At 45.0% G+C, this 64,038-nt stretch overlaps 1 protein-coding gene and 1 long non-coding RNA gene across 2 annotated transcripts; one reads left to right on the top strand and one right to left on the bottom strand.

The window, feature by feature from the left end:
• Nucleotides 1-4,109: 4,109 nt before the first annotated feature.
• Nucleotides 4,110-41,901, bottom strand: LOC140198183 (uncharacterized). The gene is made up of 3 exons (XR_011886126.1): nucleotides 41,561-41,901; nucleotides 41,162-41,418; nucleotides 4,110-4,781 (listed from the first exon to the last, which is right to left on the bottom strand). It is a non-coding gene; the product is annotated as an uncharacterized lncRNA (long non-coding RNA).
• LOC140198181 (uncharacterized) lies at nucleotides 41,293-44,559 on the top strand. The gene is made up of 2 exons (XM_072259185.1): nucleotides 41,293-42,350; nucleotides 43,976-44,559. The coding sequence occupies exons 1-2, from the start codon at nucleotides 41,712-41,714 to the stop codon at nucleotides 44,276-44,278; spliced, it is 942 nt and encodes a 313-aa protein (XP_072115286.1). The 5' UTR covers nucleotides 41,293-41,711; the 3' UTR covers nucleotides 44,279-44,559.
• Nucleotides 44,560-64,038: the final 19,479 nt, after the last annotated feature.

Here is a 64,038-nt window from a genome sequence, read left to right as displayed (position 1 = left end):
AAGAGTAGGCTGAGAGATGGCAGATGGAGTTTAATGCTGATAAACTCCATGCTGATAAACTCTAATGCTGATGTGAGGTGCTGCATTTTGTTAGGACCAATCAAAATAGGACATACATGGTAAATGGTGGGGCGTTGAGGTATGCGGTAGAACAAAGGGATCTAGGAATAATATAGTTCCCTGAAGGTGGCATCTCATGTGGATAGGGTGGTGAAGAAAGCTTTTGGTATGCTGGCCTTTATAAATCAGAGCATTTAGTATAGGAGTTGGGATGTAATGCTGAAATTGTACAAGGCATTGGTGAGGCCAAATCTGGAGTATTGTGTATAGTTCTGGTCACTGAATCAGAGGAAAGATGTCAGCAAAATAGAGAGAGTACAGAGAAGATTTACTAGAATGCTACCTGGGTTTTATCACCTAAGTTACAGAGAAAGGTTGAACAAGTTGGGTCTTTATTCTTTGGATCGTAGAAGGTTGAGGGTGGAATTGATAGAGGTATTTAAAATTATGAGGGGGATATATAGAGTTGACGTGGATAAGCTTTTTCCATTGAGAGTAGGGGAGATTCAAACAAGAGGACATGAGTTGAGAGTTAAAAGGCAAAAGTTTAGGGGTAACATGAGGGGGAACTTCTTTACTCAAAGAGTGGTAGCTGTGTGGAACGAGCTTCCAGCAGAAGAGATTGACGCAGGTTCGATGTTATCATTTAAAGAAAAATTGGATAGCTATATGGACAGGAAAGGAATGGAGGGTTATGGGCTGAGTGCAGGTCAGTGGAACTAGGTGAGAGTAAATGTTCGGCATTGACTAGAAGGGCCGAGATGGCCTGTTTCCGTGCTGTAATTGTTATATGGTTATATGGTAATAAGTCAAGGACTGCATGAAAGCCAAGGAAAGGGCTTATAATATAGCAAAGGCGAGTGAGAAGTTGGATGATTGAGAGAAAGGATGAAATATTAAGGAAGGCTAACTAATAATATAAAAGATGAAACAGTGGGTGAGGGATTGGAACAGGGGGCAGGGATTCAAGTTTCTGGATCATTGGGACCTCTTTTGGCACAGGTATGACCTCTACAAAAAGGACAGGTTGCACTTGAATCCTAGGGGGACCAATATAATGGCAGGGTGATTTGCGAAGGCTACTGAGGTGACTTTAAACTAGAATGGTTGGAGGGTGGGAATCAAATTGAAGAGACTAGGAGAGAGGAGGTTAGTTCACAAATAGAGAAAGCTAGTAGGCAGTGTGTGAGGGAAGATAGGCGGGGGACAGAGAACGGGAGCACTCACACTTAATATGTAGGGGAGAAAGAAGAAAAAGATAACAAATTTGTTTGCACCATCAAGAGAGTAAGAGGTGGAGAGTTTCTTAAATGCATCTATTTTAATGCTAGGAGCATTGTAAGAAAGGTGGATGAGCTTAGAGCATGGATTGATACCTCCCCCTCTCTCTCTCCTACCTCTCTCTCCCCCCTCTCCCCTTCTCTCCCCCCTCTCTCCCCTCTCCTTCCCTCTCTCCAACCCCTAACTCTCTCCAAACCCCCTCTCTCCCTCCTCTCTCTTACCCCTCCTCTCTCCCTCCTGTCTCCCCTCTCTCCCCTTCTCTCTCTCCAACCCTCACTCTCTCCACCCCCCTCTCCCTCCTCTCTCTGTCTCCCCTCACTTCCCACCCTTCTTCCCCTTCTCTCCTCCTCTCTCCCCTCCTCTCTCCCTCTCTTTCCATCCTTCTCTCCTCTCTCTTCCACCCCTCTCTCCCTCTCTCTTCCCCTCTCTCTCCATCTCTCCCCCTCTCCCCTCCTCTCTCCCTCCTCTCCCCTTCTCTCTCCCCTTCTCTCTCCCCTTCTCTCTCCCTTTCTCCCCTCTCTCCCTCTCTACCCCTCTCCCCTCCTCTCTCCCCTCTCCCCTCCTCTCTCCCTTCTCCCCTCCTCTCTCCCTTTCTCTCCCCCTCTCCCCTCTCCCCCCTCTCTCCCCCTCTCTTCCCCCTCTCTCCCTCTCCCCTTCTCTCTCCCCTTCTCTCTCCCCTTTCTCCCCTCTCTCCCCTCTCTACCCCTCTCCCCTCCTCTCTCCCCTCTCCCTCCTCTCTCCCTTCTCCCCTCCTCTCTCCCTTTCTCTCTCTCTCTCCCCCTCTCTCCCCCTCTCTCCCCCTCTCTCCCCCTCCTCTCCCCCTCTCTCCCCCTCTCTTCCCCCCCTCTCTCCCTCTCCCCTTCTCTCTCCCTCTTTCTCCTCCTCTCCCCCTCCCTCCCCCCTCCCCCTCTCTCCCCCTCTCTACCCCTCTCCCCTTCTCTCTCTCCAACCCAACACTCTCTCCAACCACCCTCTCTCCCACCTTCTCTCACCCCTCCTCTACCCCTCCTGTCTCTCCTCTCTTTCCACCCCTCTCTCCCCCTCTCTCTCCCTCTCCTTCCACCCCTCTCTCCCCCTCTCCTCTTCTCTTTCCACCCCTCTCTCCCCCTCTTTCCACCCCTCTCTCCCCCTCTCTTTCCACCCCTCTCTTCCCCTCTCTTCCCCTCTCTTCCCCTCTCTTCCCCTCTCTTCCCCTCTCTTTCCTCTCTCCCCTCCTCTCTCCCTTCTCCCCTCCTCTCTCCCTTTCTCTCCCCCTCTCCCCCTCCCTCCCCCTCTCTCCCCTCTCTTCCCCTCTCTCCCCTCTCCCCCTTCTCTCTCCCCCCTCCTCCTCTCTCCCCTTCTCTCTTCCCTCTTTCTCCTCCTCTCCCCCCTCCCTCCCCCCTCCCCCCTCTCTCCCCCTCTCTACCCCTCTCCCCTTCTCTCTCTCCAACCCAACACTCTCTCCAACCACCCTCTCTCCCACCTCTCTCTCACCCCTCCTCTACCCCTCCTGTCTCTCCTCTCTTTCCACCCCTTTCTCCCCCTCTCTCTCCTCTCCTTCCACCCCTCTCTCCCCCTCTCCTCTTCTCTATCCACCCCTCTCTCCCCCTCTTTCCACCCCTCTCTTCCCTCTCTTTCCACCCCTCTCTCCCCCTCTCTTCCCCTCTCTCTTCCCCTCTCTTCCCCTCTTTCCCTCTCTCCACCTCTCTCCCCCTCTCTTTCCACCCCCTCTCCCCCTCTCGCCCCCTCTCGCCCCCTCTCACCCCCTCTCCCCTCCTCTCTCCCCCTCTCTCCCCTCCTGTCTCCCTCCCCCTCCTCTCTCTACCCCATACATCTCTCCGCCTACTGTTCCTCTCTCCCTGTCCCTCTTCTCTCTCTTTTCTCTCTCCTTTTCTCTATCTCTCCTCTGTCTCTCCTGTCTCTCTTTCCTCCTCCTCTCTCCTCAATCTCTTCTCGTCTCCTCCTCTCTCTGCTCCCTCACTTTCTTCCTCTCTCTCCTTTTCCTCTGTCCTTCCCTCTCCCTCTCCTCTCTCTTCTCTCCGTCTCCTCTCCTCTCTCTCCTTTCCCTTTTTTCTCTTTCTCATCCTCTCTCTCTTTTCTCCTATTCTATCTTTTCTCTCTCCCTTCTTTCCTTCTCTATCTCATTCTCTCTCCTTCTCTCATTCTTTTCTCTCTCTCTTTCTCTCTTTCTCTCTGCTCACTCTCACTCCCCCTCTCTCTCCTTCTCCTCTCTCCTTCCCCTCTCTTTCTTCTATCCCTCTCTCTTCTCTCTCTCCTTTCTCTTTTTTCTCTCCTCTTCCCTCTTTCTCTCTCCTCCTCTTTCTGTCTTTCTCTCCTTCCTCTCTCTCCTTCTCTCTCTTTTCCCTCTCACTCCACCTCTCTCTCCTTCCCCTCTCTCTTTTCTATCTCTCTCTTCTCTCTCCCCTTTCTCTTGTTCTCTCTTTTCTTTCTCCTCTCTCTAGTTCTTTTCTCTCTCTCATTCTCGCTGTAGTTCTTATCTGTATCTCCTGTCTCTATTTCTTTCTTTCTCTTCCTCCTCTCCCCCTCCCCTCTCCCCTCCCCAACCCTCTCTCTCTCTCTCTCTCCCTCCTCTTCCTCCTCCCTCCCTCTCTCTTTCTCTCACACACACACAGATACATAGGGTTTACAGGAATTGTTTTGCTTAGCCTCAAGACCGTTATCTGTTAAAAAAGCAGAATATAAAGCTCATTCCTAAAGCTAGTGAGAAAAGATTGCAGGAGATTATAGAATCCTGACCAAATAAAGTACATTTGGTTATCATTGCATGCATCAGTTGTTTTGTTAAATTTTGATAAATATATATGGCCTTATATCACGAATGTATACATTCTGAAGCTAACTACACAATCCCCTGCAATCTGCTGCAAGTAGCTGTGTTGTTTGATTACGGCTGTGATCAATACTATTCCGCCGTACGGTGCAACTGTTGTCCTGTTCATAGACTACCGACGACAGAGATCCATCTGAGAGTTAATTGTATTTTTTAATGTTCAAAGTAAATTTATTATCAAAGTACATGTACAATATTTCACCATATACAAGTTTGAAAGTCAATTTCTTGCTGGTACTCACAGTAGTTTAAAGAAATACAATGGAATCAATGAAAATCTACACACCGTCAGATAAAGAACTAATGTGCAAAAGAAGCCAAATGCATAACTATCATAATAAATAATTAAGCAGGTTGATAAATATGTAATCGTAAACATACAAAAAAAAATCAACGTAGACTCACACACACTCATCATCAGCTTCCAATCGTGGGGTAGAGGGTATAAGTTATTAAATCAATTGAGTGGACAGTAGGCTGAGTTGGGAGGTGTTGCACATGGTCTGACCACGGCGGAGGCTCATCGATTGTCTCCTCACGGGAAGAGCGGCTCAGGTTGGAACATAAAGGTGAGATGCATTTCACGTATCTGTTGAACCATAAATCAGCTCTGTGTTGAAGGGAAAGGGACAGAGAGAGATATGCATCAGTATTATCATTTTGAATCATATAAAGGAAATCAGTGGAGACATAATATATGTATTAATGATTATGAGGCATAGATAATGTAGGCTTAGTAGGTGAGACAGAGAAATTTTACAGGGTATCTGTTAGATTTGTAGCAAAGGAGATGGAAGAAGAACGTAAAACACCATGTTGTGCCTAAAAAGTAAATCAAAAACACCCAAAAACGAATCCCTCCTACCTACACAATGTCCATATCCCTCACATTCCTCACATTCATTGCCTCTCTAAGCTTCTCCTAAAAGCCTCTGAAGTATTTGCTTCAACCACCAGACCAGGCAGCACATTACAGACACCCACCACCTCTGTGCAAAAAATTACCCCTCACATCCCCTTTGAACCTACCCCTCTCACATTCAATGCATGACCTCTAGTATTAGAGCTTTCTACCTTGGGAAACAAATACTCTCTGTCCAATCTATCTAAGCCTCTCATAATATAAGACCATAATATATAGGAGCAGAATTAGACCATTTGTTCATTTGAGTCTGCTCTGCTATTTCATTATGGTTGATCCAATTTTCCTCTCAGCCCCAATCTCCTGCCTTCTCCCCACATCCCTTCATGCCCTGATCAATCAAACCATTTTCCGAACTCCCCTCAGCCTCTGCTGCCCTAGAGAAAACAACCCAGGTTTGTTTAGCCTTTCATGGTAGCTCATGCCTTCTAAACTAGGCAGAATCCCACTAAACCCCTTCTGCACCCTCACCAAAGCCTCTACACCTTTCCTATAGTGAGACAACCAGAACTGTTTGCAATAGTCCACATGTAGCCTGGATAAGGTTTTATAAATTTGCAACATAACCTCTTGACTTCTTAACACAATGCCTCGACTAATAAAAACAAGCATTCCATAAGCCTTCCTAACCACCCTGTGGACCTGTGTAGCTATTTTCAAGGAGCTATGAACTTGGATCCCAAGATCTCTCTGCTCAGCAACACATTTAAGGATTTTGCCTTAATAGTCTCCTGTCTATTGAAGGGATTGAAGGCAGATAAATCCCCAGGGCCAGATGGTCTGCATCCTAGAGTGCTTAAGGAAGTAGCCCAAGAAATAGTGGATGCATTAGTGATAATTTTTCAAAACTCGTTAGATTCTGGACTAGTTCCTGAGGATTGGAGGGTGGCTAATGTAACCCCACTTTTTAAAAAAGGAGGGAGAGAGAAACCGGGGAATTATAGACCGGTTAGCCTAATGTCGGTGGTGGGGAAACTGCTGGAGTCAGTTCTCAAAGATGTGATAACAGCACATTTGGAAAGCGGTGAAATCATCGGACAAAGTCAGCATGGATTTGTGAAAGGAAAATCATGTATGACGAATCTCATAGAATTTTTTGAGGATGTAACTAGTAGAGTGGATAGGGGAGAACCAGTGGATGTGGTATATTTGGATTTTCAAAAGGCTTTTGACAAGGTCCCACACAGGAGATTAGAGTGCAAACTTAAAACACACGGTATTGGGGGTAAGGTATTGATGTGGATGGAGAATTGGTTAGCAGACAGGAAGCAAAGAGTGGGAATAAACGAGACCTTTTCAGAATGGCAGGCGGTGACTAGTGGGGTACCGCAAGGCTCAGTGCTGGGACCCCAGTTTTTACAATATATATTAATGACTTGGATGAGGGAATTAAATGCAGCATCTCCAAGTTTGCGGATGACTCGAAGCTGAGTGGCAGTGTTAGCTGTGAGGAGGATGCTTAGGGGATGCAGGGTGACTTGGATAGGTTGGGTGAGTGGGCAAACTCATGGCAGATGCAATTTAATGTGGATAAATGTGAAGTTATCCACTTTGGTGGCAAAAATAGGAAAACAGATTATTATCTGAATGGTGGCCGATTAGGAAAAGGGGAGGTGCAACGAGACCTGGGTGTCATTATACACCAGTCATTGAAAGTGGGCATGCAGGTACAGCAGGCGGTGAAAAAGGCGAATGGTATGCTGGCATTTATAGCGAGAGGATTCGGGTACAGGAGCAGGGAGGTACTACTGCAGTTGTACAAGGCCTTGGTGAGGCCACACCTGGAGTATTGTGTGCAGTTTTGGTCCCCTAATCTGAGGAAAGACATCCTTGCCATAGAGGGAGTACAAAGAAGGTTCACCAGATTGATTCCTGGGATGGCAGGACTTTCATATGAAGAAAGACTGGATGAACTGGGCTTGTACTCGTTGGAATTTAGAAGATTGAGGGGGGATCTGATTGAAACGTATAAAATCCTAAAGGGATTGGACAGGCTAGATGCAGGAAGATTGTTCCTGATGTTGGGGAAGTCCAGAACAAGGGGTTACAGTTTGAGGATAAAGGGGAAGCCTTTTAGGACCGAGATTAGGAAAAACTTCTTCACACAGAGAGTGGTGAATCTGTGGAATTCTCTGCCACAGGAAACAGTTGAGGCCAGTTCATTGGCTATATTTAAGAGAGAGTTAGATATGGCCCTTGTGGCTACGGGGATCAGGGGGTATGGAGGGAAGGCTGGGGCGGGGTTCTGAGTTGGATGATCAGCCATGATCATAATAAATGGTGGTGCAGGCTCGAAGGGCTGAATGGCCTACTCCTGCACCTATTTTCTATGTTTCTATGTCTCCTTAAATTTGCTCTACCAAGGTGCAGAACTTCACATTTATCTAGGTTAAACTACATCTGCCATATCTCTGTGGAGGTTCCAGCACAGATTCCTGTGCAACACCACTAATTACAGCCCTCCAGCTTGAATAAGTCCCTTCAAACACTACACTGTCTTCTGTGCACAAGACAGTTCTGAATCCAAACAGCCAATTCACTGCAGACCCCATGCATCACAATGTTCTGGATTAGCCTCACATGAGGGACTTTGTCAAACACCTTACTGAATTCATGTAACAACATCTACTACCCTACCTTCATTAATGCCTCTTGTCGCCTTGTCAAAAAAATTCAATCAAGATGATAAGACATGATGGATCCCTAATTAGGCCATGGGAATACTTCTGATGGGGTGGGACCGATTTAATGAATCAGTCTCACTACGGGAAAGATGTGAATACTATAGAAAGCGTGCAGAGGAGATCTACAAGGATGTTGCCTGGATTGGAGAGCATGCATTATGAGAATAAGTTGAGTAAACTGGGCCTTTTCTTCTTGGAGCGACGGAGGATGAGAGGTGATCTGATGGAGGTGTATACAACGATGAGAGGCATTGATAGTGTGGACAGCCAGAGGCATTTTCCCAGGGCTTAAATGGACAACATGAGGGAGCATAGTTTTAAGGTGCTTGGAAGTAGGTACAGAGGGGATGTCAGGCTAAGTTCACACAGTCTGGTGGGTGCTTGGAATGCACTGCCAGTGATGGCAGTGGAGGCAGATACAATAGGGTCTTTTAAGAATCTTTAAAGCTTAGAAAACTAGAGGGCTATGTGGTTGGTTAATTCTAGGCAGTTTCTAAAGTAGGTTACATGGTCTGCACAACATTGTGAGCCAAAGGGCCTGGAATGTGCTGTAGATTTCTATGTTCTATATAGATTTCTATGAATCAATTAGAAGCCCATTATTCATCCAAATCTCTCTTCATACGTCAAATCAATCACCGAGGGAGGAGAACTACAACTCATCACCACACTCACTCTCCAGAAAGCACATTCCTTCTTTTTAAGGCAAGAAAACTTTAAGTCCATATTCTATATTTATGATTGCAATTGGACTTGTTACCCACTTCAGGCCTATCACATAAAAGAGCAACACACAAAATGCTGGAGGAACTCAGTAGGCCAGGCAGTATCAATGGAAAAGAGTAGCCGACGTTTCGGGCTGAGGCCCTTCAGCAGGACCTTTCACCAGCCCCGATGAAGGGTCTGGTGTGAAACGTCGACTGTACTCTTTTCCATAGATGCTGCCTGGCCTATTGAGTTTCTCCAGTATTTTGAGTGTGTTACTTAGATTTCCAGAATCTGCAGATTTTCCCTTATTTGTTGATAATAAAGACCAACATACTGTTTACACGAGAGATTCAGCAGTTACTGGAAATCTTGAGCAACACACACAAAATACGAGGGGAACTCAGTGAGTGGGGGATCACCTGTGGGGGAGTAAACAGTCGAAAGTTCGGTGCAAGACTCTTCTCTTTTTTCATTTGGTGCACCGGCATATTGATGTTGAATGCAAACACACCGAGGTATCTTTCAACATGAACATGACCATATCTCCAATTTTATAAAGATAATGTGTGGTGTTTTCATTAAAAGTCGATTACATAATTGTTCCCAATTTATTGGTAATTTTTCTTATGTTCTTGATCGTTCACTCAATGTGTCCGATTCAAACCTCTTCACCCCCTTTTTCATATTCGCAATCTCGCTTAGTTTTGCAGCAGAGAATTCTGTGCTTTCTTGTAAGCACAATGCTACTAATTGCCATTATATTTTGCTAGTTGCAGTGCACCTTAGTTTAAAGAAACTCTTTTCTTTTGAATACTGGACTATTCTATTCTGAGATTAAGCAGCCAGTACCCAAACAAATTGGTTCCTGTCTGAACACTGATTGAATTGAATTGAATTAAATTGACTTTATTTCTTACATCCTTCACATACATGAAGAGTAAAAATCTATGCTACATCTCCATCTAGATGTGCAATGTTTAATCAGAGTAATTTATAATAATTTATAATAAATTGAACAGACAATGTAATATAGGGTACACTCAAATCAGCGCGAGTTCATCAGTCTGATGGCCTGGTGGAAGAAGTTGTCCCGGAGCTTGTTGGCCCTGGCTTTTATGCTGCGGCACCGTTTTCCGGATAGTAGCAGCTGGAATAGATTCTGACTGGGATGACTTGGGTCCCTAACGATCCTACAGGACCTTTTTACACACCTGCTTTTGTAAATGTCCTGAATCCTGGGAAGTTGTCAACTGTAGATGCTCTGGGCTGTCCACACCACTCTTGGCAGAATCCTGCGATTAAGGGAGGTACATTTCCCATACCAGGCAGTGATGCAGCCAGTCAGGATGCTCTCAATTGTTCCCCTGTAGAAAACTCTAAGGATTTGAGAGTCTTTTTTACCACCCAGCTGAGGTCCTCAATGATGTGGATGCCGAGGAATGTAAAAGCTGTTTACTGTCTCAATCCTAGTAGCCCATCTCCATTCCTCCTGTAATCCACAGCCGGCTCCTTTGTTTTTGCAACATTGAGGGAGAGGTTGCATCACTATCTACATAATAACTCGAGTTGTCCTATCCTTATAGGGGAAAAAAGAAAGATATGTGGACCAATATTTGAGGAAGAATTACTTTTGAAACCAGATACATTTTTGCGGCTGCATCTGAACTTGTAAGAGGTTGAGAAATAGAAGAAAACTCCAATGGCTATGAAAGGTCAACAACAAATAACAACTGTGCAGCAAATAGCATCTGGGCATCGAACATAGTGGCACATAAACAGAAAGATAACAGATTTAAGAGAACATGTGCCGTCAAAAAAAATGGCATGATAAGATTGTCAGAGATTAGATGGGAGACAGAAGATAGAAGAACGGCGCCAGAATAATAAGTTCCTGGAGAAGGGAATAACAACATTTTTTACTCAGAGAATGGTGAGTTCGTGGAATGGGCTGCCGGCAACGGTGGTGGAGGCGGATACGATAGGGTCTTTCAAGAGGCTTTTAGGTAGATACATGGAGCTTTGTAAAATAGAGGGCTATAGGTAAGCCTAGTAATATCTTAGGTAGGGACATGTTTGGCACAGCTTTGTGGGCCGAAGAGCCTGTACTGTGCTGTAGGTTTTCTATGTTTCTATGTTGCTAACATATGTAAACGGCTCTTTCAGGAATGCGATAGTTGACAGAAAGTGTAAAACAGAAATCAGACATATGCTGACCATACAGCCGGGCTGAAAGAGGCACGGAGTTTTAAGATATTTGTTTGTGTGTTTGTTTGGTGGCAGCATTACAGTACAATACATAAAATTAGCATCGTGCTGTGCAGAAGTCTTAGGCACCTTAGGTACATATATGCTCCTTAGTCTTCTGCACAGTACTGTCTGTACTAATTAAGGTTGGTACGTTGTGGGCATGCTATGTCAGCGTCGGAAGCCTGGCGACACTTACGGAATGCTCCCGGTACATCCTTGGTCTGTGTTAGTCGTTGACTCAAGTGATATATTTCACTGTATTTTTCGATGTACGGTGCATGTGGCAAATAAAGTCAATATTTTCTCTACTGTATTTCTTTCCCCACATTAATCCCATATTTTCCCTCCACTATCTCGTGAACTCGATCCACTTAGAATTCATTCCTCATCTACACAATTTCAGCGGCCAGTCAGTCTCTGACCTCTGAGGTTCGTGAGGATGATTCTGGGAATGAAGGGGTTAACATATGAAGAAAGTTTGAAAGCTTTGGACCTGGAACTTAGAAGAACGCCGAGGATCTCATTGAAACCTACCGAATGTTGGAAGGAGTAGATAAGGTGAATGTTGAGAGGATGTTTCCGACGGTGGGGGTGTCCAGAACTATAGGACACAGCCTCGCAATTGAGGAGAGACTCTTTAGAACAGAGGCAAAGAGGATTTTTTTTTTAATCGGAGAGTAGTGAAGCCAGAGAGAGGAATGTTCTGCCACAGACAGCTGTGGAGGCCAAGACCTTGGGTATATTTAAGGCGAAAATTGATAGTTTACTGATTGGTCGGCGCATCAACGGTTATGGGAATGAATGGGATCTGGGATTTGCCATGATGGAATGGCGAAGGAGACTCGATAGGCTGAATGGTCTAATTCTGCTCCTATGCCTCATGGTCTTAACACGGAATGCCCGGCAGTCCCTGCAGGGGGATGGCCCGTGTGGGACAGTCAAAGGCATGTGGCATATTCGCTCATTGATAGTACTCACTAATAAGCACGAATACCTCACTTGGATGGCAATAGGAGGGGTCCTTTCCTCTAGAATCCTTTCTGAAAGTCAGAGACACTGTCTGGCCTGACTGGGCTTGACAAGGTTCTCCGGCGTGGTAGTCCGGAACTCCACACTGTACCCAAGAGGATGAATGAGAAATGAACAGAGCTGTAGAGATCACACGGGAGGCCGGAATGAATATCCAGGCAAGTGCTTTACTGGATATCTTGCCATTCCAGCACAGTTCCAAAACAAAGGCAAGAATTTAATCCGACAGCAGAAAAATAAGAGTAAAATAGTAGCAGGTAAGCAATTCCAAAAACAAAAACACAACAGACTGAATCAGGAGTTCTAAAATCAAACGGGTCTACAATATAAAAATTGCAAGGCAAGGCAAAAAACAAACATTGGAAAGGAAAGCGCGCCGGATTACAAGACAAACACACTATCAGGCGTTGGCTGAAAGAGTGAGTAAGGAACAGCACAATTCACACAGCTTAAGTATTCAGAATAACAGGCACCGATGAAGTCAGTTGCCATGCAGGTAACAGAGCAAGGCAAGAATGTTCAGCAACAAGAAGCCCGCTGACAGTCACACTACCAACACAGCACGGACCGCGGGACGACTGAGATATGCATGAAACCCAGTTTTCGTATGCAGAGTCGGTTTGCAACGAAGGTCTACAGAAGAATGCAAGGGGTTCAAACGAGTTACCCGATCTACGGGCTGTTCCCGGGGACACACATCGGTTTACCGTTGAACCTCCTTCCGCATTAGACATCGAGGGACTAAACACTGGAAATTTCTTCCTTGGCCAGTAGCAACGATGTGAGTGGTAACAGTGACCCGAAGACAGAGACGCTGACACTACAAATGTATGGAACCAATTGCACAGTCAATATTTAGTCCGAACGACATACTGAATGTAAATAAAGTTATGCACAATGCGTAATGTAATTTTAACAAGGGCAGGAATCTGTATTAAGGTAGGCGGGGTCCGAAACCCACTGAGGAGTTTCCAGGGTTTCCAACAACCCTTCCGTACCCTCCCCTTCTGCGTGGAGTTCTGCGGATCAAATAAGAACTCCTGCTCTCCGCGCCCATTGCTGTGAAGGTTGTTTTACTAAGAGAGTTCGGGCCGGCAAATTGTGCGACTGCGATGGAACAGTCTCCAGACCTAAAAGAACTCTTGTCGAACCTCGTTCCCACCGCTTTGAGCGTCATCGGGAATGCAGCATTAACAGCCGTTCTGTATGGGCTAGAATATCTGGTGGATAAAAACAGCCCATGTCCCTGTGATCCGAAATGGAATGCTACCCATTCGAATCTTGCTTTTTGTGTACCCACAGTCGTCCTCCTTCTCATCAGTATGCTGCTGGTTCCCGGTTGTCGGCGATTGTGTAAGTGTGGAACGTGCAGTCGATGTCCCGAGTGTCAACAGTCACAATGTAACAATGCATGCTGTGGTTACTGGGACACCTTCATCCAAATTTGTTTTGTATTGAACAAACTGGTGCAAATATCGATCCCATCTATCATATGGGTTGATATTTTACTACTGGATGGGGACTATTACGCCTGTTATTTCGTCCCTTCAGTCAACCAGACGCACGGCCATCAGAAATACAAAGAGTTTTGCAGCCTCGAAACTTCGTCTTCTCTGCGCAAGCATTGCTTCAGGTCCCGGGTGAGTATCGTCAGATATTGCTTGAAGTGCGCGATTATAACAGTGCAAGTCTCCGGCTACTGGATCTATCCGCACCGTTGCTGCCCCGGCACATCTCAATTAAGATGCGAGAAAGCGCCCAGAACTGACATCAGAAAGATAAGAAGAATGGAGGATTAGCATTACCAAATTTTAGATTTTATTATTGGGCAGTTAATATAAGAAATCTTACATTTTGGTTATATTATATAAACCGTGAGGATTGCCTGATGTGGGTTTTCTTAGGAGCTAATTCTGTTAATAAATTCTCTATTATTTCTCTTCTTGGATCCTCATTTCCTTTGTCTTTGAGTAAGTTAACTGATAATCTGGTAGTTAAACACACTGTAAGGATTTGGATACAATTCGGAAAATATTTTGGCTTATTCAGATTTTCTCTTTGGAGTCCCATTTTTTAAATTATTTTTTTAAACCCTCTATGATTGATATGGCTTTTAAAGAACGGGATAGATTAAGTATTAAATGCTTTCAGGATTTCTTTCTAGAGAGAAGTCTTTTTTTCGTTTGAACAATTGTCAACTAAATATAGTTTACCCAAAACTTACTTTTTTCGATATCTACAGATAAGAGAAATTTTACGGTCTCAAATAAGTACATTTCCTAAAAGTCCTGATAAGAATCTCCTAGATGTAATTTTAAATGTGAAACCTTTTTATAATGAATCTATATATAATATTTATAATATGCTGTTGGGAATGAGAAGTGTTCCTTCAGATAAAACTAAAAATCTTTGGGAAAAAGATTTACAGACTTCAATTTCTGAGGAAACTTGGAATCAATTTTTTAAATTGGTCAACACTTCATCGTTATGTGCCCGTCACTCTCTCCTTCAATTTAAAGTGGTCCATAGGGCCCATATGACTAAGGATAAGTTGTCTCGTTTTTATTTAGCTATATCTCCGTATTGTGATAGATGTAATACTGGAGAAGCTTCACTCATTCATGAGTTTTGGATATGTCCGAGTCTGGGAAAATATTGGAAAGAAATATTTCAAACCTTTTCGATACATTACACGAGTACATCGAAGTAACAACACCTACAATGTCTCAAGGAAAGAAAAACATTATCTTAAAGACTGAAAAAAATTGATAATAAAAAAACAACTAAGCAGAAAAAGTTGGGAAAAAACCCATTAGGAGTACAATTCCGGAGCCATGCGTCATACAAAAAGCTTCTAAAAATAAACATCAAACCGCCAGCAAGAAAGAAAAATATACCAAAAAATTTAAAATTAGATCGTGGAGAAAGTCTATCAATTAAATCAAATGATAACAACGGACAAATGAGCCCCATCTTTTCTCAAAATCAAATAAAGTTTCAAAGGTTCGACTTCTAATTTTCTCGAAACTAAGACATAGCATCACCTGAGAGAACCATTGTGACAAAGTAGCAGCTGATATATCCTTCCACTTCAACAAAATGGCCATCCTAGCTATCAGTGTAATAAATTCATAACATGTTGGTCAGACACAGAAATACCATTGGATACTTTGAGGAATTATTCCAAACAGCACAGTTAATTTGTTAACGCAAACACAAGGAATTCTGCAGATGCTGGAAATTCAACCAACACAACTCAAAGCTGCTGGTGAACGCAGCAGGCCAGGCAGCATCTCTAGGAAGAGGTACAGTTGACGTTTCAGGCCGAGACCCTTCGTCAGGACTAACTGAAGGAAGAGTTAGTAAGAGATTTGAATATGGGAGGGGGAGAGGGAGATCCAAAATGATAGGAGAAGACAGGAGAGGGAGGGATGGAGCGAAGAGCTAGACAGTTGATTGGCAAAAGGGATGTGAGAGGATCATGGAACAGGAGGCCTGGGGAGAAAAAAAAGGGGGAGGGGGGAACCCCAGAGGATGGGCAAGGGGTATAGTCAGAGGGACAGAGGGAGAAAAAGGAGAGAGAGAGAAAGATTGTGTGTATATAAAGAAATAACTGATGGGGTACGAGGGGGAGGTGGGGCATTAGCGGAAATTTGAGGTCAATGTTCATGCCATCAGGTTGGAGGCTACCCAGACGGAATATAAGGTGTTGTTCTTCCAACCTGAGTGCGGCTTCATCTTTACAGTAGAGGAGGCTGTGGATAGACATACTAGAATGGGAATGGGACGTGGAATTAAAATGTGTGGCCACTGGGAGATCCTGCTTTCTCTGGTGGACAGAGTGTAGGTATTCAGCAAAACAATCTCCCAGTCTGCGTTGGGTCTCGCCAATATATAGAAGGCCACGTCAGGAGCACCGGACGCAGTATATCACCCCAGCCGACTGACAGGTGAAGTGTCGCCTCACCTGGAAGGACTGTCTGGGGCCCTGAATGGTGGTAAGGGAGGAAGTGTAAGGGCATGTGTAGCACTTATTCCGCTTACAAGGATAAGTGCCAGGAGGGAGATCGCTGGGGAGTGATGGGCGGGGGGGGGGAGGGGAGAGGGAAAGATGTGATTAGTGGTGGGATCCCGTTGGAAGTGGCGGAAGTTATGGGGAATGATGTGTTGGACCCAGAGGCTGGTGGGGTGGTAGGTGAGTACAAGGGGAACCCTACTCCTAGTGGGGTGGCGGGAGGATGGAGTGAGAGCAGATGTGCGTGAAATGGGGGAGATGCCTTTGAGAGCAGAGTTGATAGTGGAGGAAGGGAAGCCCCTTTCTTTAAAAAAGGAGGACATCTCCCTCGTCCTGGAATGAATAGCCTCATCCTGAGAGCAGATGCGGCGGAGACGGAGGAATTGCGAGAAGGGGATAGCATTTTTGCAAGAGACAGGGTGAGAAGAGGAATAGTCCAGATAGCTGTGAGAGTCAGTAGGCTTATAGTAGACATCAGTAGATAAGCTGTCTCCAGAGATAGAGACAGAAAGATTTAGAAAGGAGAGGGATGTGTTGGAAATAGACCAGGTGAACTTGAGGGCAGGGTGAACTTGAGGAACAAGTGGATGTCCAGTCCCTATATACTTCCATCCCCTATCAGGAAGGTCTCAAAGCTCTATGCTTCTTCTTGGATTCCAGACCTAACCAGTTCCCCTCTACCACCACTCTGCTCCATCTAGCGGAATTAGTCCTTGCTCTTAATAATTTCTCCTTTGGCTCCTCCCACTTCCTCCAAACTAAAGGTGTAGCTATGGGCACCCATATGGGTCCTAGCTATGCCTTCCTTTTTGTTGGCTTTGTGGAACAATCTGTGTTCCAAACCTATTCTGGTATCTGTCCCCCACTTTTCCTTCTCTACATCGACGACTGCATTGGCGCTGCTTCCTGCACGCATGCTGAATTCATTGACTTCATTAACTTTGCCTCCAACTTTCATCCTGCCCTCAGCTTTACCTGGTCCATTTCTGACACCTCCTCCCCTTTTGAGATCTTTCTGTATCTATCTCTGGAGACAGCTTATCTACTGATGTCTACTATAAGCCTACTGACTCTCACAGCCATCTGGACTATTCCTCTTCTCACCCTGTCTCTTGCAAAAATGCCATCCCCTTCTCGCAATTCCTCCATCTCCACCGCATCTGCTCTCAGGATGAGGCTTTTCATTCCAGGACGAGGGAGATGTCTTCCTTTTTTAAAGGAAAGGGGCTTCCCTTCCTCCACTATCAACTCTGCTCTCAAACGCATCTCCCCCATTTCACGCACATCTGCTCTCACTCCATCCTCCCGTCACTCCACTAGGAATAGGGTTGACCTTGTCCTCACCTACCACCCCACCAGCCTCCGGGTCCAACATATTATTCTCCTTAACTTCCGCCACTTCCAACGGGATCCCACCACTAAGCACATCTTTCCCTCCCCACATCTCTGCTTTCCGCAGGGAAGCTCCCTACGTGACTCCCTTGTCCATTCGTCTCCCTCCCCCCGTCCCTCCCCACTGATCTGCCTCCTGGCACTTATCCTTGTAAGCGGAACAAGTGCTACACATACCCTTATACTTCCTCCCTTACCACCATTCAGGGCCCCAGATAGGCCTTCCAGGTGAGGCGACACTTCACCTGTGAGTCGGCTGGGGTGATATACTGCGTCCGGTACTCCTGATATGGCCTTCTATATATTGGCGAGACCCGACGCAGACTGGGAGATAGTTTTGCTGAACACCTACACTCTGTCCGCCAGAGAAAGCAGGATCTCCCAGCAGCCACACATTTTAATTTCATGTCCCATTCCCATTCAAATATGTCTATCCACGGCCTCCTCTACTGTAAAGATGAAGCCTCACTCAGGTTGAAGGAACAACACCTAATATTCCGTCTGGGTAGACTCCAACCTGATGGCATGAAAATGGACTTCTCAAACTTCCGCTAATGCCCCACCTCCCCCTCGTACCCCATCCGTTTATTTATATACACACATTCTTTCTCTCTTTCTCCTTTTTCTCCCTCTGTCCCTCTGACTATACCCCTTGCCCATCCTCTGGGGATTCCCCCTCCCCCTTTTCTTTCCCCCTGAGCCTCCTGTCCCATGATCCTCTCATATTCCTTTTGCCAATCACCTGTCCAGCTCTTGGCTCCATCCCTCTCCCTCCTGTCTTCTCCTATCATTTTGGATCTTCCCCTCCCACTCCCACTTTCAAATCTCTTACTAGCTCTTCTTTCAGTTAGTCCTGATGAAGGGTCTCGGCCCGAAACGTCGACTGCACCTCTTCCTAGAGATGCTGCCTGGCCTGCTGTGTTCACCAGAGTTGTGTTGCAGTTAACTTGTTAGGTTGCAGATTAATTTAAGTGTTTTCGAAATTGTCGAAGAAACCGACTCCCAGAACTGTTCCAGTATAGAACAAGACCAAAACATATGTGCCAGTGTAGCTATCTCAGTTTTACATCTATCACAAACACAATCAACATTGGGAAATATTTTAGAGAGTCTCTCTTTCGTCAAATGGTAATGATGTACTATTTTAAATGACTAGCACAGATCGAAGAAGATTTAACCAGCTTCAGAATCCGCATCCAGTCCTCCGTCATAAAAGTCAAATTGAGTTCCTTTTCCCAATCCTGTTTAATCTTAAATAAAGGACACTTATCCCATTGCAATAATAAATTATAAATTCAAGCCTAATGCTTTGACTGCATTATTTGGTATTGTTGGAGGAACGGATATTATTTTGGAGCCATCTGACTTGTACATTTCGGCTTTTATGTCTCTTACGGCCAGAAGGACGCTTTTGCTTAAATGGAAAGATGCGGCCCCTGCTATTCACGTCCAATGGTTACGTGATGTGATGTCATGTTTAAATTTAGAGAAGATTCGATGTTCAATCTTTGAATCTAATCAAGACTTTCAAACATTGTGGGGACCTTTTCTGAATTATTTTCAAAACCTTTGATTTGCTGTTAAGGCACAGACAATGACTAACAAACTTCTTTTCTTTTTTTTTTCTACTAATCAGTTTTGGTCTGAGTAGTGGGTTAGAATTTTATATAATAAAATTATTATTTTTCAATTGTCAGTTCTCTTTCAATATTTTTCAATGTTACGAACTAATTGACTTGTACGAATATAGAGTAGGGAGTCTTTATACGTGATTTAGCTCAATGTATTGACATATATATTTTTCCTGTACTCTGCATTCATATATTTATAAGACTCCTAAAATTAATAAAAATATTGAAAGAGAACTGACATAGAAATGATGGCAGCAGGGGCGTATCTACGGAAAATAGTGCCTATGTCAAGTCGTGAAACTGCGCCCCTGTCCAAACATCTGACACCCATCTTTTAGATAACTTTACCATAATATCAGCTCAAAAATACAAGTCAAGCTCCTGAATCTTTTAATTAACAAATTATGGCACTACGTGAAAATTATAACTGCACCTTCCTTGCTTTCACTGATGCAAGTTGGTCTATGATCTGATCAAAGTCAGTTTTTTTCAGCTTCTCCTCTTTCTACACTCAGCAGAGCAAGATCACAGAGTCTGCCTTGACCCATGGAGGCTCTCAAATACGAAAGTATTAGTTTTAACTTGCTGAAGGATCTCTCATAGCTGGCGATGGAAACCTCGATGGTTAGCATTATCTGAATATCAATACGCAAATTGGGGAAGACACTGTCATCTCCATACTGAACAATAAATTCAAGAAGCTCTTCAGGTCTTGATATTTTCATTTTGACCTGCCTAGATAGCAACATTCTGCAATCCAAAATTTCTTCATATAGCTGCTGTCCATCAACATCAGAGCTGTACAATTCGCCCAAATTTTCGCACTTCTTTATTTTGTCACTGTCGGCACCGTAACACAGTCCCTCGACCTCGAGAAGGAATCCAAACTTGGCATCAGTGTCGTGCAAATGAGCGAACCTTTCGTCCATTTCTCTGTGAAGATGGTCGAGTGTTTCCTTCATGACTCTTTCCATTTCCTCCTTAGCTGTTAACCCAGCGTCTCTCAAATTCTCATCAGCCATTCATTTCTTTCGTCTCTGACGTCTTTCAACTTCAATATTCCATTCTTGACAGAGACCGACTCCTCCTTTGAGTGACTCACTGACCAATACTTGTCTTTCATCATAAAAATGATCTTGGAGGGCTTTCAAATCCAGGGCAGCATCGTGGAAGTTCATGCTAGGATCCTGCAGCCTCTTTTGAATACGGTCAATGCGAATGAGTACTTTGTTCCAAATCCTAGCAAGATCAGAAAATCATAGCTCAACATGTGGTTGTACAGCTGCCTTGCGTCACTTCTTGTTTCATTGGTCTCGTTTTCATTGTCTATCATGTCCTGGAGAACCTGAAGCATCTCCTCAAGGTACTTGTTGACGGGCTTCACTGCCTCTGTCCTTGCACTCCACCTGGTTTCCGACTCCGACTTAACAACCACAGCCATGGCGTATTTGAGTTTTTCCCAGCGCTGTGTTGAACGACAGAAAAACATGTAGACAGCTTCGATGATTCCAATAAACGTGACCATCATTGTATCCTGCTTGGCAGCATGCACACCCACCTAGCTGAGTGAGTGATTGTTGCAATTCACAAACACTGCCAGGTTGTTATTCTCAATTATTCTTTGATGAACACCACTTCTGTGTCCAGTCACCACAGCAGCGTTGTCATAGCACTGTGACTGACAATCTTGTAGCTCCATTTCGTCCTTCTCTAGCTGTTTCAAGATGTCTTCAACCAAGCTCTCTGCATCCTTCTGGCTTATCTGGATAAAATCAAGGAAGGATTCTCTAACACAGACTGTTTTCCTCTCAAAATCATAGAAACCATAGAAACAATAGAAACTACAGCACAGAAACAGGCCTTTTGGCCCTTGTTGGCTGTGCCGAACCATTTTCTGCCTAGTCCCACTGACCTGCACATGGACCATATCCCTCCATACACCTCCTATCCATGTATCTGTCCAATTTATTCTTAAATGTTAAAGAAGAACCCGCATTTACCACCTCGTCTGGCAGCTCATTCCATACTCCCACCACTCTCTGTGTGATGAAGCCCCCTCTAATGTTCCCTTTAAACTTTTCCCCCCTCACCCTTAACCTATGTCCTCTGGTTTTCTTCTTCCCTTGCCTCAGTGGAAAAAGCCTGCTTGCATTCACTCTATCTATACCCATCATAATTGTATATACCTCTATCAAATCTCCCCTCATTCTTCTACGCTCCAGGGAATAAAGTCCTAACCTATTCAACCTTTCTCTGTAACTGCGTTTCTCAAGTCCCGGCAACATCCTTGTAAACCTTCTCTGCACACTTTCAACCTTATTTATATCCTTCCTGTAATTTGGTGACCAAAACTGAACACAATACTCCAAATTCGGCCTCACCAATTCCTTATACAACCTCATCATAACATTCCAGCTCTTATACTCAATACTTTGATTAATAAAGGCCAATGTACCAAAAGCTCTCTTTACGACCCTATCTACCTGTGACGCCACTTTTAGGGAATTTTGTATCTGTATTCCCAGATCCCTCTGTTCTACTGCACTCCTCAGTGCCTTACCATTAACCCTGTATGTTCTACATTGGTTTGTCCTTCCAACGTGCAATACCTCACACTTGTCAGTATTAATCTCCATCTACCATTTTTCAGCCCATTTTTCCAGCTGGTCCAAGTCCCTCTGCAGGCTCTGAAAACCTTCCTCACTGTCTACCACACCTCCAATCTTTGTATCATCAGCAAACTTGCTGATCCAATTTACCACATTATCATCCAGATCATTGATATAGATGAGAAATAACAATGGACCCAGCACTGATCCCTGTGGCACACCACTAGTCACAGGCCTCCAATCAGAGAAGCAATTCTCTACCACCACTCTCTGGCTTCTTCCATCGAGCCAATGTCTAATCCAATTTACCACCTCTCCATGTATACCTAGCGACTGAATTTTCCTAACTAACCTCCCATGCGGGTCCTTGTCAAAGGCAACTTCCACATACCTTGTCAACTTCCACATACCTCACTACTTCTGACATCTGCTCACGGTGTGCCTGATAAGGAGTCGAGTCGAACATGAGACCATAGTACACAGGTTTTACGAATGCTTCTCAGTAAACTCTGGCGAGCAGTGGATGCCATCATGTGGATGAATTCGTTCTGGACACCTGGTGAAAGATAAGACATGGATCCAGGATGACTTTCAATGAGTGAGGTGTTCTTTTATGACAGGGTCAATGGTGGCCAGTAGTTTCAGTAAGCCAAGGAAATTTCCTACATTGGAGTTATCGTCTAGCTGAAGTGACTCCCTGTGTCCTCACAAAGCCAGGTTCTGAGTCGCAAGGAACTTTATGCAGTGAAGGATTCTCATCAAGATGTCAAGCCACTTCTGCTTGTCCTTCTCAATCTGTGACTGAAATACCGTGTCAATAACTCCTGTTTCCAGCTCAATTTCTTTCCATTTCTTTCCACTGCGTGAAGCATTCCCGATGATTCTTGGTATTTTCATGAACATTAATCCTTTCAGGTGCTTTCCACTGGTTGGATCCACTTTTCTGCTCCAATGAGGATTGATGGTCTGACCGGGAATAGAGAGGACAACAGATACAAAATGCAGACATTTTAGAAGGGGAATAGACCAGCCATGAACGAGTCACTTCCTCACCACGACCAATTCCCAATTTCCTCTTGAACCAAGTTTTGTTCATTGAGCGGTTATTTGTTGGCAGGAAAGGTCCCTCCCTGTTCTGGAAATACTTCGAACCCAGTTTTATTATTTCTGTTCTCAACTCGTCAGGCAGAATTGCTTTTCCAGTATCCTTGTCGAACTTCAGAAGTCCAACGTCATGCTGTTCAATCACTTCTGGTATGATAGTTCGAGGCTCTTTGACACCGTCCAGTTCACTAGGTTTAGTGCCGTCAGGTTCAATCTCGTCAGGTAAAATCTCGTCAATATACTCAACACCACCACCACCACCATCGTCTTCCCCTCCCGTCATGTCCATGTTCTCTGTGGCAGCCTCACTCTTAATCTCGTCATACTCAGATTTATCTGACTTGACTCCCTCCTCGACTTGTGACGCATTTGTACTTGATCCACCTTCGGATTCTAACAAACTTGTAGCAGATGCAGGCGACTCCATGGAATGTATCGAACTATTTGTTTCGGGCTTTTGAAAGAAGGGTATCAGGAACTTGCTCGACTTCTTGGTTTCCCCTGACTCGAACTTCCGTCTCTTCCGTCCTTCAGCTCCACTTTACTTCTTCGTGAAGAAATGTTTCATGGTCTTCTCTGAAATAAGGCCATTCTAGTGCTTCACACCCATGATAATCAAAGACAGATCATACATATGAAGAAAATTCTTTTTCCACTATCCGAGCATGGCTTGTCTGACTTTAAGAGAAACTGCTCAGTGGCTCTACCCCGCCCCACCCACCCCCCCACCTTCAAGTGGCACCCAGGGCACGTGCCATTCCTTCGATACACCACTGGATGGCACAGGTTTAAAGTGAGAAGGAGAAATTTACAGGGTGACTTGGACGGTAGATTTTCCACAAAATGGTTGCGAATATCTGGAAAGAGATTTTAGATGAGGCGTTGGAGATGGAAATAGTTAAATATAGGTGCTTACAGACGAAAAGAGTAAGCAGAATAAATGTAGGAAATGGGGTTAGCGTCTACAGGCATCACAGTCGGCAAACGTCAAAGTTCAAAAGTTTGAAGTAAATTTATTATGCAAATGCATATATGTCATGATTTACATAGAAACACGGAATATAGAAAACCTACAGCAGAATACAAGCCATTCGGCCCACAAAGCTGTGCCTAACTTGTACTTACTTTAGAAATTACCTAGGGTTGCCCCATAGCCCTCTATTTTTTTGAGCTCTATGTACCTATCCAGGAGTCTCTTAAAAGACCCTATTTTATCCGCCTCCTCCACCGTTCCCGGCAGTTCATTCCATTCACTCACTACTCTCTGCGTAAAAAAAACTTAACCCCGACATCTCCTCTGTACCTACTTCCAAGCACCTTTAAACTGTGCCCTGTCCTGTTAGCCATTTCAAGTCTGGGGAAAAAGCCTTTGACTATCCACACAATCATCATCTTATACACCTCTATCTGGTCATCTCTCATTCTCCGTTGCTCCAAAAAAAAGGCTGAGTTCACTCAACCTATTATCATAAGGCATGCTCCCCAATCCAGGCAACAATCTTGTAAATCTCCTCTGTACCTTTTCTATGGTTTCCACATCTTTCCTGTAGTGTGACGACCAGAAATGAGCAGAGTACTCCAAGCGGGGTCTGACAAGGGTCCTATGTAGCTGCAACATTACCTCTCGGCTCCTAAACTCCATTCCATGGTTAAGAAGGCCAATGCACCGTCTGCTTTCTTAATCACGGAGTCAACCTGCGTAGCATCTTTGAGTGTCCTATGGATCCACAGCCAAGATCCCTCTGATCCTCAACACAGCCAAGAGTCTAACCATCAATACTCTATTCTGTCATCATATTTGACCTACCAAAATGAATCACCTCACACTTATCTGGGTTGAACTATCCGCCATTGAACTGGGTTGAACTTCTCAGCCCAGTTTTGCATTCTATCGATGTCCCGCTGTAACCTCTGACAGCTCTCCACACTATCCACAATACGCTCAACCTCTCATACCATGACATTCATTTTCTTGTGGGCATTCAACGTAAATGCAAAGGGAGAAGCTCTTTAGTTTGAGAGTAGTGACCCTTCGCAGTTATCCACCAGTTGGTACGTGGCTCACTCTGAGTGCGTACAAAGCAGTGATTGATAGCTTTCTTTAGATTAGAACGGAAGAATATGATACGGATTTAGTACAGGGAATGAGTATTGTAGCAATAGATGACATTGAAAAAATACCTGATCAATTCCAGCGGCTGAGCAAGCTCAATATTTACTCTCGTTCTATTTATAAGCTTCTTGTTCTTTTTTCATATCCTGGCAGATATCTGGCAGCATTTTGCTGGTGTCATCCGCGGTCTTCCTGGTATTCCTAAAATTCATTCCGTGGTGGAGTTATTGTAAGTGTACTGAAGAGGGGTATTACGAGGTCAAGTATAAACGAGCGTTGCAAACGAAGAAATGGAACAAGATGAAGGAAAAGTTGAGGAATATGTTGGCAGAGAAGGCAAATGTGGAGGCTGAAAAGCTAATTTTAAAACTCAACCTCGGCAATACTGATCAGGGTGAACAGAACCCCAACCTATCAAGAGATAGTAATGCTGATGAAGCTGGGACCAGTGAAAGTTCAGCAAAACCAACTGTGGGAGCCATGTATTCTGTGCTGTGCGTTAATTATCTTTATTATAATGAGTAGTCACATGGGGGGGTGGTAAAGGCAAATGGAGTAAGTATCTTACTATTGCTTATTTCTTTGTATGTTGTAGCTTGGAAACACAGAGGTTATATTTTTGCTGACTGCTTAATATCACTTAATACTGCTTCAATATTGTATGCTTTCTAATTGCTAATAAAGAATCGAATAAAGGATCCGACTCTTTGGAACACACATTTAGTTGGAGACGAGGGTGAGTCAAGCAGGTAGAACAACTACCTCTGGGCTCGCAGGCTGGTGGCAATTGTTTAGTTTGATTTCGGATTTTTGTTTTGCCGCTACACCAACTGTTGATAATATTACAATGAGGCGTCATTTTAATCGCCATTTCAGAGACTTCAATGATCGACCACAACTCAACAGGCACTGTAGCTTCCTGAACACCAGCTACAGTGCCCTGCAAAAGTATTCAGCCCCAACTCTTTGGCCACATGAATGAGTGTTACAACCAGGGATTTTGATCAATTTAACTGAGAATTTTGTATTTATGCATAACATGCTCCTGTTTCACAGCAGAGCTCCCACCCCACCGCACAAAAACCAGGGAAAACTAAAATATCGAAAACTGAAATGTCAGCCGTACAAAAGTTATGGGCAACTGGAACAGAAGTGTTCAAGCCTGAGACCTATCAGACAGGATCATATGGAAAGGCCCGACAGACTCGAGGGGCCTGGTGGTTACTCTTGCTCCCAGTTTGATTTGTTCTTGAGTCCGGAAAAGTTGAGTCATGGCCATAGATCAGAGATTCACTGAGGCTACAATTCACACAGATGTACAGTATAATGACCTGGTGCCCAAAACTATTCAAATCCTGTAGAGCAACATAAGGGAGACGTAACACAGACCTAAGCAAAACCCACGCAAATAATTTTAAGGCACAAAGAAAGTTAATTTCCATCCCTGGTCTGATCATGATCATCCTTGTGACCCACATCGACTTCCTTAATTATTGATCATGGCTGCTCCTTCAATGGCATACATACTCTTTAGGCAACACACATAAAATGCCGGGCCGAAACGTCGACTGTACCTCTTCCTATAGATGCTGCCTGGCCTGCTGCGTTCCACCAGCATTTTGTTTGTGTTGCCTGAATTTCTAGCATCTGCAGATTTCCTCGTGTTTGCGTTTATACACAGACACTTTAGAACAGAATTTCTCAATTTTTTACGCCATTAATTGAGGGATCCGTGTACTCCAGGTTGTGAACCCTGCTATAGAAGGAACTGGCTATTTAAGGTTAACTATCCTGCAATATCCCACTCAGGGTATAGAGAACAAATGGAGTGAGATCTCAGGTAACTGATATTTGGGCCAAATCAAAACAGGCAAAATGAAGTCAACGGACAAGCCTTGAAAAAATGGAGGAATATCTCGCTCAATGGAAGATGATTTAGATTATGAAGACAGGCAGTCCTCTTTGATTGTCATTCAGTAATGCATGCATTAAGAAATGATACAATGTTTTTCCAGAATGATATCACAGAGACACATGACAAACCAAGACCGAAAAACTGACAAAAACCACATAATTATAACATATAGTTACAACAGTGCAAAGCAACACCGTAATTTGATAAGAACAGACCATGGGCACGGTAAAATCACAAAGTCTGTTGAAAGTCCCATCATCTCATGCAGATGGTAAATCTCCAGCGCCGCAAACTTGCCGATGCAGCATTCCAGAAGCATAGAACATAGAATAGTACAGCACAGTACAGACCCTTCGGCCCACAATGTTGTGCCGACCCTCAAACCCTGCCTCCCATATAAGCACTCACCTTAAATTCCTCCACATACCTGCCTAGATGTCTCTTAAACTTTACCAGTGTATCTGCCTCCACCACTGACTCAGGCAGTGCATACTACGCACCAACCACTCTCTGAGTAAAAAACCTTTCTCTAATATCCCCCTTGAACTTCCCATCCCTTACCTTAAAGCCACGTCCTCTTGTATTGAGCAGTGGTGCCCTGGGGAAGAGACGCTGGCTATCCACTCTATCTATTCCTCTTGTTATCTTGTACACCTCTATCATGTCTCGTCTCATCCTCCTTCTCTCCAAAGAGTAAAGCCCTAGCTCCCTTAATCTCTGATCATAATGCATACTCTCTAAACCAGGCGGTATCCTGGTAAATCTCCTCTGTACCCTTTCCAATCCTTCCACATCCTTCCTATAGTGAGGCGACCAGAACCGAACACAGTACTCCAAGTGTGGCCTCACCAGAGTTTTATAGAGCTGCATCATTACATCGTGACTCTTAAAATCTATCCCTCGACTTATGAAAGCTAGCACACCATAAGCTTTCTTAACTACCCTATCCACCTGTGAGGCAACTTTCAGGGATCTGTGGACATGTACCCCGAGATCCCTGTGCTCCTCCACACTACCAAGTATCCTGCCATTTACTTTGTACTCTGCCTTAGAATTTGTCATTATAAAGTGTACCACCTCACACTTCTCCGGGTTGAAATCCATCTGCCACTTCTCAGCCCACTCCTGCATTCTATCAATGTCTCTCTGCAATCTTTGACAATCCTCTGCACTATCTACAACACCACTAACCTTTGTTTCGTCTGCAAACTTGCCAACCCACCCTTCTACCCCTACATCCAGGACGTTAATAAAAATCACGAAAGGTAGAGGTCCTAGAACCGATCCTTGTTTGGACACCACTAGTCACAACCCTCCAATCCGAATGTGCTCACTCCACCGCGACCATCTGCCTTCAGCAGGCAAGCCAATTCTGAATCCACCTGGCCAAACTTCCCTGGATCCCATGGCTTCTGACTTCCTGAGTAAGCCTACCGTGTGGAACCTTGTCAAATGCCTTACTTAAATCCATGTAGATCACATCCACTGCACTACCCTCATCTATATGCCTGGTCACCTCCTCAAAGAACTCTATCAGGTTGTTGGACACGATCTGCCTTTCAAAAAGCCATGCTGTCTATCCCTGATCAGACCATGATTCTCTAAATACCCATAGATCCGATCTCTAAGAATCTTTTCCAACAGCTTTCCCACCACAGACATAAGGCTCACTGGTCTATAATCACCTGGACTATCCCAACTACCTTTTCTGAACAACGGAACAACATTCCCCTCCCTCCAATCCTCCGGTACCATTCCCGTGGACAACGAGGAGATAAAGATCTTAGCTAGAGGCTCAGCAATCTCTTCCCTCACCTCGTGGTGCAGCCGGAGGAATATTCCATCAGGACCTTGGAACTTATCAATCCTAATGTATTTTAACAACTCCAACACCACCTCTCCCTTAATATCAACATGCTCCAGAACATCAACCTCACTCATATTGTCCTCACTGTCATCAAGTTTCCTCTCATTGGTGAATACCAAAGAGAAGTATTCATTGAGGACCTCGCTCACTTCATCAGCCTCCATATACATCTTCCCAACTTTATCATTAATTGGACCCAACTTCACTGCTGTCATCCTTTTGTTCTTCACATAATTGAAAAATGCCTTGGGGTTTTCTTTTACCCTACTCACCAAGGCCCTCTCATGCCCCCTTCTTGCTCTCCACGGCCCCTTCTTAAGCTCCTTTCTGCTACCCTACATTCCTCAATAGACCCATCTGATACTTGCTTCCTAAACCTCATGTATGCTGCCTTCTTCCACCTGACTAGATTTTCCACCTCACTTATCACCCATGGTTCCTTCACCCAACCATTCTTTATCTTCCTCAGCGGGATGAATTTATCCCTAACATCCTGCAAGAGATCCCTGAACATCGACCACATGTCCATAGTACATTTCCCTGCAAAAACCTCATCCCAATTCACACCCGCAAGTTCTAGACTTATAGCCTCATAATTTGCCCTTCCCCATTTAAACATTTTCCTGTCCTCTCTGATTTTATCCTTTTCCATGATAATGCTAAAGGCCAGGGAGTGGTGGTCACTGTCCCCCAGATACTCACCCACTGAGAGATCTGTGAACTGACCAAGTTCATTACCTAATGCTAGATCCAGTATGGCGTTCCCCCTCGTCGGCCTGTCAACATACTGTGACAGGAATCTGTCCTGGACACACTTAACAAATTCTGCCCCGTCTGAGTTTTTGGAACTAATCAGGTGCCAACTCATATTAGGGAAGTTAAAGTCACCCACGATAACAACCCAGTTATTTTTGCACCTTTCCAACATCTGCCTCCCAATCTGGACCTCGGTGTCTTTGCTGCTACCAGCGGGCATTTAGAATACTCCCAGTTGAGTAACTGCTCCCTTCCTGTTCCTGACTTCCACCCATACTGACTCAAAAGACGATCCTGCTACATTACACACACTTTCTGTAGCTGTAATAGTATCCGTGACCAGTAATAACACCCCTCCTCCCCTTTCCCCCCTCTATCTCTTTGAAAGCACTTAAATCCAGGAATATTGAGAATCCATTCCTGCCCTGGTGCCAGCCAAGTCTCTGTAATGGCCACTACATCATAATTCCATGTATGTATCCAGGCTCTCAGTTCATCACCTTTGTTCCTGATCCTGTCATAAAAGCGGGGCTGGGAGCAGATCCAAATGTAAGAAACAGACACTGAAGTACTAGGGGTAGGACTAGGTGCATAAAGCAAGCAAGGAAGTGAGGAAGAGACGACACTGGACGAGACACAGGCCCTGGACGAGACTAGGATACAGGGCCTGGGCTAGGACTAGACTAGGAAAGCGGGACCTGGATGAGGAACAAGGAACTTGGAACCTGGACAAGGACTCCGAGCAAGATACTGGACAGGGACCCAGAACCTGGGTCTTGACCCGGGCTCGGACTCCAGATCTAGGCTAGAACAAGACGTGGCAAGGCAACAGGACTGGACGTGGCAGCATGATGTGGGATCAGAACTGGATGAGAACACGAAGATCAGACTTGGTCTTGGGAGACAGTAACGCAGAACACGGAGCCTTGGTCTTCGGAGACAGGAACGCAGAAAACAGAGCTTTGGTTTTGAGAGACAGGAATGCAGAACACAGAGCCTTGGTCTTGAGAGACAGGAACATGCAACACAGAGCCGGGACCCCTCCTCAGGGACAAGACTTGGGGCCAGGACTTTGGACAGAGTCAGGACCCCTCCTAGGGAGGAGGACATAGGGCCGGGACTCGTACATAGAACACAGAGAGACAGTTCCCAACACAAGGTAGCGGCAAACGGCCGGACCTAACTAGCGAAGGCGTGGACACAGAGACAGTTCCAAACACAAGGTAGTGGCAAACGGCCGGACCTACATAGCGAAGGCATGGACACAGAGACAGTTTCAAACAATGATGGACAGTTCCTTACCTACGTTTGTAGACACAGCAAGGCTCCGGTGTTGCTCCAGCGATAGAACTTGACAGTGATACAGGCGAGGATGCAGGCAAGGTTGCAGGCAAGTCCTCAGGCCAAGGCTTCAGCCAGAGTTTGCAGGCAAGTCTTCAGACCAAGGCTTCAGGCAGAGTTTGCAGGCAAGGCTTCATGGGGAGGTTTCAGGCAAGGCTTCAGGCAGAGTTTGCAGGCAAGGCTTCACGGGGAGGTTTCAGGCAAGGCTTCAGGCAGAGGTTTCAGGCAAAGGTTGCAGGCAAGGCTTCAGGAGGAATGTGAAGGGAAGGGAACAGTCCAGCAACTGAAGCTGACCCCAGGAGCTATTTATGTAGTCAGCCCAAAACGAGAATCATGTGCTTCAATTTACACCCAACAGAACAAGGGAATACCGTAAACCTGGAATAAAGATCGATGGACCGGTCCATGAACTGGAATGTGGACTTCACGGACCGGACCATGACAGATGCTTCTTGCATTGAAGTGTACACACTTTAGCCCTTCTACCTTACTACCTTTACACCCTTTATTCAGCTTCTCTTTCCTCAAAGCCTCTCTATATGTTAGATCTGGCTTTCCTCCATGCACATCTTCTACTGCTCTATCGCTCTGGGTCTCATACCCCTTACAAATTAATTCAAACCCTCCTGAACCATGCTAGCAAACCTACCTGCCAGGATATTGCTCCCCTTCGAGTTCAGGTGCAACTCAACCAAATTGTACAGGTCCCACCTTCCCCAGAAGTGATCCCAATGATCCAAAAATCTAAAATCTTGCCCCCTGCACCAACTCCTCAGCCACACATTCAACTGCCATCTCTTCCAATTCTTACCATCACTATCACATAGCACTGGCAGCAATCCTGAGAACGCCACCCTTGAGGTCCCGTTCTTCAGCCTTCTGCCTAGTTCCCGAAACTCGCACTTCAGGACCTCATCTCTCTTCCTGCCTGTGTCGCTGGCACCAACGTATTTCACGACTTCTGGTTGCTTTCCCTCTAGTACCAGGATGTCGTGCACCCGGACAGAGACATCCCGGACCCTGGCACCCGGGAGGTAGCAAACCATGCGGGTGATCTTCTCACGTCCACAAAATCTCCTGTCTGCTCCCCTGACTATAGAGTCTCCAATGACGACAGCTCTCCTCTTCTCCGTCCCACCCTTCTGCACCACAGGGTCAGACTCAGTGCCGGAGGTCCTGCTACCGTGGCTCACCCCAGTCATTGTCCCTGCCAGCAGTATCCAGCACGGTAAACTTATTATTCAGGGGAATGGCTACAGGGGTGCTCTGCACTACCTGTCTACTCACCTTCACTTTCCCCACTCTGACTGTCACCTAACGACCAGCTTCCGACAGCCTAGGTGTGACTACCTCCCTGTAGCTCTCATCTATGACAGCCTCATTCTCCCTTGTGAATCAAAGGTCATCCAACTGCTGCTCCAGATTCCTTACAAGGTCTTCCAGATCGCCCAGCTGTATGCACTTCTGGCAGATGTGACTCTGCGGGAGAGGGGAGTTCCCCCAAGACTCTTCACCCTCTCAGGAAACATTGTAAAGCCGAACTGGGAACAAGCTCCTCCTCTGCCTATTCTCGTCGAAGCCTCTCGAGTCAAAGCCTCAAAGCTCCACTCCTTCACTGGCCCACTCACTCGCTGGCCTCTCCGCTTGTCCAACCTATGTTAGCCAAACTTGACCAATTTAAGAGCACCGTCTTCAAGTGATAGTCTACCAACCCAGGCAGAGGTCAGACACACTGATAGACTCCACAGGGTCGCTCTTTCATGCACCAATAATCACAGATCGATGCCTCACAATCAATCCTCAGTTCCACACTAGTGGGCACCTGAACAGGATAGTGGTAACTTCACTGCATCTGAGTGTCCTGTGAAACAGGCAACTACGCTGGATTAAATACTGCTGAGCTGAACAGCAGCTGTCCATCAACTGGCTTCTCCCTTCTCTCTCTGTAGGAACTCAGGAGCTGGCAGTTTCCTTGCAGAAATTCCAAATAAACTGTGAGCAGTCCTCGCCTCTCTCTCTCTCTCTCTCAATAACAAGCTGTCTGTGCTGTACAGCTCTCTCTCTCTCCTTAAAAGCTCAGTTCATAAGGATTAATTCAGGATCCCTTCACTTCTCCTGCAGAGAGTTGCAATGAAAGATCTAAATAAAAGACCTGCAGATGCAGGAAGTACGAAATTAAATCAGAAAATATTGGAAACACTCAACAAGTCGGGCAGCAACTGGGGAGAAGCAGACTTTGTCAGAATTTGGTGAGAGGGGTGGCTATGGAAAGAAGTGTGTTTTGCCTTGCGATAACTGCAGGGATAGTGGCGGAGGAATGGAGAGGACAAAGGAAATAACTCCAAAACGTTGAGGCTTGATTTGTCAGAGGAATAAGCAATGAATAAGGCCATCAGGTTAGTGGGCTATTGAAGGACAGTTGGTGAGGGCAAATGTTATCCTTCATTCATCAAAGTTGCATAATGAGGGTAGTAGGTCGGGATGATCTCATTTACAACTTATCTCCATGGCAACCCTGGCCTCCCTCAATCTCAATACTCCCTTTGTCCCTGCCTTTCCTCCCACTCTCTCCCTATAGATCGACGCTAACTTAGTTTTATTTCCTATTTTCCATTTCCAACCTGACCTGAAACATTAAGTCTGTTTCTCTTTGCATAGGTGCTGCCTTACCTATCCTGTGTTTCTAGCATTTTCTGTTTTGTTAGGAAAATTCAAGATTCCTATCTCTGAGAGAAGAAATTCCTTCTTGCCTGTGCCTTAATTCATCTCTGTGAAATATTCCCCTGGTTTTAGATTCTCTCGGTATCTTGCCCTTCTGAGCCTCCGTTAGGGCATAAGTGATTCTCTAAGGTCACGTTATTTTTTTTCTGGACTTCTATATGTTCAGGTCTTACGTGCTGAATGAAAACCACCTCTTCATCCCAGGAATCAGCCTGGGATAACCTTCTCCCAAGTGCCTTCTGTGTAGACTTTTCAACCCTAATTTACCAGATGAAAGTTGCACATGAATGTAGCCTCTCTCATAGTTGCAACTCAGTTTTTCCCTCCTTTTAAGCTCCATCCCCGGTCCAGTTCTGTAGGTCAATGTAATCTGGTTGTAGATCTTGAGCCTAATGTGGAAGCTCAGATCTGTTCATGTTCTTGCATTCTCTCTGGGATTGTAACTGGAATCACAGCATAGAAAACTGCACCAGGTCTAGAAAGACCCATGTCCCCGGCTTCTGTCAGCACCACTTGCTAAGCACGTTTCAATAAAATTTGGCACAGGCAAAATACCATTTTAACTTGTTAGACCGGAGTGGTTTGAATCAAGTGTTGGTTCAGCTGTAAATTCTCTGTTTTGGAAAGAGTATGATCACCATTTGATATCTTATGGCCTCAAAGGGGTCCAGGCCTGGTTCCTCTCCTAAAGCTGGTGGTGGGAGAATGACTGTGAGGGAGGTGAGATAGCTTCCTCCACCACCGTCAGATTAACGCTGCCCTCTATTGGCAACTCACTGTCACGCCTCCTTTCTGAAGGAGCAGCCTTTAAATCTGCGCCCAATTTGTCCTCCTCTTCGCCACACCATTCTTTTCAATCCTGCAGCCCTGTGTGTGGAAAAATCTAGAACTTACTGAAGACATTCTTTTTATGTGCCTCGTTTCTGACAGATTCTAGGTAAAATGGTTTAACTTCCCATATAAGCTCTCCTGACTTGAAACAACCTTGCTACTCCTCTCATCTTATTGTGTGTAGGCTTCAGGTTCCTTTGTTGCCTGATCCTTTCTCATGGAATGCTTGAAGGAGTTTTATAATGAAATCTAACTTATCTAAATTCTCTCCCAAGTGCTCTCAGAGTTCAGTGATGTGGTACCCTGCACTCTTATTTTCCCCAGAAGTAAACTTTAGTCATTATATATATATAATATACAGAGTAAATATAATCAATCAGGGTGTCATTCTGTGTCTTCATTCTGCTATACATCAGGCATATTATGCAATTTGTTTCCAAATATACGTATTTTATCCAGCATTATATACACTGGAAATGCAATTGGTGCATCAAATCAATACATCTCTCAGAATATTATAACACACTACTGGCCCTTCAGCCCACGATGTTGTGCCAATCTTTTAATCTACTCCAAGATCAATTGATCCCTTCCCTCCCATGTAGTCCTCCATTTTTCTGTCATCTATGTACGTACCTATCTGAGTGATTCTAAAATGCTCCTGATGCATCTGGGTCTACCACCTGGCAGGGCAGGGCATTCCACCCGCCCACCACTCTCACTGTAATGAAAATTCCCCCGATCAATGTTCCCTCTAATTTATAATGACCATTGCACAAAATTCCCATGCTGAGCAATTTTTTTCCGAATGACAACAGCACGTGCACACTGAATAATTTCTTCAAGAAAAACAATATAAATAAGCCGGTTCGAAAATCTGCAAAAAAATCATTGCACACTCCACATTGTCAGACTGCCCGCATCAGAAACCGGAAAAGGAAGTGTGATTGTGTACGATTATAAAAATACTTAATATGCCAACGAGGCAGAGAGTGACAAACTTTTGAGTGCTGTTTGAATTCTTTTCTGCGCTAAAAGCAAAAGATGTGTACACGTGCACACCTTAGAGGGAACGTTGCCCCTTATACTTTCCACCGATCACCTTAAAATTGTCCTCCCTCTCTCGTATTAGCCATTTCCGCCCTAGGAACGCCACTCCTGTTTCCTCCTCAACTCAGTACACCCATGAAGTATTCGAGGGGCTGTAACACAGGACCCAGCCCAGTGGTAGCAGGATCACAGACTGTGCTCTTTCCCCGCAGAGCATTAGTGTGTTTCGTAGCACATTCTCCTGCACCTCAGGATGTGCCAGTAAGCAGCATTCCCTTTCGGACATCTCCAGACATTGGAAGATGAGCATGATTCAGACCAAGCAAAGTGTGTCTTTCACCAAGTTGGATGACCTTCCAGTAGAAGCTGACGTTTATCACAATATGCATCTTGAGTTTCTCATCTTATTGCAGAAATTAAATTTTATTTTTGAAAATGTGATCAGGAATTAAGGTACGGCCATTACATCACTAACACAAAGATTTTACAGATGTCTAAATCCAGAGTAATACTTATAAAATGCTTGAAGAAGTCAGCATGTCAGGCAGCATCGAAGGAGGGGAACAAACGATTGACACTTCATCAGGACTGTACAGGGAGGGGGAAGAAGCTGGAATAAGAAGGTGGTAGAGGGGAAGGAGTACACAGTAGAAGGTGATAAGTGAAGCCGGGTGAGGGGGAAGGAAGGTGGGAGGGGGCAGGTGACGAATGAGAAGCAGGGTGCAAACAGTACATAGCTGAAGAAGGAGGAAGCTGACAGGAGAGGAGCATGGACCTTGGGAGCAAGTGAAGGAGGAAGGGCACCAGAGTGAGATGATAGACTGATAAAGAGACAAGAGGGGAGTCCTGATGAATGGCAGAAGAGAAAGAGGAGATGGAAAATACCAGAGGTAGCGAAATTCATGTTCATCCTATCAGGTTGGAAGCTACCTGGATGGAATTTGAGGTGTTGCTCCTCCAACCTGAGAGTTGCCTCATCGTGGCGGTAAAGGAGGCCATGGTCAAAATGGAGATTGGAAACAAAATGGTTGACCACTGGGATATCCTTGCCTGTTGTGGTAGATGGGGCATAAGTACACAACAAAGCGGTCCCCCGATCTATGTCGGGTCATCGATGTAGAGGAGATTGCTCCGGATAGAGTCAGTACATTCGTTGTGTTGTCAGATCAATACATTTCTCTGCACGGCACACCAGTGCCACTCTTTCGGCCTCTTTATCAGTAAACAGCTATAGTGTTTGAGAAGCACGGGACAGCACACCGCAGTGTCGAATGGCAGCAGGACCCTGGAATGCTCTCCCGCCCCACAGGGACTTAAGTGTTGACTATACCAAGCCCCAGTTTGTCTCCAAGAAAGGATTCCTGCACCGATGGGTCCCAAATATCTCGTTGCAGTTTGAGGGGTGGCGTTAGTATCGGGGAAGGGGTTAACTCCACCAATTAATACGTCAACCCGTGCGGCTCCAGAAGGTGGGAGGAAACTGGAGCACCCAGGGGAAAATCCGCGCAGTTACAGGAACAACCTATAAACTCCAAACTCAGTGCCAGAGGTCGGGATCGAGCCCGTGTCACTGGAACTGTGAGGCAACAGCCATGTCAATGTACTGCCCACATCCCCGAAATCCAAGGTGTGGAAAATTTCTTCTTCTCCAGCTCTTTACCCCTCCCACACACATGGCTTCACCTATCACCTTCTACCTAGTCCTCTTTTACCTCTGCCCCCTCCCCCCGCCATCTTTCTATTCTGGCATCTTCCCCCTTCCTTTCCAGTTCTGAAGAAAGGTCTCAGCCCCAAACATCAACTGTTTATTCATTTCTAAAGATGCTGCCTGACCTGCTGATTTCCTCCAGCATTTTATGCGTGTTGTACATCTCCATTTTCTGAACACCTTACAGTAAAACCCATTGACTAATTCGCATTTCTAATTGTTCCTGCTCCACTCACTTCTGTCTATGGGGAGGCATGTTGGGCGCAGGTATTAAAAGCAGCTTCCTCACAGTGCCAGAGATAAGGGATCAATCCTGACCCCTGCCGGTATGGAATTGGCACGTGCACCATGTCACCATGTGATTCGGGCTCCCCCTGGGTCCTCGGGTTTCCTGCCACATCCCAATGACGTGCGGGCCCATAAGTTAATCAGGCTCCGTAAATTTGCTCCTCGTGTGTGGGCAAGTGGAATCTCTAAGGAATTGATGGGAATGCGTAAAGATTTTAAAACAAAGATTAAATGGTTAAACAGGTAGATGATGGGATGTATTACTTGAACCAAAACATTTATTTATTCAGCAGACTTCAGAGGTGTCTTCCTTCTTCAAAGAATGGGGTTTCCCTTCTTCCACTGTTGATGATGCCCTTGTCCGGATCTCCTCCATTCCCCAGATCTTTGCTTTCACCCCTTCTTCCTGCTGCCTTAACAGCGATAGAGATCCTCTTGTTACTATCTACCGCTGTGAGCCCCCGCATCCAGCCCATAATTCACTGCAAATTCTACCATTTTCTTAGGGATCCTACCACCAAACAATTCTTTCCCTCCCCCTACTCAACTCTTCGCTTTTCGCAGAGCTCGCTCCCCTCCGTGATTCCCTTGTCCGTTTGTCCTTCCCCACTAATGTCCCTCCGAGCATGTATTCCTGCACGTGGCCAAAGTGTTACACCTGCATATTCACCTGCCCCATCGCCTCCTATCAGGGTCCCAAATACTCCTTCCAGGACAGGCAACACTTCACCTGCGAATCTACTGGGTTCGTCTACTGTATCCGGCACTCCCTATGTGGCCTCCTCTACATTGGTGAGATATGTTGTATATTGGGGGAACGCTTTGTCGAGCAGCTCTGCTCTATTCACCAAAAGTGGAGTTTCCCAGTAGCCAACCATTTTATTTCCAATTCTCACTCCCGTTCCAACATCTCCGTCCATGGCCTTCTCTTGTTCCACGATGGGGCTACTCCCAAGGTGGAAGAGAAACATCTCATGTTCCATCAGGGTAGCCTCAAACTTGATGCATGAACATCGATTTTTCCTTCCAGATTTCCCCCCAGCTTCCCTCTCTTTCTATTCCGCACATCTTCTCACCTGCCTATCACGCTCCCTTGGTGCCCCTCCTTCTTCTCTTTCTCCCATGGTCATTATCCTCTCCTATCAGATTCCTTCTTCTCCAGCCCTTTGCCTTTCCCACTCAGCTGTTACCTATCACCTTGAAGCTAGGCCATATTCCCCCACTCTGCAACTTTCTATTCTGTCATCTTCCCCTTTCCTTTCCAGTCCTGATGAAGGGTGTCAACCCGAAGCGTAGACCGTTTGTTCATTTCCTTAGATTTCATTTTATTATTTTCACATGTACTGAAGTACAGCGAAAGCCTGCATACCATTCATACAAAGCAATTTCTTACAACAGTACATTGAGGTGATAAATTGATTGACTGTCTATCTTATCCTGAATATGACAGATTTGTGAAGATCTTAAATGATGTGAACTGCACTAAGAAACCTGTGCGGGAGAGTTTATAAACAGGAAAGGCTGTTCCCCTCTCTCAACCTCAGAAGTCCAGGTCCAGTGGTATGATTAGTGGTTACAACCGAGGTCTTCCTTGCAGCGGTAGACCATGACTACTTCTGTGCCTTGGCACGCACTTCGCTCTCCTCGAAGCAATGCAGAGCCGCCTTCCCGGTTGTTGAACGTTACTGTTGATCTCATCCATTCAGTCCGCCGGAGCTGCCTTTTCATGCTAGGACAGACATGTCCATTTCTCACCTGGGTATGAGGTACCCTGGCTTAGCCCCCCGTCAAAGCAGTGTAACCAGGGCGCGGCCACCATCACATGTGAACACCTACTTGGAGCCACAGGTGAGAGTTGAGATTCTGCTGGGGACCAATGGTAAGTGAACTACTGCAGAATGGACTCAAACATTTTTGCACTCCACTGACAATAACCAATTGCAGAATAAAGTGTAACAGCTACAGGGATAGTGCAGAGCATATAGGCAGGAAGGTGCAAGGACATAACGAGGTAAATTGTGATGCGAAGAGCGCATCTGATCATACTAGGGGACTGATCAATAGCGGCATCGAATCTGTCCTTCAGCCTGGTTGTACGTGCTTTCAGGTATTTGTATCTTCTGTCCAATGGGAGAGGGGGGATGAAAGAGCATCCGGAGAGCGTGCAAGTCGTTACACAAACGTGTTTCAGTCTTGCATCTTAATGAATTTGTGGATGGTAGATTGTTTAAACATTGTAGATATTAAGCTGATAACTGATGGAAATTTTCAGTACTGAGAGTTTCACTCCAGGGAAGAACGTGGGTAGAGCAAGGAAGAGTTGTATCAACAAACCAAGAGATTCTTCAGATGCTGGAAATCTCTGACCCTCAACACAGGTGCCCCCAGGGTTGTGTTCTGAGTCCCCTCTCTACTCCCTTTACACCCACGACTGTACTGCCACAAACATCTCCAATCTGCGGATGACTCAACTTTGATTGGCCTTATTTCTAGCGGCAATGAAACAGCTTATAGAGGAGAGGTTGACACCCTGACACAGTGGTGCCAAGATAACAATCTCTCGCTCAATATCCAAACAACAAAAGAGCTGACTGTGGAATACAGGAGGAACGGAGACAGGTTTGGCCCGATCAACATCAATGGGATTTCAGTAGAGAGGATGAGTAGTTTCAAGTTCCTTGTTATATCTGATGATCTCACTTGGACTGTACACACTGGCGGTGTGACAAAAAAGAAACACAACAGCGTCTCTTCCACCACAGGCGACTGAAGAAGTTCGGCTTGGGCCCCCAAATCCTCAAGAACTTCTACATGGGAACCATTGAAAGCATCCTTACTGGCTGTATCACCGCCTGGTATGGGAACTGCATCAACCTTGATCACTGGTCCTAACCTATTCAATCTTTCCTTATAATCCAGGTTCTCCAGACCCGGCAACAACCTTGCAAATTTTCTCCATATCAACCTTGTTTATATCTTTCCAAAAGGTAGGCAACCAAAATGCACACAATCCTCCAAATTAGTCCTCACCAACGTCTTATACAATTTCAACATAACAACCCATCTCCTGTACTCAATTCATTACTCTATGAAAGCCAGTGTGCCAAAAGCTTTCCTTACAAACCTATTGACCTGTGATGCCCCTTTCAACGAATTATTGACCTTGATTCCCAGATCCCTTGGTTCTACCATACTCCTCAGTGCCCAACCGTTCACTTATCTACGATGTAATTTATCCCCTGTGGTGCCCAACGACCTGGAACACTTCCATAGTACGTGCGGATACTGTATCTTCTTTCTCCATGGACACTCAGGTACGACAATCCTATAGAAATAGCTACACGCATCAAAGTTGCTGGTGAATGCAGCAGGCCAGGCAGACTGTACCTCTTCCTAGAGATGCTGCCTGGCCTGCTGCGTTCACCAGCAACTTTGATGTGTGTAGCACAAATACCTCACTTGGATGGCAATAGGTGGGCGCCTTCCCTCTAGAATACTTTCTGAAAGTCCGAGTCACTGTCTGGCCTGACTGGGCTTGATAAGGGTCTCCGGCGTGGCAGTCCGGAACTCCACCACTGTACCCAAGAGGATGAATGAGAAATGAACGGAGATGTAGAGATCACACGGGAGGCCGGAATGAATATCCAGGTAAGTACTTTACTGGATAATTTGCCTTTCCAGCACAGTTGGAAAACAAAGGCAATAATCTAAATCAGGAGGCCGGACATAACAAAAACAAAAGTAAAAAGTAGCAGGCAAGCAATTTCAAAAAACACAACAGACTGAATCAAAAGTTCTAAAATCAAACAGGTCCATAATATAAAAATTGCAAGGCAGAACAAAAACACATTGGAAAGGAAAGCGTACTGGATTACACGACAGAGACACTATCAGGCGTTGGCTAATAGACTGAGGAAGGAACAGCACAATTCACACAGCTTAAATATTCATAAAAACCAGGCTCTGATGAAGTCAGTTACCATGCAGGTAACAGAGCAAGGCAAGAATGCTTCACAACAAGAAGGCGGCTGACAGTCACAATATCAACACAGCACGGACCTGGTGACGACTGCGATATGCATGAAACAATGCCCAGTTTTCGTACGGAGAGTCCATTTGCAAGGAAGGTCTGCAGAAGAATGCAAGGGGTCCAAACGAGTTACCTGATCTACGGGCTGTTTTCCGGGACACATATCGGTCTACCGTTGAACCTCCTTCCGCATTAGACATTAGAGGACTGAACACTGGAAATTTCTTCCTTGGCCAGAAGCAACAATGTGAGTGGTAACAGTGACCCGAAGACAGAGGCGCTGACACTACAAATGCATAGAACCAATTACATAATCAATATTTAGGCCGAACGACATACTGAATGTAAATAAATTTATGCACAATGCATAATGTGTATTTCATCAAGGGCAGGAATCTGTATTAAGGTAGGCGGGGTCCGAAACTTACTGAGGAGTTTTCAGAGTTTCCAACAACCCTTCCGTACCCTCCCCTTCTGCGTGGAGTTCTGCGGATCAAATAAGAACTCCTGCTCTCCGCGCCCATTGCTGTGAAGGTTGTTTTACTAAGAGAGTTCGGGCCGGCAAATTGTGCGACTGCGATGGAACAGTTTCCAGACCTAAAAGAACTCTTGTCGAAACTCGTTCCCACCGCTTTGAGCATCATCGGGAATGCAGCATTAGCAGCAGTTCTGTATGGACTAGAATATCTGGTGGATAAAAACAGCCCATGTCCCTGTGATCCGAAATGGAATGCTACCCATTCGAATCTTGCTTTTTGTGTACCCACAGTCGTCCTCCTTCTCATCAGTATGCTGCTGGTACCCGGTTGTCGGCGATTGTGTAAGTGTGGAACGTGCAGTCCATGTCCCGAGTGTGGAATGTGCAGTGGATTTCTCAAGTGTGGAATGTGCAGTGAATGTCTCAAGTGTGAAACGTGCAGTGGATGTCCCAAGTGTGAAGAGTGCAGTCCCTGTCGCAAGTGTGGTTCACGGTGTCAAGAAAACAATGCATGCTCTGGTTGCGGGAACACCTGCAGAAAAATTTGTTTTGTATTGAACACACTGATGCAAATATCGATCCCATCTATCATATGGGCTGTTATTTTACTACTGGATGGGGACTATGTCGCCTGTTATTACGCCCCTTCAGTCAACCGGACGCACGGCCATCAGAAATGCAAAGAGTTTTGCAGCCTCGAAACTTTGTCTTCTCTGCGCGAGCATTGCTTCACGTCCCGGGTGAGTATCGTCAGATATTGCTTGAAGTGCGCGATTATAACAGCGCAGGTCTCCGGCAACTAGATCTATCCGCACCGTTGCTGCCCCGGCACATCTTAATTAAGATGCGAGAAAGAGCCCAGAACTGACACAGAAATGATGGCGCAGGGTTAAAGTGAGAAGGAGAAATTTTCAGGATGATTTGAACGACAGGCTTTCCACAAGATGGTGGTGAATATCTGGAAAGAGGTGCTAGATGAGGCGTTGGAGACGGAAATAGTTAAATATAGGTGCTTACAGACGATAAGAGAAAGGGGATACAGAATAAAGACAGGGAAATGGGGTTAGCGTCTACGGGCATCGCAGTCGGCAAAGGTCAAAGTTCAAAAGTTCGAAGTAAATTTAATATGCAAGTACATATATGTCACAATTTCCATAGAAACACAGAACATAGAAAACCTACAACACAATACAGGACATTAGCCCACAAGCCTGTGCCGAACATGTACTTTAGAAATTACCTAGGATTACCCTGAGCCCGATATTTTTCTGAGCTCCATGTACCTGTCCAGGAGTTTCTTAAAAGACCCTATTGTATCCGCCTCCACCACCGCCACCAGCAGCCCATTGTAAGTACTCACCGCTCTCCGCATAAAAATACTTATCCCTGACACCTCCTCTGTACCTACTTACTTTAAACTGTGCCTTCTGGTGTTAGCCATTTCAGCCCTGGGGAAAAGCCTCCGACTATTCACACAAGCAATGCCTCTCATCAGCTTATACAGCTCTATCATGTCACCTCTCATCCTCAATTACTCTAAAAGAAAAGGCTGAATTCACTCAACCTACTCTCATAAGGCATGCTCCCCAGTCCAGACAACATCCTTGTCAATCTCCTCTGCACCCCTTCTATGGTTTCCACGTCCTTCCTATAATGAGGCGACCAGAACTGAGCACAGTACTCCAAGTGCGGTGTGGCCAGGGTCCTATATAAATGCAACATTACCTCTCGTCTCCTAAACTCAATCTCACGGTTGAGAAGGCCGATGCACTGTATGCCTTCTTAACCACAGAGTCAACTTGCACAGCAGCTTTGAGTGTCCTGTGGACTCGGACCCCAAGATTCCTCTGATTCTTAACACTTCCAAGAGTCTTACCATTAATACTATATTCTGTCATCATATTTGACCTACCAAAATGAACCACCTCACACTTATCTGGATTGAACTCCATCTGCCACTTCTCAGCCCAGTTTTGCATCCTATCGATGTCCTGCTGTAACCTCTGACAGCCCTCCACACTATCTACAATACTCTCAACATTCCATACCCTGACATTCATTTTCTTGTGGGCATTCAAAGTAATGCAAAGGGAGAAGCTCTTTAGTTTGAGAGTAGGGACCTTATGCAGTTCTCCACCAGTTGGTACCTGGCTCACTGTTTGAATGCATACAAAGCAGTGATTGATGGCTTTCTTTAGATTAGAATGGAAGAATATGATATGGATTTAGTACAGGGAATGAGTATTGGAGCAATAGATGATCTCGCTGAAAAAATACCTGATCAATTTCAGTGGCTGGGCAAGCTCAATATTTACTCTCATTCTATTTATAAGCTCCTTGTTTTTTTTTAAAAATTTCTTGACAGAAAATTGGCAGCATTTTGCTGACGTTAACTGTGGTCTTACTGGTATTACTAAAGTTCATTCCGAGATGGACTTCTTGTGACTGTACTGAGGAGGGTTATTACGAGTTCAAGTATCAACGAGCGGTGGAAAAGAAGAGATGGAGCAAGGTGAAGGAAGAGTTGGGGAAGAGAGTGGCAGAGACTGCAAATATGGAGGCCAAAGAGCTAATTTCAAAACTGAAACTCAGCAAATCTGAGCAGGGTGAACAAGACTCTAACCAAGGTGAACTGAACTCTGACCAAGGTGAACAGAGCTCGAACTAAACAAGAGATACAAATGCTGATGAAGCTGGCCCCAGTGAAAGTTCATCATAACCAACTATGGGAGCCATGTATTCTGTGCTGCGCGTTAATTATCTTTATTATAATAAGCAGTCACATTAGTGGGGCTGCGGTAAAAGCAAATGGAATAAATATCATACTATTGCTTATTTCTCTGTATGTTGTAGCTTGGAAACGCAGAGGTCATATTTTTCCAGACTGCTTAATATCACTTGATATTGCTTCAATATTGTACGTTTTGTAATTGCTAATAAAGAATCGAATAAAGGATTCAACTCTTTGGAACACACATTTAATTGGAGCCGAGGGTGAGTCAAGCAGGTAGAACAACTACCTCTGGGGTCGCAGGCTGGTGGCAATTGTTTGGTTTGGTTTTGGATTTTTGTTTCACCGCAACACCAACTGTTGACAATGTTACACTGAGGCGTCATTTTAATCGCCATTTCAATGATTGACCACAACTCAGCAAGGCAGGGTATGCTTCCTGAACACCAGCTACAGTGCCCTGCAAAAGTTTTCAGCCCGAACGCTTTGTTCACATGAATGAGTGTTACAACCAGGGATTTTGAGCTCCCACCCCACCGCACAAAAATCAGGGAAAACTAAAATACCTGTCCAGCTCTTGGCTCCATCCCTCCCCCTCCTGTCTTCTCCTATTATTTTGGATCTCTCCCTCCCCCTCCCACTTTCAAATCTCTTACCCACTCTTCCTTCAGTTAGTCCTGACGAAGGGTCTCGGCCTGAAACGTCGACTGCACCTCTTCCTACAGATGCTGCCTGCCCTGCTGCGTTCACCAGCAACTTTGATGTGTGTTGCCGAATTTCTTGATAGAATTTGCAGCCACAGAAATGAATTCAGGGCAGCGCACACGAAGGGTGAAAAGTTAGCTCTACTTCTCTTCCGCAGTTGCGGCCTGAAAGCTTCAATGTTTCTAACACTTTTGTTTATATTTTTGAATAATTCTTGCATCTGTAGTTTTAAAAATTACTTTTAATTCAGCACGGCAGCTTGTGATCAGCTCAGGGGAAACTTGGACCACAAAAATTGTTTTCCAGACTTTGTCTCTCAAGGGCACCTTACAGCTCCTGATCGATCATTTAGATATCATTCCGCTGTCTTTGTCACAGCAAATGTACCCCTTAAGGGAACCGCAGTGAGATTTCTGGTGGATCTGGTGATTAAAGATTCATACCGTGCCATCCACAATGTGCTACCCGAGTCATATGATAAGCAGCTTCAGTCATTGTGTTCAGTGCTCTTGCGGTCAACATAGGAAACACGTCACAGGAGACCAATAGATGCTGTATAGGAACAGAGAAACGTAGAAAACCTACAGCATAATACACGCACTTCGGCCCGCAAAGTGGTGCCGAACGTGGCCCTACCCTAGAAATTACTAGGTTTACCTATAGCCCTCTATTTTTCTCTCTCTTAAAAGACCCCATCGTATCCACCTCCACTACCGTTGCCGGCAGTACATTCCACGAACTCACCCATCTCTGAGTAAAGAACTTACCCCTGACATCACCTCTGCGCCTACTCCCCAACACCTGAAACCTGCGTCCTCTTGTGGCAACCATTTCAGCCCCGGAAAAAAGCCTCTGGTTATTCACACGATCAATACCTCTCATTATCTTATACACCTCTATGAGGTCACCTCTCATCCTCCGTCGCTCCAAGGAGAAAAGGCCGAGCTCACTCAACCTATTCTCATAAGGCATGCACCCCATTCCAGGCAACATCCTTGTAAATCTCCTCTGCAACCTTTCTATGGCTTCCACATCTTTTCTGTAGTGAGGTGACCAGAACTGAGCACAGTACTCCAAGTGGGGTCTGACCAGTGTCCTATATAGGTGCAACATTACCTCTCGGCTCCTAAATTCAATTCCACGATTGATGAAGGCCAATGCACCGTACGCCTTCTTAACCACAGAGTCAACCTGCGCAGCTTTTTTGAGTGCCCTATGGACTAGGACCCCAAGACCTCTGTGATCTTCCACACTCCCAAGAGTCTTGCCTTAATGCTATATTCTGCGTCATATTTGACCTTTCAAAATAAACCACCTCACACTGATCTGGGTTGAAATCCATCTGCCACTTCTCAGCCCGGTTTTGAATCCTATGAATGTCCCACTGTAACCTCTGACAGCCCTCCACACTATCCACAACACCTCCAACATTTGTGTCATCAGCATCCCTCCACTTCCTCACCCAGGTCATTTATAAAAGCACGAAGAGTAAGGGTCCTGGAACAGATCCCTGAGGCACTGCACTGGCGACCAACCTCCATGCGGAATATGACCCATCTGCAACCACACTTTGCCTTCTGTGGGCAAGCCAGTTCAGGATCCACAAAGCAATGTCCCCTTGGATCCCATGCCTCCTTACTTTCTCAATAAGCCTTGCATGGGGTACTTTATCAAATGCCTTGCTGAAATCTTTGTACTCTTAATTTTTCACTTTGGAAGGCCTCCCTCTCACCAAGTACGCCTTTACCAGAAAACAGCCTGTCGCATTCCACATTTACCACATCCTTTCTGATATCAACAAAATTGGCTCTTCTCCCATTTAGAATCTCAACTGGTGAACCAAGTCTACCTTTTTTATATTTACTTTGAAGGTAATGCCATTGTGATCGTTATATGTAATGTGTTTCCCCACAAAATACTCTGTCACGTGCCCTGTCTCCTTCCCAATAGAAGGTCAAATATCATGCACTCTCTCATTGGACTTCTACATATTGATTAAGGAACTTCCTTGAATACTTTTCACAAATTCTATCCCACCTAGTCCTTTTGCAGTACGGGAGTCCCAGTCAATATGTGGAGCATTACATCACCTACGATAACAATCTTACGTTTCAGTTTGCAATCTCTCCCCGAATTTATTTCTCTAAATCCTCGGACTGTTGCCCGGTCTGTTATACAGCCCCATAAACATACAGTAGTTATACCTACAGTAGAACACCTACACTCTGTCCACCAGAGAAAGCAGGATCTCACAGAGACCACACATTTTAATTCCACGTCCCATTCCCATTCTGCTATGTCTATCCACGGCCTCCTCTACTGTAAATATGAAGCCACACTCAGGTTGGAGGAAAAACAACTTATATTCCGTCTGGGTAGCCTCCAACCTGAAGCCATGAACATCGACTTCTCAAACTTCCGCTAATGCCCCACCTCCCCCCGTACCCCATCCGTTATTTATTTATATACACACATTATCTTTCTCTCTCTCCTTTTTCTCCTTCTGTCCCTCTCACTATACCCTTTGCCCATTCTCTGGGTTCCCCCCCCCCATTTTCTTTCTCCCTAGGCCTCCTGTCCCATGACCCTCTCATATCCCTTTTGCCAATCAACTGTCCAGCTCTTGGCTCTATCCCTCCCCCTCCTGTCTTCTCCTGTCATTTCAGATCTCCCCTCCCCCTCGCACTTTCAAATCTCTTACTAGATCTTCTTTCAGTTAGTCCTGACCAAGGGTCTCGGCCCGAAACCTCGACTGTACCTTTCCTAGAGATGCTGCCTGGTCTGCTGCGCTCACCAGCAACTTTTATGTGTGTTGCCTGAAATTCCAGCATCTGCAGATTTCCTCGTGTTTGAGTAGTTATACCTATCTTCTTTATCAGTTCCAGACATAACTACTCACGAAACGAGCTCTCCCGTCTGTCCTGACTGAGCACTGCCATGATATTTCCCCAGAGTCCTAATGCCGCCCCTCCTCTTTTAATCGTTCCCGCTCTGTCGTCTATAAAAAACGGAACCACGGAATACTGAGCTGTGAGTCTTGCCCCTCTAATCCTAATGGCTACAACATCATCTGCCTTTCTGACAATACATCTTGCATTGAAATATACACAGCTCAGGACATAAGTCGTTCCAAGCTCAACCTGATTCCTGACTTGCCCCCGCAGCTCCAGTTTACACCCTACCCACCACCGCCCCACATGGAAAACAAAACAAAGTTCTTGCATACCAGTGTACCACACAGCACATATAACTCAGACACAACATAAAATGTAATACTACTACAAATAAGTTATCTAATAAGGGGCATTAACAGCACAGGATTATAAAAAATATAAATGGTATAACGCCACTGGTTCTTTATACTTGGTGAGAAGCAGCTGGTGGAAGAGAGTTCGGCGTTTTCACGACCCGGGGAAGGAATCAGAGTATTGAAACAGGCTGAATATTACCAGAAGGGGAAACAAAATTAAGGCCATAAGACCATAAGATATAGGAGCAGAAGTAGGTAATTCGGCACATCGATCTGCTCCGCCATTCAATCATGGGCTGATCCAATTCTTCCAGTCATTCCCACTCCCCTGCATTCCCCCCACACCCTTTGATGCCCTGGCTAATCTAGAACCTATCTATCTCTGCCGAAAAAACAACCATTGACCTGGCCTCCACAGCCGCTCGTGGCAACAAATTCCACAGGTTTACCACTCAGTGACTAAATTAATTTCTCCCCACCTCATTTCCAATAGGGCGTCCTTCAATCCCGAAGTCCATAAGACCATAAGACAAAGGAGCAGGAGTCGTCCATTCGGCCATCGAGTCTGCTTCGCCATTTTCTCATGAACTGATCCATTCTCCCATTTAGTCCCACTCCCCCGCCTTCTCACCATAACCTTTGATGCCCTGGCTATTCAGATACCTATCAATCTCTGCCTTAAATACACCCAATGACTTGGCCTCCACTCCTGCCCGTGGCAACAAATTCCATAGATGTCGTGCCCTCTTGTCGTGGAATCCCCTACCATGGGAAATAACTTTGCCGTATCTAATCTGTTCAGGAAATAGACAATAGACAACTTACAATAGACAATAGGTGCAGGAGTTGGCCATTTGGCCCTTCGAGCCAGCACCGTCATTCACTATGATCATGGCTGATCATCCACAATCAGTACCCCTTGCCTGCCTTCTCCCCATATCCCTTGACTCCACTACCTTTAAGAGCTCTATCTAACTCTTTCTTGAAAGCATCCAGAGAATTGGCCTCCACTGCCCGCTGAGGCAGAGAATTCTACAGATCTACAACTCTCTGTGTGAAAATGAATTCCCTCAACTCCGTTCTAAATGGACTACCCCTTATTCTTAAACTTGGGCCTCTGGTTCTGGACTCCCCCAACATCGGGAACATGTTTCCTGCCTCTAGCCTGTCCAATCCCTTGAAAATCTTATTTGTTTCAATAAGATCCCCTCTCATCCTTCTAAATTCCAGTGTATACAAGTCCATTCGCTCCAATCTTTCAACATATGACAGTCCCGCCATCCCGGGAATTAAACTCGTGAACCTACGCTGCACTCCCTCAATAGCAAGAATGTCCTTCCTCAAATTTGGAGACCAAAACTGTACACAATACTCCAGGTTTGGTCTCACCAGAGCTCTGTCCAACCGCAAAAGGACCTCTTTGCTCCTGTACTCAACTCTCCTTGTTATGAAGGCCAACATGCCATTAGCTTTCTTCACCGCCTGCTGTACCTGATGACTGATGAAGGACACCTAGATATCCTTGTACTTCCCCTTTTCCTAACTTGACACCATTCAGATAGTAATCTACCTTCCTGTTCTTGCCACTAAAGCGGAAAACCTCACATTTATCCACATTAAACTGCATCTGCCATGCATCTGCCCACTCACCCAACCTGTCCAAGTTGCCCTGCACTCTCATCACTACCTCCTGACATTTCACACTGCCACCAAGCTTACTGTCATCTGCAAATTTGCTAATGTTACTTTTAATCCGTTCATCTAAATCATTAATGTATATTGTAAATAGCTGCGGTCCCAGCACCGAAACTTGCAGTAGCCACTAGTCATTGTCTGCATTCTGAAAGGGATCCACTAATTCGTATTCTTTGCTTCATGTCTGCCAACCAATTTTCTATCCATGTCAGTACCCTACCCGCAATGCTATTTGCTCTAATTTTGCCCACTAATCTCCTATGTGGAACCTTATCAAAGGCTTTCTGGAAGTCCAGGTACACTACACCCACTGTCTCTCCCTTGTCCATTTTCATAGTTACATCCTCAAAAAATTCAAGAAGATTAGTCAGGCATGATTTCCCCTTCGTAAATCGATGCTGACTCAGCCCGATCCTGTTACTGCTCTCCAAATGTGCCGCTATTTCATCTTTTATAATAGACTCCAGCATCTTCCCCACCACTGATGTCAGGTTAACTGATCTATAATTCCCTGCTTTCTCTTTCCCTCCTTTTTTAAAAAATGGGGTAACATTAGCTACCCTCCAATCCACAGGAACTGATCCTGAATCTATCAAACATTGGAAAATGATTACCAATGCGTCCACGATTTCTAGAGCCACCTCCTTAAGTACCCTGGGATGCAGACCATCAGGCCCCAGGGGATTTATCAGCCTTCAGTCCCATCAGTCTACCCAACACCATTTTCTGCCTAATGTGAATTTCCTTCAGTTCCTCCGTTATCCTAGGTCTTCTGGCCACTATTACATCTGCGAGATTGTTTGTGTCTTCCTTAGTGGAGACAAATCCTGTTCAAAGACAAAGACCTGTTCAAGCTGTCTGCCATTTCCTTGTTCCCCATAATAATATCACCCGTTTCTGTCTTCAAGGGACCAGCTTTGGTCTGAACTAATTTTTTCTTCTTCACATACCTAAAGAAGTTTTACTATCCTCCTTTATATTATTGGCTAGCTTACCTTTGTACCTCATCTTTTCTTTTAACATTCAGAATGTTTCTATGGCATCAGCCCTCATTCAGTTGAACTCCAGGGAAGACAGCCGAAGAACATTCCTCATACAATAACCATTTCATTCCTGGAATCAGTTTCGTGAATTTTCTCTGAACCATCTCCACTGTGAGTATATCCTTTCTAAAATACTGATCCCAAAACTGTACACAATACTCCGTGTGGTCTCACAAGTGCCTTACAGAGCCTCAGCATCACATCCCTGCTCTTGTATTCCATACATCTAGAAATGAATGCCAACATTGCAATCCCCTTCTTCACAACCGACTCAACCTGGAGGTTAAACTTTAGCGTATTCTGCACAATGTCTCCCAAGTCTCTTTTCTTCTCCGCATTTTGAATTCTCTCCTCATTTAAATAATAGCCTTCCCGTTTATTTCTTCCACCAAAATGCATGACCATACACTTTGCAACATTTTTTTTCATTTTCCACTTCTTTGTCCATTCCCCTAAACTATCCAAGTCTCTCTGCAGGCTCACTGTTTCATCAACACTAATCGCTCCTCCATCTATCTTTGTATCATCGGTAAATTTAGCCAGAAATCCATTAATACCGTAGTTCAAACCATTGACATACATCGTGAAAAGCAGCGGTCCCAACACGGACCCCTGTGGAAATCAACTGGTAACCGGCAGCCAGCCAGAATAGGATCTCTTTATTCTCACTCTCAGTTTTCTGCTGACCAGCTAATGCTCCATCCACTCTAGTAAATACGTTGTAATTCCATGGGTTGTTATCATGCTAAGCAGCCTCATGTGCGGCACCTCCTCAAAGGTTTGAAAATCCAAGTACTCCACGTCTACTGCATCTCCTTTGTCTACCCTGCTTGTAATTTTCTCAAAGAATTGCAGTAGGTTTGTCAGGCAGGAACTTCCTTTCAGGAAACCATGCTAGTTTTGGTTTATCTTGTTATCTGCTTCCAGGTACTCCATGATCTCATTCCTAACAATCGATTCCAACAACATCTCAAACTCTGATGTCAGGCTAATAGGTCTATAGTTTCCGTTCTTCTGCCTCCCACCCTTAACATTTAACATTTGCGACTTTCCAATCATCAGGTACAATGCCAGAATCTATCGATTCTTGAAAGATCATTGTTAATTTCTCCACAGTCCCTCTAGCTACTTTCTTCAGAACCCGAGGATGCATTCCATCAGGTCCAGGTGATTTATCCATGCTCAGACCATCAACATAACTAAGCACCTTCTCAGTCATAATTTTCACGACACTAACTTCACTTCCCTGACATTGTTGAATGTCCGGTATACTGCAGACATTTTCCACTGTGAGGACTGTTGCAAAATTGGCATTCAGTTCTTCTGTCAGCTCAGCTTCTCTCATTACAATATCTCCATCGCCATTTTGTATTTGTTGTATATCTACCCTTGGCTCTCTTTTACCCTTTATGTACTTAAAGAAGCTTTTAGTATCTTCTTTGATATTAGTCGCTAGCTTCCTCTCATAATTCATCTTTTCCTTCCAAATATCCTTCTTAGTTACCTTCTGCAAGTTTTTAAATGTTCCCCAATCCTCCATCTTCCCACTAGATCGGGCTTCCTTATAGGTCCTCTCTTCTGCTTTTACTTTGGCTCTGACTTCAATTGTCAGACACGGTAGAGTCCTTCTTCCTTTTGAAATTTTTTTTCTTATTTGGGATCTATCTGTTTTGCACTTCCCTCACTTATCGCAGAAACTCCAGCCATTACTGCTCTGCTGTCCATCCTACAAATATCCCATTCCAGTCAAATTCAGACAGTTCCTCTCTCATGCCATTGTAATTTCCTTTATTCCACTGAATTACCGACGCATTGGATTTATTTTTCCTTCTAAATTTCGATGTGAACTCTGTTATATTATGCTCACTGTTTCATAAGCGTTCCTTAAACATAAGCTCTCTTATCATCTCCAGATCATTGGAAAATACCTAATCGAATACGGCCGATCCGCTAGTGGGCTCAACAACAAGCTGTTCTAAAAAGCCATTCCTTCAACATTCTACAAATTCTCTCTCTGGAGGTCCAGTATTGACCTGGTTTTCTAAATCCAATTTCATGTTAAAATTCCCAACGATTATCACATTGCCTTTCTGATAGGCCTTTTCTATCTCCTGCTGTAATCCACGTCCCGGATGCTCTTTCGGAGGCTGTATACCCTTGCCATTTCTTCACTCAACCCATGGAGACTCTACATCTGTCATAATGGTGGGGAACAAGGGAGCGGACCCAAATGCAAGACACAGACACTGATGTACTGGAAACAGGAAAAGGGTACAGGGCCTGGACGAGGATTGCAGTCAGGGACGGGAATGGATGCAGACTAGGAGCTGGGACAAGAACACAGACTTGGAGAAGGACTTGACTAGGAAAGCCGTACCTGGACGAGGAATTAGGAACTTGGAACCTGGACAAGGACTCCGAGCCAGAGATTGGACAAGGACCCGAAACCTGGGTCTTGACTCGGGCTCGGACCCGGGATTTAGCCGAGGACATGGTGAGGCTTGGGTTCTTCGAGGCTTGGGTATGGACTCCAAGCCAGAGACTAGGCAAGGACCCAGGACCTGCGTCTTGACTCGGGCATGGACTCCAGAACTAGGCGAGGACAGGACATGGCTACATAACTGGACGAGGCACATGGACAGGACGAGAACACAAAGCCTTGACTTGGACAGGACTTGGACAGGATGAGGTTCTTGGACGTGGCTGGGACGAGACGAGGTTCTTGGACAGCACGAGAGACTCCAGCACAGGACGAGGGAACTCCATCACCGAGCTGGGCGACGAACACCTGGTCTGGGCGAGAACACAAAGCCTTGATTTTGTCGAGGGAGAGGCAGCAACACAGATCCTTGGTCGAGGGAGAGACAGGAACACAGAGCCTTGGTCGAGGGAGAGACAGGACACATGGAACACAGAGCCAGGATCCCTCCTTGGGAACAGTACGTAGGGCCAGGACTCATACACAGACAGTGAGCTGGGACCCCTCCTTGGAAACAATACATTGGGCCGGGACTCATACACAGAAAGCTGAACACAAGGAGACGGTACCCAACACTAGGTAGCGGCAAACAACCAGACCTACCTAGCGAAGGCATGGAAACAGAGACAGTTGAAAACAACGGCGGAAGTTCCTTATCTTGCTTCGGCAGTTGAACTTGACAGCGATGTAGGCGCAGGTTGCAGGCAAGAGTTACAGGCGAGACAAGGCTTCATGCAAGGCGAGGCTTCAGGCGAGGCCTCAGACAAGGCAAGGCGAGGTAAGCCGAGGCAAGGCGAGGCAAGACTTCAGACAAGGCAAGGTGAAGCAAGGCTTCAGGCGAGACGAGACAAAGCTTCAGGCAAGGCGAGGCGAGGCAAGGCTCCAGGAGGAAGGTGAAGATAAGGGACGGGAACAGTCCAGCAAATGAAGCTGAACCCAGGTGCTATTTGTGTAGCCAGCCCAAAATCAGAATCAATTAAGGCACACAACAGGACGAGGGAAAACCGGAAAACCTGGAATACCGATTGATGGACCAGACCATGAACCGAAATGGGAACTTTCACGGACTGGACCATAACAACACCTTCAGATCCTACATCATCTCCTTCCAATGATTTAATATTATTTCTTCTACACAGAGCCACACCACCCACTTTCTGATACGTATATCACTGGACGTTCAGCTCCCAACTGCAGCCATCCTTTAGCCAAGTTTCAGAGATGGCCACAATGTCGTATTTGCCAATATGTAGCTGAATTTCAAGATCGTCCATTTTTTCCTTATACTGCTTGCGTTCAAATATAAAACATTCAGTCCGGTATTTGTTTTTGTTCTGTTTTAACTGCACCACGCTTCTATTGCCCTGTAACTCATGCCACTGGATTTGATTAAGCCTCATCTCCTGCCCGTTCTTTCTATAATATTCGTGGCACGCTATCTTTCATTTATTTCTATTTCTCCTTCCTCAGCCCTATCACTCCACTTGGGACGCTTTGCACTGAATGGTGGGAGCATTCACATATTTCTGTAGCTCTTGCCAATCTCACCATCGATGTCCTGCTTTGTTCCTGTTGCTCTTGCCACAGAATATTTGGTAATCTTCTACCCAAGATGTGAACCGCAGGTTCCCTTTCTCTGTTTAAACCAGTTGTTGTTTTCTCTCCTCTCACAGGGCCTTGCTTCTAACACAATCCAGAGCTTCTTCCTACTAATTTGAGATTAGATTTCTGCCTGTTCGTTCATTGTGGGGACAAACGACTTTGTGACTTCACAGGCCTATTTGTACAAGCTGTTCTGAAAATCCATCCCTTAGAGATTCTACAAATTCTCTCCCTTGATGTCCAGTATTGACCTCGTTTTCCCAATCCACTTTCATACTAAAATCCCCAACGATTATCATGTCATTGCCTTTCTTATCTGCAACTGTAATTTGCAATCCATATCCCGGCTGCTGTTTGGAGGCCCATATACAACTGCCATTAGGGTCCTTTTACCCTTGCCATTTTTAAACTCAACCCACGGAGAGTCTACACCTTCCAATCCCATGTAATCGCTTCCCAATTATTTAATATTTTTTTCTTATACAGAGGGCCACACAACCCCCTCTGCCTACTAACCTATCTTTCTGATACACCGTATATTCTTGGACAGACAGCTCCCAATTTCAGCCACCCTTTAGCCAAGTTTCAGAGATGGCCACAACGTCACATTTGCCAATCTGTAGCTGAATTTCAAGACCGTCCATTTTCTCCTTCTACTGCGTGTGTTCATATATACCACTCTCAGTCCAGTGTTTGTTGCTTTCTGTTTTAACTGCACCACTCCCCTATTGCCCTGTAACTCATGCCATTGGCTGTGATTAAGCCTCATCTCCTGCCCGTTCTTTCTATAATCTCTGTGGCACGCTACCTTTGATTTATTTCTGTTTCTCCTTCCTCACCCTATCACTCCGGAACCCATCCCCCCGCCAAATTAGTTTAAACCATCCTTAACAGCTCTCTTAAATGTGCCCGCTAGGTTCAGGTGTAACCCGTTCTGTTCAGGTGTAACTCGTCCTTTTTGTACAGGTCGTACTTGAACCAGAAGAGGCTGCAATGATCCAGAAATCTGAGCCTTGCCCTCTACACGAGTGTCTCAGCCACACATTAATCCGCCTGATCGTGCTATTCCTGCACTCGCTATCACGTGGCACAGACAGAAATCGTGAGAAATACTACCCTCTGGACAGTAATCCTGAAACTACTGTACACTTGCGATGCTTTGCACTGAACGGTGGGAACATTCACATTTTTCTCTGGCCCTTGCCAATCTCACCGTCCATGTCCTGCTTTGTTCCTTTTGCTCTTGCCACAGAATATTTTGTAATCTTCTACCCAAGACATGAACCACAGGTTCCCTTTCTCTGTTTAAACCAGTTGTTGTTTTTCTCCCCTCACAGGGACTTGTTTCTAACACAATCCAGACCTTTCACCGACTGATTTGAGATTAGATTTCTGCCTGTTCGTTCACTGTGGGGACAAACGACTTTGTGACTCCACAGGCCTATTTGTACAAGGTGTTCTAAAACTCCATCCCTTAGACATGCTACAAATTTTCTCTCTTGAAGTCCAGTACTGACCTGCTTTTGCCAATCCACTTTCATGTTAAAATCCCCAACGATTATCAGGACATTGCCTTTCTGGCATGCCTTTCCTATCTGCTACTGCAATTTGTAATCCACATCCCGGCTGCTTTTTGGAGGCCTGTATACAACTTCCATTAGTGACCATTTACCCTTGCCGATTTTTAACTCAACCCATAGAGACTCTACACCTTCCAGTCCTATGTCATCCCTTCCGAATGATTTAATATTATTTCTTATATACAGAGCCACACTGCCCGCTCTGCCTACTAACTTATCTTTCGAATACACCATATTTCTTTGGATGTTCAGCTCCCGATGGCATCAGATTTGACTGCAATGTCATGTTTCTCGATCTGCAGCTGAATTCCAAGATCATCCATTTCATTCCTTATGCTGCACGCATTCAAATACAACACTTTCAGTCCAGTATTTGTTCCTTTCTGTTTTAATGTCACCACGCCTCTATTGCCCTGTAACTCGTGCCACCGGTTTGATTCAGTCTCATCTCCTGCCTGTTCTTTCTATATTCTGTTTCACGTTTCACTGATTTGTTTCACGCTTCACTGATTTGTTTCTGTTTTCCCATTCCTCAGCCTTATCGCTCCGGTTCCAATGCCCCCGCCAAATTAGTGTAAACCCTTCTTAACAGCTCTATAACATGTGCCCGCTAGGATATTGGACCCCTTTGGGTTCAGGTGTAACCCGTCCATTTTGTACAGGTAGTACCTCCACCAGATGAGGCCCCACTGATCCAGGAATCTGAACCTCTGCCCTCTACACCAGTCTCTCAGCCACACATTAATAGGCCTGATCATGTTATTCTTGCACTAGCTTTCACGTGGCACAGGCAGCAATCCTGCGATTACTACCCTCTGAATAGTAACCCTATCCAATTGCGATTATTTGAGATTAGATTTCTGTCTGTTCGTCCATTGTGGGGACAAACGACATTGTGACTCCACAAGCCTATTGGGACAAATCTCGGTAATTCGAGAGCCAGACCGAGGTTATGTGTCATAGAACATCAGGAGCATTGCTGTGGTGAAGGAGTCCATACCGTCATTCAAGTTTGCTGCAGCTGCATTTGAAGGCAACTTATCATTCTGTCAGCTGCAACCATCATATCAGAACATTATCCTCTGATATATCTCATTAACAAGGCCTTTCGCTGATAGAACTAGCGCTCACTGGATGCTTTTCTTTGAATGTGCCTCGCACCATTCTCTGATGTTTTAGAGACTGTTGAGCGCGAAAAGCCTGGGGACATTTTCTCAGATACTCGAAACACATCGTCTGGCACCGACATTCATTCCACGGTCAACGTCACTCTGATCACATTTCCTCACCATTCTGTTTTTTTTTCCGTGAGCAACAGCTGAACCTCCTGACCATGCCTTCATATTCATAAGCATTCAACTTCTGCCACGTGATTGACTAATTAGATAGTTTTATTAACGAGCAGGTTTACAGGCTTAACTAATAAAGTGGCCACTGACTTTATACTGCTCCTGATGCAGGATCACCAACTGGAAACTTAGTGTCTCTCGTAACCTCTCTGAATGTGTGTGTGCTCAAAGTTCAAAGTACATTGATTAATAAAATTGTATGTATGCAGATGACAACCCCGGTATTCGTCTTCTCCACCGAGAACCATGAAACAAAGAAAACCGTGCAACCCGTTCAAAGAAAACAGTATAACCGCTCCTTGAACCCCCACCCAGCGGAGAAGAGAAATCGCGCAACTGGGAAAACAAAATCGAGTGAATGAGCACAAAATATATAAAACATGCCTTTCACGCATGCCTCGATGATTTTAATCTTCCACAGCACCTTAATTGGCGAGAAATGGAGTCGATCATCGGCTCTGACCCATCTCCATGTCCCTTGGCCTCGATTCCACAGGCTTCGTTCAAAACCTAAGTAAACGCACTCGGAGACTGCAAGGGTAAAAATGCCCTGATGGGAGTTGTATACAGACTCCCCAAACAGTAGTAAGGATGTGGCCTACAAATTACAACGGGAGAAAGAAAACGCAGCCAAAGGGGCAGTATTACAATATTCATGGAGGACTTCAATGTGCAGACGAAATGGGAAAATCAGGCTGGTGCTCATGTCCAGGAGGGGATATTTCTAGAATGACTACAACATGGCTTTTTAGATCAGCTTGTCGTTGATTTCACTGGAGGATCAGGTATTCTGGATTCATTGCTGTGCAATTGATTAGAGAGGTTAAGATAAATCAGCAGATTACATCCAATTCCCTCAGAAATTTTAGATGGAGAAGCTAAGGTCAGACGTATCTGTATTACAGTGGAGTAAAGGGATTTACGGAGGTATGAGAAAGGAGTTGGCCAGAATTAATAGGAAAAGAAGACTATCAGGGATGATGGCAGATCAACACTGGCTGGATTTCTGAAAGCAATTCGGAATGCACAGGGTAGAAACATCACAAAGACGAAGAAGTATTCTAATGGAAAGATGACACAAACGTGGCTAACCAGAGGTCAAAGCCAACATAAAATCCAAAGAGAGGGCAAACACAAGAGCAAAATGTAGTAGGAAATTAGAGGATTGGGAAGCACTTACAAACAACAGAAGACAACTAAAAAGTCATTAAGTTAAAGATGAAAATGGAGGAATTCTCTACAGAGAATCTGTGGGTGGAAGCTAAGAACAGGAAGGAGTCAAAAACTCTTACCGGTTCTTTTTTTTCATAGACCACCCAATATTAACAGAGGCATGAAGTAGAAGATAGGGAGACAGATTCTAGAAAGGTGCAATAATAACAAGGTTGTTGTGGTGGGAGATTTCAATTTCTCAAATATCGATTTGCATCTCCCTAGAGCGAGTGGTTTAGCAGGGGTGGAGTTTATTAGGTGTGTTCAGGAAGGTTTCTTGACACAATATGTAGATAATCCTACAGGAGGAGAGGCTGTATTTGATCTGGTATTGGGAAATGAACCTGATCATGTGTCAGATCTCTCAGTGGGGGAGCATTTTGGAGATAGTGATCACAATTCTGGCTCGTAGCATTGGAGAGGGAAAGGAACAGACAAGTTAGGAAAGCATTAAATTGGAGTAAGGGGAAATATAAGACGAGCAGGTAGGAACGTGGAAGTATAAACTGGAAACAGATGTTCTCCGGGAAACATACGGAAGAAAGGTGGCAAATGTTTAGGGGATATTTGCGTAGAGTTCTGCAAGGGCACATTCCAATGAAACAGGGAAAGGATGGTAGGGTACAGGAACCGCGGAGTGTATGGGCAGTTGTAACTCTAGTCAAGAGGAAAAGGAGAGCTTACGAAATGTTCAAAAAGCTAGGTCATGATAGAGATCAAGAAGATTATAAGGCTAGCAGGAAGGAGTTTAGGAGAGCCAGAAACGGCTATGAGAAGGCCATGGCGGACGAGATTGAGGAAAACCCCAAGGCATTGTACAATTATGTGAAAAGAAAGAGATAAGACATGCGAAAATAGGACAAATCAAGTGTGACAGTGGAAAAGTGAGAAGGCCTTGGCGGACAAGATTAAGGAAAACCCCAAGGCATTGTACAATTATGTGAAGAGAAAGAGATAGGACATGAGAGAATAGGACCACTCCAGTGTGACAGTGGAAACGCGTAGATTGAACCAGACGAGATAGCAGAGGTGCTTAATGAATACTTTGTTTAGTATTCACTACCGAAAAGGATCTTGGCGACTCTAGGGATGACTTACAGCGGACTGAAAAGCGTGAGGATGTAGATATTAAGGAAGAGGATGTGCTCGAGATTTTGAAAAAGCTTCAAGTTGAATAGGTCACTGGGACGGAGCGCGGTATAGCCCAGGCTACTGTGGGAGGTGAGGGAGGAGATTGCTGAGCCTCTGGCGATGATCGTTGCATCATCAATGAGGACAGGAGAGGTACTGGAGTATTGGAGGGTTGTGGATGTTATTCCCTTATTCAAGAAAGTTAGTAGAGGTAGCTCAGGAAATTATAGACCAGTGAGTCTTATTACAGTGGTTGGTAAGTTGATGGAGAACTTCCTGAGAGGCAGTATTTATGGACATTGGGAGGGGCATAATATGATTAGGAATAGTCAGCATGGCTTTGTCAAAGGCAGGTCGTGTATTACGATCCTCAGTGAATTTTTGTGGATATGAATAAACAGATTGATGAAGGTAGAGTAGTAGGTGTGGTGTGTATGGATTTCAACATGGCATTTGCTAAGGTACCCCATGCAAGACTTATTGAGGAAGTCAGGAGGCATGGGATTCAAGGGGATATTGTTTTGTGGATCCAGATCTGGCCCTGCCCACAGAAGGTAAAGAGTGGTTGAGAACGGGTCATATTCTGCATGGAGGTCGGTAAACAGTGGTGTGCCACAGGGATCTGTTCTGCGACTCCTACCCTTCGTGATTTTTACAAATGACCTGAATGAGGAAGTGGAGGGATGCATTAGTAAATTTGCTGATGACACAAAGGTTGGGGGTGTTGTGGATAGAGTGGAGGGCTGTCAGAGTTTACTGCGGGACAAAACTGGGCTGAGAAGTGGCAGGTGGAGTTTAACCCAGATATGTTTGAGGTGGTTCATTTCAAAAATGATGGTAGAATATAGCAGGGGTCCCCAACCTATTTTGCACTGCGGACCTGTTTAATATTGCCAATATTCTTGCGGACAGGCCGACCGGGGGGCGGGGGGGGGTGCGGGTGGTGAACAACAGCTGAACCTCCTGACCATGCCTTCATATTCAGAAGCATTCAACTTCTGACACATGATTGACTAATTAGATAGTTTAATTTACTGTCTTACCTAATAAAGTGGCCACTAAGCGTATACTGTTTCTGATGCAGGATCACCAACTGGAAATTTGGTGTCTCTCGTAACCTCCCTAAATGTGCCTCGATGATTTCAATCTTCCACAGCGCCTTAATTGCTGAGAAATGGAGTCGATCATCGGCTCTGACCCATCTCCATGCCTCTTGGCCTCGATTCCACACTCTGCAAGGGTAAAAATGCCCTGATGGGAGTTGTATACAGACTCCCCAGACAGTAGTAAGGATGTGGCCTACAAATTACAACGGGAGAAAGAAAACGCAGCCAAAGGGGCAGTATTACAATATGCATGGGGGACTTCAACGTGCAGGCGAAATGGGAAAATCAGGCTGGTGCTCGTTTCCAGGAGGGGAGATTTCTAGAATGACTACAACATGGCTTTTTAGATCAGCTTGTCGTTGATTTCACTGGAGGATCAGGTATTCTGGATTCATTGTTGTGAAATTGATTAGAGAGGTTAAGAGAAATCATCAGATGAGATCTAATTCCCTCAGAAATTTTAGATGGAGAAGCTAAAGTCAGATGTATCAGTACTACAGTGGAGTGAAGGGATTTACAGAGGTATGAGAAAGCAGTTGGCCAGAATTAATAGGAAAAGAAGACTAGCAAGGATGATGGCAGATCAACACTGGCTGGATTTCTGAAAGCAATTCGGAATGCACAGGATAGAAACATCACAAAGAGGAAGAAGTATTCTAATGGAAAGATGACACAACCATGGCTAACGAGAGGTCAAAGCCAACATAAAATCCAAAGAGAGGGCATATACAAGAGCCAAATGTAGTGGGAAATTAGAAGATTGGGAAGCACTTGCAAACCAACAGAAGGCAACTAAAAAGTCATTACGTTAAAGATGAAAATGGAGGAATTCTGTACAGAGTCTCTCTGGGTGGATGTTAAAAACAGGAAGAGGTCAAAAACTCTACCGGCTTTTTTTTTATAGACCACCCAATATTAACAGGGGCATCAAGGAGAAAATAGGGAGACAAATTCTAGAAAGGTACAATAATAACAAGGTTGTTCTGGTGGGAGATTTTAATTTCCCAAAAATCGATTGGCGTCTCCCTATAGCGAGGTGTTTATCTGGGGTGGAGTTTATTAGGTGTGTTCAGGAAGGTTTCTTGACACAATATGTAGTTAACCCTACAAGAGGAGAGGCTGTATTTCATCTGGTATTGAGAAATGGACCTGATCAGTTGTCAGATCTCTCAGTGAGGGAGCATTTTGGAGACAGTGATAACAATTCTGTCTCGTATACCATAGCGTTAGAGAGGGAAAGGAACAGAAAAGTTAGGAAAGCATTTAATTGGAGTAAGGGGTAATTTAAGACGAGCAGGTGGGAACATGGACGCATAAACTGGAAACAGATGTTCTCCGGGAAATGTACGGAAGAAAGGTGGCAAATGTTTAGGGGATATTTGCGTAGAGTTCTGCAGGGGCACATTCCAATGAAACAGGAAAAGGATGGTAGGGTACAGGAACGGTGGTGTGCAAAGGCTGTTGGAAATCTAGTCAAGAAGAAAAGGAGAGCTTACGAAATGTTCAAAAAGCTAGGTCATGATAGAGATCAAGTAGATTATAAGGCTACCAGGAAGGAGCTTAGGAGGGTTTAGGAGAGCCGGAAACGGCTATGAGGAGGCCATGGCAGACAAGATTAAGGACAACACCAAGGCATTGTACAATTATGTGAAAAGAAAGAGATAAGACATGCGAAAATAGGACAAATCGAGTGTGACAGTGGAAAAGTGAGAAGGCCTTGGCGGACAAGATTAAGGAAAATCCCAAGGCATTGTACAATTATGTGAAGAGAAAGAGATAGGACATGAGAGAATAGGACCAATCGAGTGTGACAGTGGAAAGGTGTAGATTGAACTAGACGAGATAGCAGAGGTGCTTAGTGAATACTTTGTTTACTATTCACTACCGAAAGGACCTTGGCGATTCCAGGGATGACTTAAAGCGGACTGAAAAGCGTGAGGATGTAGATATTAAGGAAGAGGATGTGCTGGAGATTTTAAAAAAGCTTCAAGTTGGATAGGACACTGGGACGGAGCGCGGTATAGCCCAGGCTACTGTGGGAGGCGAGAGAGGAGATTGCTGAGCCTCTGGCGATGATCTTTGCATCATCAATGAGGACGGGAGAGGTACCGGAGTATTGGAGGGTTGTGGATGTTATTCCCTTATTCAAGAAAGTTAGCAGAGATAGCTCAGGAAATTATAGACCAGTGAGTCTTATTACAGTGGTTGGTAAGTTGATGGAGAAGTTCCTGAGAGGCAGTATTTATTGACATTTGGAGAGGCATAATATGATTAGGAATAGTCCGCATGCCTTTGTCAAAGGCAGGTCGTGCATTACGATCCTCATTGAATTTTTTGAGGATGTGAATAAACAAATTGATGAAGGTAGAGTAGTAGGTGTGGTGTGTATGGATTTCAACATGGCATTTGCTAAGGTACCCCATGCAAGACTTATTGAGGAAGTCAGGAGGCATGGGATTCAAGTGGATATTGTTTTGTGGATCCAGATCTGGTCTTGCTCACAGAAGGTAAAGAGTGGTTGTAGACCAGTCATATTCTGCATGGA

Source organism: Mobula birostris, chromosome 5 (genome assembly GCF_030028105.1).
Source record: "Mobula birostris isolate sMobBir1 chromosome 5, sMobBir1.hap1, whole genome shotgun sequence".
Taxonomy (NCBI): Eukaryota; Metazoa; Chordata; class Chondrichthyes; order Myliobatiformes; family Myliobatidae; genus Mobula; species Mobula birostris.
Note: the sequence above shows the minus strand (reverse complement) of the source record. Positions and strands in the feature narration are given on the sequence as shown.

Coding starts and splice junctions, on each gene's coding strand:
- LOC140198181 (XM_072259185.1), top strand. CDS start 41,712: ATGGAACAGTTTCCAGACCTAAAAGAACTCTTGTCGAAACTCGTTCCC. Junction 42,351..43,975: donor AGCATTGCTTCACGTCCCGG/GTGAGTATCGTC, acceptor ATTTCTTGACAG/AAAATTGGCAGCATTTTGCT.